This window comes from Barbus barbus (assembly GCF_936440315.1).
Source record: "Barbus barbus genome assembly, chromosome: 18".
In the NCBI taxonomy this organism is placed as follows: domain Eukaryota; kingdom Metazoa; phylum Chordata; class Actinopteri; order Cypriniformes; family Cyprinidae; genus Barbus; species Barbus barbus.
The window spans coordinates 6676753-6748841 of record NC_136746.1 but is presented as its reverse complement, the minus strand read 5'-3'; the positions used below and the strand labels follow the sequence as shown (position 1 = coordinate 6748841).

The following is a 72089-nucleotide window of genomic DNA, read 5'->3' as shown; positions in this document are numbered from 1 at the left end:
AAATGGGAGTCCCTGCTGTGATTGACATTTCGAAAGAAGCCCGTCCAGATGGAGAGGTGTGAGAAAGTCTCTCAGCAATAGAGCCTGAGGGGGGAGGAACATTATTCCCTCAACTGCTGAGTCACATGAGTCTCTTTGTTTGACCCGCAGCAGCTGATATGTACAAACACACGCACATGGCTGGAGCGTGGGACTGGTGCGGCACTCACCCACCTAAACAAACAATGAAGAAGATCAGCGGGCATCTTAGAAACAAATAACAGTCGGGCCACTAAATGAGTTGGAAATCCAACTGAGCCTCGTTCATCTCGATAAACCACGGAGGTCCGGCAAACACACTGTCTGCTTTTTTTAATTAGCCAGCATCATTATTCATGAGGCTTTCCAATATCCCCAGACTAATGAGATGATCGACACCTAATCAGGCTTACGTCTCTACTGAAGTGGCCTGAGATGTATTTGTTCGCTCTGGGAGGGGGAGAACGAGCGTTCCCCTCTCTCTCTGTCTTGCTCTCTCCCCTTTTTTCTCCTTGATGTGAACAACTGATGACCCGGGAATGTGCGATCCCCCGGGGATTAGGGTTTGCTGGAGTCTATGGGTATGAAACACTGCCATCTGCCACCGGGCACATTCATATACTCGGCAGAAGGCCACATCGTTTGTTGATTTAAATGGAGAACTTAACTTTCCCAGGACAGTATGACCCTAGCACCCCCACCTCCAATGCAATACTGTCTGTGAGCGAACGGGAACGAGGCATAGTTTAAGGGATTCCCGTTACCACATGATGGATCTCCTTCGCACAATATGTCAGTGTGTCTGTGGATTCTTGGGGTGTGGGAGTATCTCCTCAGTTGATTGGTAGAATGCTAATGATTCTGAGAAAACTCGAAACAGCTTCATCCGAGCTGTCAGAGCCGGAGCACCTAAGCTGCTGCTGAAGACACAAAGTCAGGCTTTGGCCATTGTTGGACCAGATGCAAGGGAGGAACATCAGACCATTAGACTGAATGCTGGCGCTAAGTGTATAATTAGCCAAAATAACTGATTTCAACTAGTCGTTATCAATCTTGGGGACTAACTAGCTGAGAGTAGCGAATTAACATTTTTCATTCGTGACAGTAGCTCAGCTGTGGTGAAGCGTGAGACAACTCTATTTGTGTTTTTAGTGATATTTTGGTCACATTGCATTGCATTCACAGCCTGTTTTGAAAAACACAAGATGCGGGCAGTGTAATGGGGGAAAAAAATGCAAGGTCTAGAGACCTAAGCTGAATTTATTTTAACTTGAGTTTCTGTGTAGCAATAAAAATCATAATATATAGGATTTTGAGCACTATTAAGCACAAATGTATTATCCAAAAGCCAAACTCAGACTAAAGAGATACTTGTATTTGAAGAAGATCAGCTTTATGTGTACATGACAGAGTTAAATACAACAGTCATTAAGTAAGTTATTTAAATAAATAAAAAAAGAGAAGTGGCCCCAATGTTGAACCCTGGGGCACAAATCTTTCTTAAATAAAAAGATCAGATTTATGATATAGGACTACACTTTGTTTTCTGTATGAATTGAACCACTGCATTTTCAGAAGGCCAATAGCATGGAATATAGCAGATAGCAGTTTTGAAAAACACAAGATGCGGGCAGTGGAATGGAGAAAAATGCAAGGTCTAGATAACTAAACGGAACTTTTTATTAACTTGAGTGCCGTGTTTTTAGAATGCCGAGTGAGATTCTGCAAAAGATGTGAATGCATAGAAAAACAATGGAAAAGTAGCGCAGTGGAATATAAAAATTCATTCTGTGTGAACGGCCCCTTAATCCCAGGACACACCAAGCCGCCAGGCAACATCAGGTGGTTTTTAAGCATTGGTCGGCTTGTTTTTTTGGTATGTTCCACATCGTTGGATCTATTTGGTGTCACCTGTTTTTAGCCCGATTCTGCATGTTGAATCGGTGGCGGAGTTCAGAAAGTCTATGTTTGACTCGTTTGTTTTTTTAGTTCTATTTAGAGTAAATGTGTCTGTTCAGTGTAATACTAATTGAGACCCATTTTATTGTGGGCAAAATAAACATTATTTTGAATATAAAAATAAATGATATGATCTGATTTATACATTTAATAAATTAATATATATAATATTTTCAGTCTACACTATCTTCAGTCCTTCATTTTAATATGCTGATTTGGTGCTCAATAAACATTTATCAATGTTGAAAACAGTTGTACTGCTTAATATTTTTGTAAATGACCCCCCCCCCCCCCCCACATGATTCTTTGACTAATAGATATTTCAAAAGGACAGAATTTTTTAGAAAAGAAACCTTTTGTTATATTATAAACGTTAAAATTTACAATAGCTATTAAACGGTAAAAATGTATGAATGAATGATAGTGTCAATAATTTATAAGTAGCTTTTTAAAAAGTGTATTTTAACTACTTTTTGAACATTTTGAAGTTGGAGATGTTACAGTTTTAAAATCTCTTCTTATTATTCAGGAATATACTTGCAATCTGTGACTGTGCTATTCAGATTATTCTTGTTTGGGCTGGAAACACTGGAACTCGTTGCTAGAAAATCATGTTGAATATAAATGTCACATAATAACTACATGATCTTATCACCAGCATTCCCACGGGAGAAACACTGGTCAGCCAGTACAACAATCCCCACTGTGTTTCAAGAAATACTGTGCCTTTAGTGCACACAATCAGATTGCCTTCAGAACGGTTCATTTTGTGGAGGAAACCACAAACCATGAGATTTTTGCTTTGTAGTTAGCTATGAACACTTGATCGCATGGAATCTGCAACCGCGAAATTCAGCAGAATTTAACCGCCTGTCATTCACATAGTTCTACACACATCTTCAAGCCCACGCATGCATTATGAACATTTTTATTTTGCTTCTCTCCATTCAACACATTTTAAGTTTAAAACCTTTTGGCAAATTTCTGCTGATTTTCCCCAAAAACAGCACAAGAAAATCCTATTAGTCATGATTCTGAATGGCATCTATTATTTTCTAATTTGCTCAATTTTAGCAATGCTTTCAGCAACCAATAAACTCATCCCAGACTTATTGGAAAAACCTGGCGACATTTCTGCAAACTGATATTAGGTTGCTTCTTGCAAATTTTGTGATACTTTCGAAGTGAATGTCCAGTGAATGGCATTGAAAGTATGTTCAGTTTTATCTGAAACAGATGGATGTGAATCTGGCAACGTCTGGCAGTTTAGAAATGAAATGTCCGGTGAGTGGCACTAACTCACAAGTAAATGAGCTATCATGTTGAAAAATAACATACCACCTACACTAAACCCTAACATAAACCTTTGAACTCTTTTATTGTGACTCGTGTTTCATGGGAAACGTACCCAAGAGCTTCAAAATCACTGTACGGGGTGAGCTACTGAGCAAGTTTACTGTCAGAAAAGCCATACACATGGAGCTGATTATGTGATGCAAACATATCATGCACTGTGGTAAAAGTATTTTGAGGTCATAACATAATATTTAGCAAAAAACCATGTAACTATTAATGTAATAAAAATAATTTTGTAAAAGAATAAAAGTTGGTGTTTTACAACAACTTGTGATCATTTCAGCTGGAAACTCCAGGGAATTGTATGTATAGGGACATTTTGAAGGTGTGCAAATGAACAAACGTTGGTGTTCAATGAACATACGTTGAATAAATGTGTAGTACTGTTATCTCCGTTTTACTAATTTTTTTGTTTCTATGTTTTTAATTTCCAACATACTCTTATGGCAATTCGTAACTATTTTAAGTTTTGGCGAATTGTTGAATTTTCCACACAATCTGCTTAAGCTCCATTAGGTTTAGGGGTGAACCTTCATGATAAGTTGTTTTCTTAAAAAATTGTACATTTAACTACTAATCAAACTGTACACATTTATCAGCAACTTGTAAAACTCATGAGATTGTCTTGGTAATTTAAGTAGCACTAGTAGCAAACATTTCCAAACATTTCCCTCATCTGCCATTGGTCAGTCAAAAAGTCCACAAAGGCACACCATTGGTTGGGTACTTTTGCTGTTGGGATGTTCAAACAAACACCTTCATATTAGTTCTTAAAACTAATAATAGACTGATAAGCTCTTCTTGCACTACACTCATAACAAAACAAATCTGCACAGTTTTGTTTTTGTACATTCAACTGGTTTGCACTCCATCTATTCTGCCATGTGCCTTATGCACTTTATCTATCTCTCGTTTTTTATTTTCTACAATGTCCTCAGACTGATAAGCTCTTTTGCACTACAAATATATCTACACAGTGTTGTTTTTATTTAACTGGTTTTGCACTCTGCCATGCGCGTTATGCCACTTTATCGATTTAATTCTTATTCTTTTCTACAATATCCTCATTTGTATATTTGTATAGTTGTATGCACATATGTTTAAACTGTATTTATCTGTATCTGAACGTGTTTAATGTTAACTGTATGCACCAAGGGTCTGAGAGTAATGCAATTTCAATTCTCTGTATGTATGTGCTGTACATGTGGAAGAATTGACAATAAAGCTGACTTGACTTGACTTGACTTAAAATTAGAACTGAAATGGGGGAAAAAGCTCAGCAGGTTTTGTCTGAGATACGCTGTTGGGAATGTCTTCAGCTGTATTTGTTCTTTCCCAGTGTCACTGTTTTGCTAAAATGTGCCAAATGAGGGATTTTCTCAGCAGAATGCTCTTGAGGTGTGAGCACCATTTGGGCCGGAGCGAGTGCGGTTTATATGAACCAGTTTCCTTAGCTAGAATGGAGACACTTAGTTTGGTCCCAATAAATTGGCTCTCTCACCTCCTTAGTTTGTGTTACTGTGGGAAAGGAGCCGGTGAAAGTGCTGTTAACCAGCATTCCTGAACTACACCATCTGTCACAGGCACCATCAGCGTCCCCAGCACCTTCTTCCACTGTCCCAGCACCAACACTGAGCTTTCTCTGATAGTTTTTCCGCTGAGATGCTTTCACAGTGTTAATATGTTTGTATCACACACAAGGGTATTACTATGATCATGGAGATATGAATGGCTGGCCTGTGGCCCACTATCTGCAGCCTGGGAAACACCAGAGGCGACAGGAGCGATTAAAAGAGGGGGAGGGACATGAACACAAAGTCTGAGGCTTCTGGGAGACGTCTTTCTCTCATTGTTGGTTTTTGTCTTAAGTTTTAATGCAGTCTGGGTTGTATTTACTTTGTGTAGCCTAGTTTTGTTTGTGTTTTTTGAGGTTGAGGGAATGTCAGTCACCCTGTCCATATTAGCATCAGATTTGACTTGCCTGTAGCAAGTGACAGATTACAGAAGAGTTTGATTGGATGCACAGCCATGTCCCTTGATGAACAATGAAAATATATTTTTTGGAAAAAACAACAACTTTGGACCAACAGTTAGTAAATGTTTTATTTAGTTTACTTAAACTTCAAAAGGCCTAAATGTTAATTGTGATGTGCTTTCTTTAGTGTATCCATGACCCTGTCAGGACAGACCTGCAACCTATTTTATCTCCACTTGAGAAATGCTGGTCTGGACCCGAAAGGATTTAGAAATTGAATCAATTGAACTCCATCCATCTTCCTTTTACCATTCAAGGGCGTCTCACAATGTGTTGATATTAAATTAGTTCTTCAGAGTTTGGGATGAAGTGGTTAAGTTGCTTTGAATAATGAACTTCCTCAGTCAAATATTCTGAGCTCTTAGTATTCTTCCTGTGTCATTGTGCTGTTTCGAAAATGAGTGAAAATGAACTTTATAAGAAAAAAACGTCCAATTTAAAAGGTGCTACCATAGTACAGTGTCAGTATGAGAAGGTAATACCACGATATTTCAATGAAAACTATATGGAATTACCACAACGTACACCACAAAAATATGAAAATTATACACATACAGTGATGATATGGTAATAACATAATAATTTGATATATACCATGGTAATGAATGCACTTACAAAAAGTACCACAAATACATTTTCGGGAAATAAAGTCATTTTTGTACCATGGAGCACCATGTAAATAGCATGGTTCAATTTCAGTACCATGCTATATTTCAAAATACCATACTATTACTTTAATGCCATCAATGTACCATGGTGGGTACAATAAGAGTTTTGTAAATATCATATCATTGCATGATAAGAATATCCAAAACACAGTTACAATTACATTACAATGTCAAACAAACAAACAAATGCATAAATAGATAATGTGAAATGTTAATATCTATATTTTTGAGCTTGAAGTGGCAGAATTTGCCTACAGTTTTTTCTATTTTTTTATTTTGGCCTTTGATATGGATGTGTATTAGCATTTCACTATTGATAGCATCAAATTTAAATAATGATATTCCAAAATGTCAAAAAAAAAAGTAAATAAATAATTGACCACAAATTGCAGCCATGGCTTTTCCAGCATCAAACTCTTAAGCCTCCTAAACAATAGTAACAGTTAGATGCTAATTCTATTCAAACTCCTGCTGAAGATGCTTTGATCTGCTACAGTCAGTAGTGCTCATCTGCATCTGTACCGAGCTACTTCCTATTTGTCATCTGTTTAACTCGTTGGCTTTTTAAAGACAGCTGATCTGCGGAGGGGGATGAGAAGCATCTCACCAATGTGTTTTCTGTTATCAGAGCTTCAGTACACTCAACAGAGCAGGAGGTGTTCATATTGACACACTGCTGCTATCCGACTCAGCTACTGCTCCAGTCACTGATTTTATTCACTTGCTTTTATTGTTTAGTTTGATTTGTGGGGGGTATTTGAATAGTTCTTTTAAGGGCTATTTTTTTCTCACACAGTTTCAGAGTTAAATACATCAAAGTTTATTGGAATACGTTTTACAAGAAAACACTATTTCACACTATTTTTTAGGTTCTTAAACAGTATTTTTGTTTTATTTTCGAGTACAATATTGAAATATCTTTTAAACAAGATAGAGAAGCAAAACTGTGTAACGTAATTAGACTTTATATTATACAGTTATACAGAAACAGAGTTTCCAGTGAGGAAAATAAAAACTAGTATAATAATAAAATAAACTTTTTTTATTTTAGTAAAATAAACGTAAAATAAACGTTTTACAAGAAAATAATATTTCAATCTTTCTACTTAATCTATTTTTGTTGTTGTTTAATGTAACACTTGCTGTTTCTGTGTAATTATTTGTGAAAGTTTCTAGCAGGTTCTGAGCAAAACTTTTCGAACCAGTTTTTTTTTCTCCATTATATAAAATGTTCAAAACGTTCACTTCATTACAGGATGTCTTGTAGCACACAAATTGCATTTTTGAATTATATGAATATACCACTCACTCAGAAAAATGGTACAAAACTGTCCCTGGTGCCTTCAAAAGGTACTAATATGTATGCTTTAGATAACAAGTACTTTTAATGTAGTAATGTACATTTAAGTTACAAATACAGTGCACTCCAAAAGTACAGACAGCCATGCATCCCCATGCCATGACACCACCTCCACCATGCTTTACAGATGAGGCTGTATGCTTGGGATCATTTGCAGCTCCCTTTTTTTCTCCACATTTTTGCTTTCCCATCACTTAGATAAAGGTTCATCTTTGTCTCATCGGTCCATAAACACAGTCCCAAAACTCTTCTGGCTCACCTTTGTGCTTTTTTGCAAACTCTAATCTTGCCTTTCTATTTTTGGTGCTGGTCAGAGGTTTGCATCTTGCTGTGTAGCATCTGTAATTCTGTGTCAAAGTCTCCTGAGGACAGTAGATTGTCAGAGCATCACCCCAGCTTTCTGGAAGTTGTTGGTGATTTTACAGACACGTCTTTTAGGGTTCATTTTCACAGCTTTTATGATTTGTCTGTCATCAACTACTGTTGTTTTCTCAGCCGATCAGGTCGTTGCTGGTGGTTTCCAAACTCTTGATTTCTCCATGCCCTTTGTTTTTGCTATAGCGCTAATTGACCTCCTCTTTTAGCATCCAAATTGCTTGCTTTTCTCTCAAAGTCAGCTCCCTCATCTTCATCCTGGTTTGTGTGTGTCATCATCGAATGCAAGATTCAGAATACAGAAGTAATGGATATAACGGGGAAGTCGTGGCCTAATGGTTAGAGAGTCGGACTCGTAATCGAAAGGTTGCGGGTTCGAGTCCCTGGCCGGCAGGGATTGTAGGTGAGGGGAGTGAATGTCCAGCGCTCTCTCCACCCTCAATACCACGACTGAGGTGCCCTTGAGCAAGGCACCGAACCCCCAATTGCTCCCCGGGCGCCGCAGCATGGCTGCCCACTGCTCCGGGTGTGTGTTCACGGTGTGTGTGTGTGTGTGTGCATTTGTTCACTACTCACTGCTGTGTGTGTGCACTTGGATGGGTTAAACGCAGAGCACCAATTTCGAGTATGGGTCACCATACTTGACAATACGTCACGACTTTACTTTACTTTACTTTTTAACTGCTTTTAATATCTGAAGAATTAATGCAACAGGACACAGCCGATCACTTAGAAAAACCTGTGAGGCAACTGCTCCAATACTTATGCTCACATCAGATAGAGGGATGAAACTCTAAAAGTGCTGATCTTCTTAGCTGGTAAAACATCTATGTGTTGAATCACCCAATAATAAAATGTGACATTCTGTAGTTTTGTCTCATATTCATCTTTTAATCATATTTGCAAATGTCTTGACTCCACAGCCAACAGAGCAATTTTGTCTTTACCGTTCCAGTACTTTTGGAGGGCACTGTATGTACCTTGTAGGTGTAAATAAGAAGATGACAATTTTGTACCTTGTTCCTGAATGTGTACAATCTCTTTTACACAACTTGTCACAGGCCTTTACCTCATAAACCACAATGAATTTCCCAAAAACATTCTCTAGACAAAGAATGTCAAAGGTTTGTTGTTGTTTGTTTGATTTTGTCTGGATGGCTTGTCTAAGTCAGTCTTCACAGCAACCCTGCTTAAAATATGTCATACTTTTTATAGTGGTTTCTTCTCAGGGGTAATAACAGACTCTGTCTTTTTCCACCAAAATCCTCTGATCAGGTTTTTGGTGACAATACAGTTTGCATTGGGATGCAGGCCACCAATAGAGGGCGCGAGATTCAGCCCATTCATCCCCTCATCCACATGACTTTAACACACGCACAAAGATACATGAGCCATGAAGGGCTGTTTAGTGAAGCCCTCTCTGTGTCTTTACATGCCGTCAGCCTTTGCATTATGTAGCCGCCGGCTATGGTGTAAAATTTAATTACCTGTTACAATGCACGCTATACACTGCAATCAGAATGGCTTTCTTTTCCCACAGCGCGGCGTGAGGGAGGGGTGTCAAGGGTAGAAAGCAGACACCAGCTTGTGGGAAAGAGATATAATTCAATCAGATCACAAAATGGCCAAGACCCGTTTTGTTGTCATGAAGTGCTGCACTGAATTCAAAGTAGCTGGTGTGTTAGTAAAAGGCAGATGGACACCCTCATTAGGTTAACATACTCTAACCAAGTCCAAGTTAACAAATGCACATCAATAATATGACAATCCACTTCCTTTGTTGGGGAAAAAACCTTATTGAACCAAAAAAAAAAAACTCATCCTTTCCTTATCAAAGGAAAACAATAAAAAATCAACCACAGTACATTCTCAACTATAAGCCATAGATATTATGTGGCTTTTCCCCAAAATGTTTTTGCACATGCGCTATTGTAATATCACGGTATTCTTTGACAACGCCTTGTTAATAGCATCATATGAGAATGAATATACAATTGTTCAATATGGTATATGAAATCTTCATAGTTTTTGTGCATGGTATTCTTTTCAATGTCTTGGATTACCACGGAAATATCATGGTATATTAATATAGTAATAATTCATTATCATGGTATTACCATGTTTTCTCACATGCATTATTGTAATACTTTGTAATACTATTGTGTGATTATGGAAAATGTGAAAGTACCATAGTAATATCATGTTTTTATACATATATTATTATATTCTTCGGCAATTCTTTGGAATAAGATTTTATTCTTTGGAATAAAAACCATGATTTATGAATATAGTAATCATTTAGTACCATGGTATTACCATGCTTTCTCACATGCACCAGTGTATCTTTGACAATTACATGCAAAATGCATGAAAATATTAAATGAAAATGAGCATATATTTATTTAGTACTATAGTATATGTGAAACTACCATAGTATTACCCATGTTTTTTGCACATGCATTTTTGTCATACCATGATATTCTTTGACAATACAATGTAAATATCATTGTATGATTATGCAATCATTCAGTACCATAGTATATATCAAAGTACTATGACTACTACACTGTAAAAAATCTAATTAACAAAATGTTGGAAGGGCAAAAATATTTAAGTTGAGCTAATTTTATTGCTTGGCCTTAGTTGAGAGGACATATTATATTAAGTCTACACAAATATATTTAATTTTTTTCATATCCAGTCAACAATTAGCTATGCTAATGTTGACTAAACTAATAAAAACACATGCACTATAAAACTTCAGGTTGAGCCAAGTAAAAAATAACAATTCAGGCAACACTTTGAAGTCAGAAATTCACTGAACCTAAAAGTTCTGTGGAACTAGTTACTAAATAATAATTAGTTGAAAACGCTTGAAATTTTTTACAGTGTATGACTTTTGTGTCAATAAACTCCTAATTTGCTTAAATTTAGGTATGGAGTCGGATTAAGGGATCTAAAATATGGTCATGCAGAATAAGGCATATATTATGTGCTTTATCAGTACTCAAAAACAGTCAATATGCTAGTAATATGCATGCTAATAAGCAATTAGTTAGTAGTGAGAATATAAACAGATGAAAATCACTTCAGAGAGAGAGGGAAAGAGAGTGAGAGAGAGAGAGAGAGAGAGAGAGAGAGAGAGAGAGAGAGAGTGTATCTGATATGGCACAGCAGGAGGCTGTGAGATACACAAAGCCCTGATAGTGAAACATCTCCTCTGCCCTTCTTCTCACATCAACTTCCACAGTCTTATCAGCTGCTTACATGACTAATTATTAGCTCATTATTAGCACTCCCTGAAGCATGGCCTCACTGCAACCGTCTGAGTGACAGAGTTATCAGGGAGGGAAGAGGTGGAGCAGAGGAGGCAGGATGGTCAGTTTCTAAAAGCAGCCGCTAATCATGTGATGTGAGATAACCGTGTGCTAGTGCTTCCTCTCTGACAGCATCTCAGACCGCGCTATCTGCTCCGCCAGGCCTGCCCTGACGCGTCTCAGGGATTTGTTTATTGTAGAAAATCTGACAGTTGAAGTTGAAATCATGACAAAACCAACTATTCTACGAGATAGTGATTTCGTATGAATTTGTATGATGTGATTCATACAGACACATATGGCTTTTAGGGAAAAAAAACAACTCATGAATGTCATGAACGCATGAACATACACCACTAAACATAAAATGTGACCCTGGAGCACAAAACCAGTCTTAAGCAGCATGGGGCTAACAATACATTGCATGTGTCAAAATGATCTATTTTTCTTATATGCCAAAAATCATTAGCAGATTAAGTAAAGATCATGTTCCGTGAAAATATTTTGTAAATTTCCTACCATAAATATATCAAAACTTCATTATTGATTAGTAATATGCATTGCTAAGAACTTCATTTGGACAACTTTAAAGGCGATTTTCTCAATATTTAGATTTTTTTGCACCCTCAGATTCCAGATTTTCAAATAGTTGTATCTCAGCCAAATATTGTCCTATCATAACAAACCATACATCAATGGAAAGCTTATTTATTCAGATTTCAGATCATGTATAAATCTCAATTTCAAAAAACGGACCCTTATGACTGGTTTTGTGGTTGAGGGTCACAAATAGTAATACATTTCTATGAGGGTGTGTTGGATCTTCTTGTTTCCACTCTTTGACATAAAAAAATAACATATATACTGTCAAAATGAATAGAAATGATTACAATTTTCTTTTAAAAAGAACTGAACTGTTGTAATCTAACTTTCTTGCACATATTTTGAAGTATAATACTAAATGTAAAAATCTTTTTAAGTAATGACAAACTGCTCATTTTAGTATATGATTTTACTAGTATATGAATTTCAGTATTATCATTTTCATGCTACACTGCTATGTGCGATAAAGTAGCTCATACATGCAAACTGTCAGTAAAGAGATGATATTGAGGGGAAGCTAGCTGTGTTTAGCTGTTTGATTCAGTACTCAGGATTGTGTGAAATGACAATGAAATGCCATGTGACTGGAGTGGGATTGTGTTGGGTTCCTCTTTCTCAAGGCCCTGTGGGGTGACGGGCCATTTGTATGTAAGGCGTGAGTGAGGTGAGAATGGAGCTCATTCACACCTGGTGGGCAACAGGGGCTCTGGGAACTTTTCCCCAAATCAGCCGGAGGGATAATGGATCATTACAGTCCAGTGTCTGTGCCCTAAACCCTCCACCATCACAAGCACACATGTCAACTCTCACCCCACACAAACAAACAAACAGAAACTTATATTTTAAGAAAATGAAGACTTATGACTATTTATCTTTTGTCACTGTTATATTATTTTCATGCAAAATAAGCACATTTCCACTTTTTCCTCTCATTTCTGTAATAAAAAAAACAAAAAAAAACACACAGTTATTATAATTTAAATTGTAAGGCATATTATATTTATTTCTGACTATTTGTTTTTTAAACTCATTGGATTACAATATTTGTACTGAATTTATTTGTTTCATTACACTGTATTGAAATACTAATTCAAATCTAGTTACAATATTATTATTGCATTATTGTTTATTATATTATATTTATTAATCAAAATCTACATCTTTCCACCATATTGTCATAACTGCATTGCATTTAGATGACATTTTATATAACATTTTCATATTTCTTTTAATTAAAATGATGTATAAATCATATTATTTAATGTTATCTAAAAAATATAAACAAACCACGCTTCACATGCTTTAAATGAGCATTACTCAAAATAATATCAGAATACATTTTAATGCTCCTAAAAATAGACTCTATTTTCCTTTTATGAAATATCTTTTTTCAAAGCACAAATTCTCATTATTGTTTTACAAAACATTGTATAGTAAACATTATCAGTTTATGATTTCAATTTAAAATAAAGTATTTGTACTGAATGTTTATTACTAAACATATTAAATATATTGAATTTATGTATTATTAATCACAATACATTTCCCCACCAAATTGTCATTACTTTCCCCCTTTTTCTGTTAAAGTAGGCCCATCTAATTTTTTATTTAGATCTATTTATTTTATTTGTGTTTTAATTTAAATTGTATATAAATAATATTAGATATTTTTAAAAAAGAAAATAAACCATGTTTTACAGTAATGAGAATCTGGTGGGAAATGACCATAAATAAGGCTCAATGCAACTTTTTATTTTTTTAATGGGCCAAAAATTGGGCTTCATTTTTCTTATGCAAACTATGCTTGCTTGTTTGTAACATGTTTTGACAAGCAACATTGTCCTGCCTGATAGTCATGGTAAAATCTTCCGGCCTGTGGTCGGTTTCTAGATGCTCATGGCATCTTCTTGCTAAATGAGCAGAATTGACATGATAAGAGAACAGGACTCTCAAAATGCTCTCACTCTTTGGGCCGCTGCGCTTCTATTATCACCTGTCTGTTTAATTAGAGCCTGTATTAGGAAGACTTACAGAACAACACGCAGGTCTGGAGCACCTCCTCAGGAAAGTTAAAGAGCAGGCCTTCATTCTAGCTGCTGTTTGACACAGGTCTGTGAAGAGGAAGCTGTGTTGCTTATCAAAGCCGGCGCCATCATGTCACTTACCTGTCTACAGAGCAGGGAGTCCAATTTACTGCTCAATTACCCACCTTGCCCTGATCCTGCAGGGCTCCGAGAGTTATTGTGCTTGAGAAGAGCTCTAACCTGGTTTCAATATATTAACCCCACTGAGACAGTTATACGCTCTGTAAAAGATCTGAACATCCGGGGTCACGGCACGGAAAATCAGCCCCTCTTCCTGAGTCAAACGGAGAAGACTGACTGCTAACATACCTTCCTCTAAAAGATTTAGAGCAGGCTTGTCGTCACTCTATTTATTTCAGTAAATATTTATTTTTAATAGGGTTATTGTCATAGTCGTAACTGTATGGATGCAAGTTTTAACTAAAATCTTGAGCTAATTTCATTTCCAATATTATTACACAGAAAATTTAACATCCAGTGAGGTTTGTGCATGTTGTCACATTGTATGGAGGAAGAGTTCCCAATGCAACTTGGCTTTGTTGTTTCTAATGCTTTTCAAAAACTCTTGGAATCCCGGGTCATTTTTGACCCAGTGGAACGTGAGCTTATAAACGAGCCATAACGTAATATTTTGGCAGCTAAAAGCACATTTTATTTGATCAGTAACTTCTCATGAATGAATAAATGCACAAAAATGTCAAAGTTTTGGATGTTATTGTGTTATTACTTGGAATGTGAGCTTTTAAAACAGTCTTTACTTAACTAAAACCATATTTTGTCTGATTAATAACTTCTCATGAATGATTAAATGTGCAAAAATGTCAACGTTTTGGATGTTACTTGGTTTATTACTTGGGACGTGAGCTTATAAATGAATCATAGCTAAACCCATATTTTGTCTGATCCATAACTTCTCATTAACAAGTGAATGCACAAAAAAGTTAACATTTTGGATATTACCATGTTATTACTATGTTATAACTATAATTGCAGAAATTCCAACCACTTTGATGCAAGAAAAAAAAAGTTCTTCAATATTCATGAGAAATGTTATTTTAATAACTGTCTCGTGAAATTTAGAAGAACATAATCATCTCTATTGAAATTAAAAACAAACAAATGCAACATACAAATATTCAACCACTCTATTGGTCAACAAATATTTAAAAAACCTTTTAGTAGATTTTTTTTCATTTACAATCAAACTTACTATATATGGTCAATCAAATGTATTATATTGTATAGATGACTCTATATGAAAATGTGTCTGTGTGATTTTATACTGCTATTTAAAACGTCGAGCGTTATACTGTTAATTGTTTTAGTTTAGAGGACAAAAGTCACAATTGTATTCTAATTTAAAAGGGGTTTGAAGAATGTATGGTGTCGGTAAGATTTAGATTTAGATTCAAGATTCTAGATTTCATTTTAAATTTAATTGATAGATTGTATCAATTCAATGCATTCTTACTGAAAACTAATTTTTTTAAAAGAAAGATTGGTTTAGTTTAGGGACCAATTCTCACTATTATCTAGTTGCTTATTAGCATGCCTATAATTAACATATTGGCTGTTTATTAGTACTTATAAAGCACATATTCTGCATTTGAAATATTCGAAATTCCTAATCCTACCCAAAGCCTAAACTTAACAACTACTTTACTAAATATTAATAAGCAGCAAATTAGGAGTTTATTGAGGCAAAAGTAATGACAAGAATTTGACCTTAAAATAAAGTGACCGAAAGACCAAACTTTTGAACAGTAGCGTATATGAAAACAGAAATGCAGGTTAAGAAATGAAGATTAGTGTAGGTTCTTTTGAAGTGCTGGGTTGACGGCCGTCTGCCTGATCTCTAGACAGGTGTCTGCCTTTGCATTGAGGGCCAAAAATGTGCAAGTGAAATTAGCATGACTGTTGAAGAAAGCAAGAGGAAACTCTTGCCTGCGCTCACACTTTCTTCTCTCACCTCTCATCATCCGTCCCTTTAGGATCAAGGTAACACTTTCTATTCAAGCCAGAGCCATAGAGAGCGACTATGAGAATCACGGACGATGCTAAAGTGCCATCAAAGCAGGATCAAAGGCAATAACAGCCATGACTTCCACCATGAATTATCATAATGGACGAAGAGCGTCTTCAGAGACAGGCCCGAGGGGTCACCGAGGAGCAGACGAGGAACGTAACCTCTGCTCCTGCGCTTTAACTCATGCCGTCACACATGTGACAGACGTAACATCACAGGAAGAGCGTGGCTGTTCAAGCCGCCATCTGTGTGGAATCAGAGCGTTCGCAGCTAAGTGTCGAAGTGAAGCCGGCTGTGGAAAGACGCTTCCATCGGGGCTCATAGGAAGCCTGTTAGTCCCGCTGGTTTTAAAATGCACATGTAATTTGCAGTTCTTGAACGAGACAGGTACGAGCACGACTCTTGCTCAGGAGGGGGTGACTCCTGTGCTACCGAGGGTCCGTCTAGCTCCTGCTAAACGATCCCAGTTGGACCCGCGCGCGCTCCAGATGTTGTGATGAACGTTCCACGCTTCCTATCGGCCCAAAACATACTTGCGAGAAACATAATAAGGGGTAATGACTGAGGGAAAAGACCACCAGTCTCTATTTTGAATTGCATAAATCTTTGGCAGATGAAAGCAGCAGGATTTTATCATTTGCCCTGTGTCATTATGGGTAATTGGGGCTTTACTGGTAGAAGAGAGGTCACATTCCTCGTCTCAGTGCAAATGTTTTGTAAAAGAGTTATTTTGTATGTTTTCTGTATGTTTAACCTGTTTACTGACCTTACATAAGTGAAGAGGTTCAGAATGTTTAGTCTGTGAAAACAAGTATGATATGCTGAAAACTTGCTCTAAACATATCAGTCAAGAAACTTGAGAAACTGAGACTGTTTTGACAACATTTGTTCAGCAGTTTGCATATCTGCATCACATATTCTGTCCAATAACCTTGAATGAGAAAATATATTGTTCATAATCACATACAAGAGTATAACAACTATTACATGTAACGTCAACTTCACTACTGTCTAAATTCCCCCTACCCCACTTAAAATAAAAAATAAAATAAAACACTTACACTTCATTATAATAATAATAATCATCATATTTTATTTTATTATTTATTTCTTTACTAGAAATATTTTTTATTGCATGTAAATAAAAATAATAATTATATTTCATTTTAATCTTTATATTGTATTTATTAAATAATCATATTCTAATTATTATATTTTATTTATTTATTCATCTATCAGAAATAATAATACTTTAAGGGGTTTGTTTTGTTTGGCCATGATGTAGAAAAAAAGTGCATTTCATTATTTATTTATTTATTTATTTTACTGTAATCATTAAAACATTAGATATAATCACTATAATAATCTTTGTTTAATTATATATCATTATATATGTTATATTATCATTATATATCGTTTCTGCAAGAAGCTATGCTAATCTTTAAGCAGTAATGCTTATTTAAAGCAGCGGGTTTGAGTCTGTTCCAGAGTCTTCAGGAACAAAGCTCCCCAAATGTTAAGAGGGGTGCTGCTGAAAAGAAACGATAATAAGAGGCTGTCCAAGGCTCTGCAGGGCTTTGTCCTCTTTTATTGTCCTTTATTGCACCATTGGTTACCCTTAGAGTCTCACCCTGAAATATATTTGACTCATCACCAACAAAGTTGCTCAAATGTGGGGGAAAGTAAAGCTGGTTTGGATGTGTTTGCTGCTGGACGCTGGGGAGGGGCTGACCACCGCATGCAATCTGTGGGGTTTTCTTCTCCTCCTTTTGTTTTGTGAGGTTTTGCAGCAACGACTGGACCAACAGGCTCCAGTAAATCACAACTGAGCTAAATTCAATACTCAGTTTGTCTGGGGACGCATGTGTGCCTGAGTAAGACTGTTTCCCTGAAGGGAAAAATAAAATCAAGAGAGAGAAAAAAGAGTTTTAAAGCGGAGCTGTCATTCACTACTACTGTCTGTGCATCAGCTTTCCAGTTGAATGAACACACACGTGTGAGTGTGTGTGTGTGTGTGTGTGTCAGAGAAATCTGGGACTGATTCTGAGGAAAATACACACACACATGCTTATTATATTAAAAGAAACATCTATCATCTCTGACTACTCAGAAATAAAATCATACATTCTCCTGTGAAATAGAAGTATAGGGCCTACACTTCCACTAGCATAACTTTATAATAAGTACTTATTATGGTAAAGATATACTTAAGTGTGAACAGAATGTGCTCTTAAATGCATGCAATCAATAATTACATAAGACTGTATTACACCACAATGCATCGTATTTGCTTAATAATCTAATACTTGTGTAATACTTGCTAAATTTGAAGTGCTGATATAGTAGCACATCACACTTCTCACAAAATATGATGTGAATTTCATAGCATTTTTGCTTTCGGCAATCATTTGTAAGGTGAAAAAGTCTTGCATTTTAAAAACTATTTTCATTTGAGCCAGCTTACGATTCTCAGCTGATTTTCGCATGTCTGAATGATTCTGAAGACATTATGAATCCCGCATGATTCCTATCCTGATTTCAGGTTTGATTTCGGATCAGTGACTATATCGGATCAAAAATAACCCAGGTGTTTTCTGATACATCTAGGGTATTTACAGATTTTGTGGATTCTTCATGCAAAAAAAAAATAGTAAGTTAGTATTATAAAATGAGGTAATATTAGGCCTTTTGTGCAAATCAGCAGACTTTTAAAAATATATATTTTGTAATAACACCTTTCCTATGATAAAGTTGCAATTTAGTGCATTTAAAATATATTAACTTTAAATGTAATATCTAGTAAAACACTAGTTATAATTATACAGAAGTACTTTATATGTGTATGTTAAAAATAAATGTGCTTCTTTAAAGCACAAACAAAAGATTATTTAAAACAATGTAAAGTGTACTTTAAAGTAAAACTGTTAATCTGACATTGCTACAAAGCACATTTTATAAGTAAAAGAAAAAAAGAAATGCCATGAAAGTGGCATTTTATGTCATTAATATATATATTATTTAAAATAATATACTTTCAAGATTTGAAGTAAACTACAAATGCACATTCATTTCAATTAAGTGCACTTCTTTACACAAAAGGTTATTAACCTTACTTAAGCTAACAAGTGTAAAGCTAACAAATCAAGCGTAGCGTTAGTTCTGGCAGGTCACGTCAGTCAAGTTTGCATCAACCTAGAGGAATAAAACACCTATCACTGCATAAGGTCTATTCAGTATTAATCAGCAGCTTTATTGTTTGCTCAGGAGCAAATTAACCTCCTCCATCCCCAGCTCCTCCTTTCGTCACAGTCAAGACATGGCTCTCTGATATTCCTCGTTTTCCCAAACCAGACTCCTTTTATCTTGAATAATATCGTTACACTAAACTGTCATCAAGAACATTAATGATATCTGCTAAATTTATGTTGGTTCTGTTCTGTTTACCCTAAGGCAGGGTGTCAAACTCAATTCCTGGAGGGCCAGAGCCCTGCAGAGTTTAGATGCAACCCTAATTAAACACACCTGATCCAACTTATCAAGTACTTCAGGCTTAATTGAAAACTGCATAGTATGTGTGTTGGAGTAGGGTTGGAACAAAACTCTGCAGGGTTTGACACCCCTGCCCTAAGGGGTTATCACTGCTCTCTCTCCTCATTCATGCTAGGCTGCATGGATAGGTAGAGAGTCTTTGCCCAGAACAGAATCATACTTTCAATCCAAACTGTGTGTAAAGTGTCAATCATCTTTGACGACAGTGGTCCTGACAGAACTGTATTTCTAAAATACCCCAGATCGATGTTGCCAATGAGAAACTAGATAGGAAGCAGGCTGAAATCGAACCTGTCTCTCCTGCATGAGGTCCAGTGCTCTACATGTCTGTAGCACCTATTCTAACTGCAACGCCACCACTCTGACCAAACATCTAGATCCGGGTCTTGTTGCTCTCATAACCTGGTTTCTGACCTGCGGTAAAAAGTCTGTGCCACACTACAGCTTATTCTGTCCCTCCCACTTAAAGAGGAAGAAACCATTTGACTGAGATGCAAAGTGATCAATCACAGCTCTTATTGTTCACGTTTATAAAGTGAACACACACCACCGTTAGCCAACACCTATCAGACATAAATCAGTGCGCTACTAGCACATTTTGTACAATGAAACAATTCATTGAGTTTTCCACTTTGTCACGACGTGAGCGCGGCGCAGACAGGAAGTGACCGCCCTTCCCTCTCTGCTTGTCCACTTGCTAAGTCCATCCTCCTCTTAACTCATGGTAGCTGTCTGATTTACAGCATTTATGAAATGTTATGACTCTATACATCATGGCAGCACAATATGCAGACAAGTTTTATTGAATTTGTCAATGGAGGTGAAACTATAGAACAGCAGTTATCTAACATTTAGAATAGAATTAGAACGATAATTGATTTATAATAGATTTAATGCCATCAGAGCTACCACAAGTAACATGCACAAGTATTTTGTAAAACGCAGTATCACAATATGTAAACATGCAATAAGGCATTGCACATGTGCTCAAGGTATTTTTGAATCCGACTGAGGAAATACGCCACCAATCGAAACTTCATTCAGATCGAGCTCAATAAGATCAATTAACCCGATTACTAAAAGATTATTTGTTTGCATGCAAATTGTGATGATTGTTTTATTATTGTTGTTTTAATGCACTTTATTTGGCTATTAAGTTCCCTACAGTCTTTGTAACTAGACTGCATGCGAATGCTATATGACACAGCATTAAAAAACTGCAGCATTAAATGGACAATTTTATGGTTTAAACTTTGACATTAAAATATGGAGGGAAAAAAACAACTTTTCTTTGTATTTTTCATGCATTTATAAAAAATATAGAGGTAAATACTATTTATTGGCTCATATAATTGAAAATGATCTAAAATAATTCTTTATGTTAATTTACAGAAAACATTTTTGAAAAGCATGGCACAGTCATTTTTAAGTAGATTTTTTCTGTGTTTTTCATTAGGTCTGCTTTGTTGATTCCTCTGATTAGAAGAAAATCACTCTTTTAATTTCAAAGCAAATAATATAAATATCAAGATACATACTAAATATTTTCAAAAGGTAAAAAAGTACTTTTTTTGCTCAATTGCCCAGCCGTTTTTCTTCCTTCTTAGTTTTATTTTATATATACGTATATGATGACAGTTTGCAGTTTTCTGTTAGCAAGTTCCTATGACTGAATAAAGTACTTTTGTTTAATGCAATTTAGTCTGTTTGCAATCTGAGATGCCATGAAGAACCGTTGCAGTTGAGCCGTTGAGCCGTTGAGTCCTGATTACTGATTAACTTCGGAAAACATTTCCCGGTAGGCTTGTACAGCTTTAGTACCACACTTTATGTTTGAAGGCTGACATATGGCTAACAGGTCCTCAACAGTCCTGTGTGTGTGTGTGTGTGTGTGTGTGTGTGTGTGTGTGTGTGTGTGTGTGTGTGTGTGTGTGTGTGTGTGTGTGTGTGCGTGTGTGTGTGTGTGTGTCCTGCTCAGGTATTATCAGTTGAGTTGTAAAGCAGCAGAAAGGTTGCGACCAAAGTCAGTGAGGTTCAGTTTCAGAGCTCACTAACTTCTCTCTCGGCTCTTTTGTGTGGGTTTGTTTTGCTCCTCCTCATAGAGTGGAGGCGGTTGTGCATAGCGTCATCAGACACCGTCAGCGTCTGTGCTGTAGACAGTAGCTTTACAAAGACCCCCTCATTGAGGACGGCCTTCTTTACAATGGCGGGCCATTGGTCTGTGCACCTGGGAGTCATGGGAGTACAAAGCGATGTCATAAAATTCAATCAGTAACAGCACAGATGCACAGCGCTCGGACCAACATCAACGACAAGTTCCTGTAGGACTGTTATTACTGTTGAGGGGATCCTGTATAGTCAGCCAGTCATAATCACAAAATAAAACCAACTTTGTTTACCAAATAAATGAATAATGGACATGAAATATTGATGTGAGGTGAAGTTATTTTGTGAGACGAAAGTAAGCATGGATTGTCGTGACAAATTGGAAATAGGTTGTTTGTTAGCATTAAATTTATTTGCATTTAAATTAAATTGCATTAGATTTACATGAGATAAAGACTTTGTATGAAACAGTACAAACTGCCCATTTCAATAATTTTTTTCATGTATTAAAATATTTAGTAAAAATATATGAAGGTAAATGTTGCTTATTATATAAGGAATAATTGATGATGGGCTGTTGAATATCAGACATATTAAAATGTAATTTTGCGGCAAAACAGAAATAATTAGTCGTTTTTATCTTGTTGTTTTCTATATTTAGTTGCTTGGTCAGTTTCGTTGAGGGTTTTGGTTCTTTTGCTGTTGTAGGCTGTAAGGGCCTTTGAAATAACTGAAATCATTTGGCGAAGTGATATGAACATGTAATGCGGTCAAGACCTGCTTGGAACTACTTAGCTGTGCATTTCCCTTAAAACGTTGCCAGCCAATCAGATTCAAGCATTCAACAGCTCTGTAGTATAATATTATTTATTTTAAGATTAATTAAAAATTATTCAAAATAATTGTTTGTTCGGTTGCCTCAAGTGCTGCTTGTGATCGACTCAAGAGGGGTCAGTTGGATTGGCGCAGCACACACAGGTCAACAACAACAAACCTTTACGTGACCCTGTCGTGAGACGCGTTCCTCTGCACACACATGAAGAGGGAAAAGGATACTCTTTCCAGGGTCTGTTCCCTGAATGAGCCGATCTCCATGGCAACAGGATCACTTCATCAGTGGAAGTGAACAGATGGTGGGTGTGCAACAGGCAACATATGTTCCAATGAGCCGAGGCCATTACTACAGATGGAGGGTGGGAAGGAGGCCGGCTCTGAAACATAACCTGACATTTCCTCCTCATTTGGCAGCGCATTGTTACGTATTACAAAGAGAGATTAGCCCGAAGCAGTGAATAGCAGCGCAAAATCTCTTTAAAGGCAAATTACTAAGAGTCCCTTGCATTTCTTCACACTTTACTTAACCAAGCTAGGCGAATGAGCCGTATTTCATGTGGTGGTCTGGGACAGAGGAGGGCCGTGCTGTTCACGGTGACTTGAGAGATTTTATGCCACTTCTGAGGAGGTGGGGATGCTTCTGCATGTCTTGGCTTGACATGCCTCCGCAGACAGAAACAGGTCAGCAGTATCCAAAAAACCCCAAAACTGACTCTACATACTTCTTTAAAGGGATAATTCAGCCAAAAATGTCATCATTTATGCACCCTCATGTCATCAAACCGGTATGGCTTTCTTCTGCAGAACATAAAATAAGATATTTTGAAGAATGTTGTCAACCAAAAAGTTTTGGTTACCACTCACGGCAAATATATCGACAAACAAATCCAATCCCATCGAAAACAAAACAAATGCAAAGCAAAAAGTTTTGTTTTCTACTGGCTGCCATTATATGGACAAAACAATACAAAAAAACAAATGTGGTAACAGTTTATTTTACAGTCCTGTTCCTCATGTGCATACTATGTGTGTGTTATAGTAATTACAATAACTAGGTTCTAACCCTGAAGCTATCCCTAAACCTACCCCTGCCCCATTTAGTTACTTTATATTACCAGTACTTTCTTAGGTAAGTACACTGTACATGTAAGTACACATACTGTAAAAGTGCAACCACAAATGTTGTTGTTTCTTTTTCCTGTCTTTTTCCTTTTTTTTATGGCCATGGGATACCATTAAAAAGAATATCAGTTCAATAATTTACAGTTTTCCCCTCTGATATTATAACAGTTATTAAGTTGTTGACAGTTATTAAGAACTCTCAGAGTATAAGTCAACTCTGAGTTCAAGTTTAAACTCAGAGTTGGTTTAACTTCCTTATTGAAACGGGCCCATGGTTACTACTGTCATTATTTGGACAAAACAATCCAATCACAAAAACAAAACACAAAACAAACTACAAATGTTGTCAAACATGTGTTTTCTTCTGCAGAACACAAAAGATATTGTGAAGAATGTTGTTAAGTAAAAAGTATTGGCTACCATTGACTACCATAACATGGACAATCCAATTCAATCTATACAAAACAAAAATAAACAAAACAAAACAAAACTTTCTTCTGCAGAACATAAAAGAAGATATTTTAAAGAATGTTAGTAACCAAAATGTTTTGGTTACCACTGACTGTTGTAATGTGGACAAAACAAACAAACAAACCAATCCTAAACAAAACACTGAGTCATTTCTCAAAATATCTTCTTTTTTTGTTCCACAGAAGAAAGTAGCTTCTACAGATTTAGATCAACATGAAGGTAAATATTGACAAACTTTTTTTTATGGTGGAACACTAAAGGAAAATTTAGCAGAATCTCCATGAGTTCTCTGAAATCTCACTTAAATTCAGATTCAAAACCTGTCACTGATGTCATTGAATCTATAAAGCCACTGGCTCTTGCATTTGTTTTAAGCAAACATGATGAGACTGTTAAAAATGCAATATGAAGAATGAAATTTCACATAACTTAACTTGTCCAGACATAAAGCAATTCAATCAAACAAAATGATTCCATGGTAACAACGACGTCTTTGATCCCGCTTAAGAATCCTGAAGCAATAATGTGGGTAAGAAGTGCTTCAAATTTGACAAATTCCATGAATGCTGTCCCAACAGAATTTTCTAACAATAACTCAGTAACCAAAAAGACAAATAAACAAAATTGCGACCACATTTGCTGGCAAAGAACTGTCTAGTCCATGGTCTAGTGTCAACAGTGTAGCAATGTATGAGATGTAGCTCACACAGAAGTCACTTTCAAACCAAGCCGCTTTCAATTGGTTGATGTCACAAATCCATGCGACCAACATTGTGAAATCTACAGAGGAAATCCATCACCCTCGTGCAAAATTTCTGATCACATGGATTCCAACTGAGATGACTGGATTTCACAGAAATACGCCATGAATGTAACCAGTAAATGTTACCTAACCTTACAAAAACATAAACAGTAATGCTATAAAGTTCATTATTAATTTACATAACAAACATACATTTTTAAGATAGATGACATTGGATATTAGGTCTCTCTTAATATTATGGACAGTGTAACTTTTCACCACAAGGTCTGCTATTAAACTAAGTTAAAGAATGAAGTTCAAATCACAGTAACTTTTTTTTTTATTACCACAACTAACTATTGTTCTCTACATTGGCATGTTGATATAAGACACGTCAGTAAGAAACAAACAGATATATGAAGCATTAGTCATGTTTTGCACCTAGTCCAAACAACAAAATAACAACACCAAAAATAAAAAGTGTTATTTTTTTTTTCCAGTAGTTGTCTATTTTTCTTGTGTTGGTTTGTATCTTGGTGCGAGTGCACATACAATTACAGCGAGAGTAAATCTGGGGCCAGTTCCTGAGTTTTACAGTCCTCTATTCATAGCTGCTGCCGTAAATATCAGCGGCTGTATATGTGTTCAGTATTTTTAGATTCATGCAAAGCCATTTTCTGCATTTTAAGCAGTGGTCTCTTAAGGAAGATAAGCTCCCACAGTAAATCATAACACTACCTGATGCTGCAGTAATATTAGACTGCCGTTTTTATTTTTTGGGTCAGGAAGCAATTACAGATCTTCAGTGACAGCGGGTCATTTTTAACTACGGAAAAACGTTATGTTTTGACTCAGAAACCAAAAGTCGCGGGAGGGTGGTTATTACAGAAAACAGATCTAACAATGTGTAATTATCATCATCACCACTATAAACAAGGAAACATTTCTATGTCCTCGTGGTGTACAATTACATCATTATCATGAAACACAACAGGTTTGGTTTGGGGCTTCTAGCTCCCCCAATTGAAACTCGAGTCCAAAAACAGTTTATAGTGTCATAAGAAATACTTATACTTGTTATACACTACTTTTCAAAAGTTTTTTAAATACTTTTATTAATCAAGGATGCATTAAATTGATCAAAAGTGACAGTAAAAATCGTTTTAGTTTGTTTTTAATTTTCTATTCATCAAAGAATCCTGAAAAATCCCTATTTCCACAAAATATGAATCAGCAGCACAACTTTTTTTAACATTAATAATAATAATAAATGTTTCTTGAGCATCAAATCAGTATATTAGAATGATTTCTGAAGGATCATGTGACACTGAAGACTGGAGTAATGATACTGAAAATTCAGCGCTGCGTCACAGAAATAAATTACATAAAAAAAAAAAAAAAAAAATACAAAATGGGTATTTGAAACTTTTATAATATTTCAAATAAATGCAGTCTTGGTGAGCATAATTAACTTCTTAAAATAAAATAAAATAAAAAATAAACCTTACTCTCCCCAAACCTTTGAACGGTAGTGTAAGTTTTATTATAATAAATTTGATCAAAAATTCACTTGTCAAGTATACTGTATGTATATGATTTTAAATGTTTTAAAAATTTAAGATTTCAAAAAAAAAAAAAAAAAAATTGCAGCATGAAAACTCCTTATAGAAACGGTTTTAGAAAAGGGAGTTAACTGCAGTTGAAAGTCATTTTATAATTTACACACTGACCAAAACTGATACAGCTCACAGGAAGTAGAATGTGGCTGTGACTGCTGTATATTTGGGGACTACAAAATGTCCAAAAAAATGCCCCCAGTACTCTGTCACAGCCAAGATGGTTTTTCTGCAAAACGGACCCGACTCAAAAGAGCAGCCCCGCCTGCCCTCAATTCCACAAGCAGAGAGTGAATATGTGAGGGACAGATAGTTGTTGGCTCCATCATGCCTGCTTTCCCTCCCTCCGTCTCTCTCGTGCTCTGTGAAGGAAACTGTGATGACAGCATGCCAAAGTCTGGCTTCTTGTGGCAGCGTGTGTCCCCACCTCCACCCCACAGCGCCTGCTGCAGAACAAACGCTCTGTTCCCCACCCTCAACGGGCCGGCACCCAATCACCCTCACGCTAACTCCAGCATGAGCCCACGGAGCTCTGACCACACGGCCATGAGAATAGAGGCTATATTTACCATTAGCACACACATACACAAGCTATAATTAAACAGATGAAAAGGACAATGTGTCGTAGTGAGTGTTGCTAATCTAGTGGTTTTATTTATTTAGTTTAAAAAAAGCAATGGATACACAATTGGCACCCGGTCGTGCCAGGACTGAGCAAACAGATTTAGAATCAAAGCAAAACGTTGCACAGGAAATTATTCTGTATGCTTAAAAATAACTTCATTCAGCGGTACATTTGCATAGAAACATCCCAGCCCTTTTCACTGAAGCGCGACAGCCGGGTTCTGGAAATAAAAAAATCATGTTCATTTTCTCTGTAAGGAAACCGATGTTTATCGATAACATATAAACCTATTTGACAGAGTTAAACCAAGCTCAGCAATGACCATGCTTGGTAAGATTTTTATGTTTTTAAAAGAAGTCTCTATGCTCACCGAGGCTGCATTATTTGATTGAAAACATGCAGTAAAAACAGTAATATTGTCAAATATTATTACAATTTTATATATGCTTTCAAATGTAATTTATTCTTGTGATGCAAATCTGAATTTTCAGCATCATTACTGCAGTCTTCGGTGTCAAATGATCCTTCAGAAATCATTCTCATATGATGATTTGATGCTCTAGAAATTTTTATTATTATCAATGTTGAAAACAGTTAGAAACCTATATATAGCTAAATAAATTTTCATTTATTTTTTCCATTCATGTTTTATACTTTACTGATGGTTTCACGGTTTTCAATTTCCAATGATCTCCTACTGTTGATTTCAAATGCTTTTCAACTGCCAACTTCGTCAATCAGCACTTTGTTTTGCATGAGTAAATCTGTCGCCTCCATTTCCTGCTGTGCCTATATGCTCTTGCCATGCCTAGCCGAGTCACGTGTTTGTCTAGAACTGTTTTTCATTCCTGAGGCTTTAATTCTCTGTAGATAAGGGGAAGAGCTGTGCTTTGACCACTTAAGCTGTGGAACTTTCTCCATATCCTATTTCCGCTCTGGGGTGTTTAACAATACCTGGCAGAGGCACTGTTTCACAGCCAGGGCAAAGAGGGGAACAGATCATGAAAAACTCATTATCTTGATAGCAAGAAATTCATTGACAGAATTTTTGCACTGGGACATGAGTTTCATTATAATCGGATTAATAAATCACAAGAATAAGAATCGTGTTTTTACTTATTGAAAATGTGCCCTTAGACCTTGTCTGAAGATGAAAATTCAACGGACATGTAATACACCGTATTCATCCAATATTTTAGGCAGATAGATTTAGATTTTAATGTTTGCATGACATAAAATACTGCATGAACTATAATACTAGAACCTTTAGGCATGATGGACATGAAACAGAGCATCAACCCAATATGGGGTTGAAGCACATTTTGGTTACGATATGCCAGAACCACAACCGCGACTTTTGATGAAATGACACGCACGTGGAGACAATTAACAATTTTTTTAAAAGAATGGCTGCTTGAAAATTTGTTGAAGGAGACAAACAATCTTTGTAATTGCGAACAAATGGAGTCAATGCCAAACCAGCAGTTGAAAGGTAATTTGTGAAGTGACATACGGCCAAGTATGGTGACCCATACTCAGAATTCGTGCTCTGCATTCAACCCATCCAACGTGCACACACCCGGAGCAGTGGGCAGCCCGGGGAGCAGTTGGGGGTTCGGTGCCTTGCTCAAGGGCACCTCAGTCGTGGTATTGAGGGTGGAGAGAGCGCTGGACATTCACTCCCCCCACCTACAATCCCTGCCGGCCTGAGACGCGAACACCTTTGGATTACAAGTCCGACTCTCTAACCATTAGGCCACGACTTCCCCATCATCTGAGACTAATTAGGGTTTGAGCAGAATGAATGGGTTTGGCACACGGTTTAGGAAGCTTCCATTTTGGTCACTGATTCATATCATCCACATGGAAGGGGAAAAAAGACTGTAATCTCACTACAAGATATAATTGTGAGGGCTTTCAGGGATATCACTGAACACAGTTTGTCCTATGTGACTGTTAAAAATGCATATTCATGTACAATTTGATGTTTTTGAGTGATTTTTACTAATACCGTAGAAATGTCTGTGACAAACATCTGCAGGCAAAACAAAAGTGCAGAATCTAAATTAAGGCAAGCAAGAACATGGACATGAACATTCACATCTGAGAATGACATTCCTAGTAGTTCATTTCTCATCAGTCAGTGTTGTTTAGTTTTGAGACTGGGGCCATCTATAACAAAAGAAAAGTCATTTCAGTTGTCAGTGCAGGTTAGAAGTAAATTGTTAATTCTACAAATAATGGCATGCAGTAAACCAGGGCTGTCCAAACTTGGTCCTGGAGGGCCAGTGTCCTGCAGAGTTTAGCTCCAACTTGCCTCAACACACCTGCATGGAAGTTTCTAGTATGCCTAGTAAGAGCTTGATTAGCTGCTTCAGGTGTGTTTAATTAGGGTTGGAGCTAAACTCTGTAGGACACCGGCCCTCCAGGACCGAGTTTGGACAGCCCTGCTGTAAACTATAAAAGTACAGCTTGTCATGAAAAACTTTGATGTAGGCTTGACAAAAACATGTCTGTAAGTTTTAAAAGACGAACAGATAGACAGATTGATCGACCGTTGGATGGATGACAAGACAGACAGACAGATGGATAGATAGAGACAGACAGACAGACAGACAGATGGATAGATAGAGACAGAGAGACAGACAGACAGACAGACAGACAGACAGACAGATGGATAGATAGAGACAGACAGATGGATAGATAGAGACAGAGAGACAGACAGACAGATGGATAGATAGAGACAGAGAGACAGACAGATGGATAGATAGAGACAGACAGACAGACAGACAGACAGACAGACAGACAGACAGATGGATAGATAGAGACAGACAGACGGATAGATAGAGACAGACAGACAGACAGATGGATAGATAGAGACAGACAGACGGATAGATAGAGACAGACAGACAGACAGACAGACAGACAGATGGATAGATAGAGACAGAGAGACAGACAGATGGATAGAGACAGACAGACAGACAGATGGATAGATAGAGACAGACAGACAGACAGACAGACAGACAGATGGATAGATGGAGACAGACAGACGGATAGATAGAGACAGACAGACAGACAGACAGATGGATAGATAGAGACAGAGAGACAGACAGACAGACAGACAGATGGATAGAGACAGACAGACAGACAGATGGATAGATAGAGACAGACAGACAGACAGATGGATAGATAGAGACAGACAGACAGACAGACAGATGGATAGAGACAGACAGACAGATGGATAGAGACAGACAGACAAACAGACAGACAGACAGATGGATAGATAGAGACAGAGAGACAGACAGACAGACAGATGGATAGAGACAGACAGACAAACAGACAGATAGAGACAGACAGACAGAGAGATGGATAGAGACAGACAGACAAACAGACAGACAGATAGAGACAGACAGACAGAGAGACAGACAGATGGATAGATAGAGACAGAGCGACAGACAGACAGACAGATGGATAGAGACAGACAGACAAACAGACAGACAGATAGAGACAGACAGACAGAGAGACAGACAGATGGATAGATAGAGACAGAGCGACAGACAGGCAGACAGATGGATAGAGACAGACAAACAGACAGATAGAGACAGAGAGACAGACAGATGGATAGATAGAGACAGAGCGACAGACAGGCAAGCAGATGGATAGAGACAGACAAACAGACAGATAGAGACAGACAGATGGATAGATAGAGACAGACAGACAGATAGAGACAGACAGATGGATAGATAGAGACAGACAGACAGATAGACGGATAGATAGACAGATGGACAGAGACAGACAAACAGATGGATAGAGACAGACAAACAGACAGATAGAGACAGACAGATGGATAGAGACAGACAGACAGACAGATGGATAGAGACAGACAAACAGACAGATAGAGACAGACAGATAGACGATAGATAGAGACAGACAGATAGAGAGACAGACAGATGGACAGAGACAGACAAACAGATGGATAGAGACAGACAAACAGACAGATAGAGACAGACAGATGGATAGAGACAGACAGATAGAGACAGACAGACAGACAGACAGAAGAGAATACCCCACAATACAGACACAAACAGCAAAGTTAGAAAAAAAGTATGCTACACTTTGTAGGTCTTTCAAAATTATAGATGGATGAAGCCTGAAAACTCTAGGAGGAATAAGAATTTTGGTATTGGGTTAAGAGTTAAGAGCTTTGTCAAGCCAACATCATAATCTGTTTTCACAGGTTTCTACTGGTAAATATTGGGTTATGTTGAAATCACAGAGCTCACCGTGGTGCGAGGTGATACCTTCCTCTCTTTGGATGTCTTGGTCTATAGCCTATGGAAGATGTTATGTTTTTATTACAGCTTTAAAACTGCAAATGGACAACATATAAAATATCAAACAAACCATACAAGCTTTGATCTTTGTTTATGCCAGCGTTTGTCTTGTGTACTGTGGCATACCGTGCTGCTGTGCTGAAGCTCTGGGCTGCTGTCTGAACTCCTGCTGTGTGCTGTGATGAAGCTGGTGTCCTCTTTCTCGATGCAGATCATCAGCCTCCACGGGTCTCGCTATGACAATAAAAGAAGCATTTAAATGCAGTTTTAATTGGAGGTTTGACTCTCTCACAACTAGTATTTGCAGTGGAGCATCACTGGAAACATAAAACGTACAATTCTGAAGCCCGAACTTCACCACCACGTCCCCAAAGACTGAGGCAATGATTACTGCCTCAAACTCACATAAATTACAACCAGATTTTTTATACGTCTACCCCCGACAGCCTCTTGCAATTGACACTTTAGACCATCTGAGATTCAAAACAATCCTTTTAGTGACAGACATAATGGGGTGAATTAACTTCAGGGAAAAGAAGCAAAGCTTAGGAAGCAGAACAGAAATGAGAAAAGACAAACTGTCTCGTTTTGGTTTTCAGGGCAATTGAGCGATGACAGGATTTTGTTTCTTTTTTAAATGTTCACTCTTTAGAGTTTGGAGTTCCACTACTTTTTTAAGCATTAGAGGCATAAATGCCATGTTTCATTGTTGCAAAAAAAATACTAGACAGTATGCTCGATAACATGCATCAAATGTCTGAATCCCCTCATAAAATGATCCCACCCAAAATGAAATTTTTGACTATAGTTAGCAAATAAAATAATAATTAATATTAAAGAAATAATGGCATATAACCATTCTAATGACCTAAAATATTTATCTGTGTTGAACTCAAGTCAACCCTGTTACTAAAGGATTTTTCCCTTTGAAAAAAAAAAAAAAAAAAAAACCGGTAACACTTTACAATAAGGTTCATTAGTTAATGCTAATTTCAGCATTTACTAAAGCATTATTAAAATCACAATTTGTGTTTGTTAACATTAGTTAATGCACTGTGAGCTAACATGAACTAACAATGAATGATTGTATTTTTATTAACTAATGTTAACAAAGATGAATAAATACTGTAATATATGTATTGTTCATTGTTTGTTCATGTTAGTTAATACATTAACTAATGTTAACAAATGACACATTGTAAAGTGTTACCTATGGAAGTTCTAAGCGGCCATGCATTATTATAATTTTTCTGTCTTGTTTTCTCGTTATCACGACATAACGAAAGTTGCTTTGTCGTTATCACGACTTAATTTTCTCGTGATCTCGACATAACGAAAGTTGCTTTGTCGTTATCACGACTTAATTTTCTCGTGATCTCGACATAACGAAAGTTGTTTTGTGGTTATCTGGACATAACGAAAGTTGTTGATCTCAACCTAAAAACCGTTTTCTCATGACGTAATTGTAGCTATCGTGAGAAAATCAGGGTCGCTATATTGTCTTCGACAATAAAGTTGCAGACCCGACAGCCTCCTTCTCAAGTGTCGAACACTTGTGTGTAAGTCGTCAATCACTGACAGACACAGAGCTAAAATGGCCGAGTATGAATATGCATGAAAAGTATTCTATCATGGATCAATGTAGTCGGTCACACACACAACACCTTCAATATTTGGGATGGTACTTATACCATATTTTTATTTTTATTATTTCAGTTTGAGTGAGTCCCTGATCAAAGTAAAAGCGAATACGATCATCCATGATGCTGCGATGATGCTGCTTCTATAGCATTTTCTCATGCCGAATACACAAAGAAAATTAAGTCGTGATAACGACAAAACAACTTTCGTTATGTCGAGATCACGAGAAGATTAAGTCGTGATAACGACAAAACAACTTTCGTTATGTTGAGATCACGAGAAAATTAAGTCGTGATAACGACAAAACAACTTTCGTTATGTTGAGATCACGAGAAAATTAAGTCGTGATAACGACAAAACTTTCGTTATGTCAAGATCACGAGAAAATTAAGTCGTGATAACGACAAAACAACTTTCGTTATGTTGAGATCACGAGAAAATTAAGTCGTGATAACGACAAAACTTTCGTTATGTTGAGATCACGAGAAAATTAAGTCGTGATAACGACAAAACAACTTTCGTTATGTTGAGATCACGAGAAAATTAAGTCGTGATAACGACAAAACAACTTTCGTTATGTCGAGATCACGAGAAAACAAGACAGAAAAAATTATAATAATGCATGGCCGCTTAGAACTTCCGTAGTTACCCATTTTAGGTAGCACTTTAAAATAAGTTTCCATTTGTTAACTATATTTAATGCATTAACTGACATTAACTTACAATGAGCAATACATTGTTACAGTATTTATTAATCTTTGTTGATGTTATTTAATAAAATTACAACTGCTCATTGTTAGTCCATGTGAGCTCAGATCCATTAAATAACTACATGATGTTATTAATTTATTAGTAAATGCTGTATTCAACATTAACTAAGATTAATAAATGCTTTAGATGCATTTTTCATTGTATATATAAATATGTATAATTTAATTATTTTTCTTATTTATAAAATACAAAAATCACAATTTAAACATGGCTCAAATTTTGGCACATCCTTTCACTGAAGAAAAAAAAACAATCTTTTTGGAGTTCCATGCCATGTTTTGAAAGGGCTAATGAGCATTTCTTCCAAAATCCCACGGTCGAGTGTTCAGATTGTTTTGAAGTCAGAAAGCACAACAGATGCTCTAAGAACAGCATATGACAAAATAAACTAGCTGGAATTCCAGACGACCAAAAACAACTATAAACAAAAGAACATCAATCTAACAGGACAAATCTTGAGATTCAAAGTACAGGCACTGGGCCACTCTACCATAATCGGACAAAAAGGACAAAAAGCAGCCTATTTGCCTCTAAGACACAACATGAGCAGTTCATGAGCTGGTCGACATCAAGAGGGAAACCAGATGGAGACAATTTCACCATAAGGTCTCTTTTAATCTTAGGACAGAACCACAAAACTCTGGATGGCGGTAAAAAGCAAAAGGGGCTCAAGGAGTTTGTAACAGCCACCACGTTATAATTTTGTTGTCTTGTTATGTTACTTAATATAGATTGCAACCTATAAAAAGTAACCCAGAATTATTCTTGTTATGACAAAGCATCCCCTCGATCTAAAATAGTGTGCCAACAGGGTGACGGACCAGATGGAGGGTGTTATGAAGACTGATGGCTATTGTTTATCTGCAAGTAACCTGGGCATCTCAGCATGTATTCCATTTGTTTGAGTCACAACCAGGTCAACAAGGAATCTGCGCTTGCAAAAAGCTCCATAGATGTCCAAAGAATTCAAACATCCATCCCTCAGACATTTCTTTGAATGAAACAGCCCTTGACTGTTTGTTTATTAAATAATTCTGCTCAAACAACTCCCAGCTCTATTACAATTTACTATCTAAAAAAATAATTCATATGAAGTACAATGTAAAAAATCATTCATATGAAGTAAAGTGCTGTATATGAAAGGGATAAGCAAATTTAAAGTGATCTGCACCATCTCTGTGTTGTAGTCTGCGCGGTCGGCTGTGGATGGGGACGCCGCGCCTCCTGCAGGCTTCCAGCACCAGCTCTCTGACAGACATGAACAAAGACATCCAAGAGGACTAAAAGACAACAGACAAACCAGATATTAAACGCATAATGCATATACAATGACATATTCAAAATCTCAATCCAGTATGTGCATCTATAAATGACCAAATCCATACAGTCGCCCTGAAAGGACACTCTAAAAAATGTATGAATGTCATATCTAATGGTATTTATTTAAAAATAAGAAGAGAGAAAAGACATTTGAATGCAGATGTGCACTTGGTTTGATGTATTCAGACATTATTATGTGTTCCAAGCATTTTTGGGGCCATTATAAATACAAAAGAGGTCATAGTGACTTACAGTACGGAGACCTCCATGAAGTCGAGAGGTTACTATGCATAGTCTGAGTTATTTCCAGACTGTATTTATAATTATGAACCCATGTTTATATGTGTGGGTTAATTTTTTTTTTTAGATGTTTTGGTCCCTTGGCTCCGGAAAAAACATTACAGCAATCAAAAACAAAAGAGATTCTGTAACTGTTTTCCAGTAAACCAAAGACATGTAAACAAATCCAGTAAACAAAATATGTGTGGCCCATACTATGACCTGATTTTCATTTAGCATGTTAATAGGCTTCGGTAGAGCTGCATAGTGCATCATGACACAACATTTAAAAAAAAAAAGGATCACGCTAGCTCCTGTTTACATGTGATATTAAGTCTCTGGTGATCCGATCACAAGTGGAGCTAAAACATTTTGTGAACTGCTCAAACCACAGTCAAAGATGCACTGAAATGCAGTCAGAAATGCACTGAATTTTCAGTACAAATACCAATCCATTATGATGCATCCCAGACAACAGTAAAAGACCGCCCACTCATTTGTCAATCGAACATTTTGCTAAAACAAAGGCTCTGTGTGGCCGGTTATGTGTGGCTTCAAAAAGTCACATTGCGGTGAGAACAAAATTGAAGTATCTGTCTCAACCGACCATTTGAGACCGGATCATCCAAGTATAAACAAGGTCAACAGCATTTTCCTGTTCTTACATTTCCTTCAAGAAGCTCCTCTTTCGGACAGCCTGAGTGGGCTTGCAGATACTTTGAATGGAAGAGCAGGCCGTTAAAGGTCTTCCACGGCATGAGCTCACCCATTGGGAAAGGGAAACCACAAGCACTGTTGGCTGCGACGAGGTAGGTCAGACCCCGCACAAAGAGAGAGCCGAGCTGGACGGCCCTAGGGTCCACAACAGGAGTCTACATGGGGGAGGGAATATAGAATCACATAAGAAAAAAACGTATGAAAACACAGTAGTTTGTAAAGGTGTGTTCAGTCCAAATCCACCCATTTCACTTGGAATCTGTGCAGTATGGAGTTTCGCGTGCGGGTGGAAAAGTTCCCCAAGCAGATTTCACTTGGTCAAGGAAATTAACTGCATTGACAAGCAGGAAGTTTCTTATTTTGAAAATGACTTCTGTGTGAGCGGTGCTTAATGGATTGTTAAACGATTTGCAAAAATTTTGCTAAAAACTATATTTAATGTCATGCAATATCTTTGTATGAGAAAATTAAGGGTTAAAAAAAAGTTCCAAGTGCATATTTCGAAATATTGGTCATGCAAATTTGTTGTGTTGACCAATAGAAATCTGCTTGGTTTGAAAGTGACTTTGAGCGGTGTTTCCTTGCATCGCTACACTTATTGGCAATGGAACATTTTATACCTGCGAAATTTCACAAATATGCCGCACCACAAAAAAAAAACCTATATTCCATGTCTTCTGAAATAATGTGATACTTTTGTGTGAGAATGAAACCAAAATGTATTTGGTAAAAACCTGCACTGCAGCTCAGAAATGTATTTCACGTTCACATATTTGACGGTAAGATTGACATATCAAACAATAGTGGTAAGCACACTTCTCGTAACTTACTCAAATTTGGCACAATTTAAATGAACAGATTTTCAGCATACACAATATCAAATCTAAATTCATTAAATATTCATATTCACACAGTGTTCGCCAGTCATCTCTGTTTTTGTATGGAAAAGAGCAGCTGGGACATTCTGCTAAATTCTTCCTTTTGTGTTCTACGGATGAAAGGAAGTCACACAGGTTGGAAATGACACAAGTTAATGATTACAGAATGTTTCTTGTGATTGAAATGTTCCTTTAAGCCACACCATTTTTACAGTAGCTTGGTTTCAAATTCATCATGTTGTCAATACCCATTGTGTATTTCAACTCAGGCTGCAGGGAGGCAGGGTGTGATCCCATAGAGCTCACCTGAAGTGGCCACACGGATAAAGGGATGTTTACAAAGACCCCCAACCCCCCCCCCCCCCCCCCCCCATCACCACCAAACTGTCCGCTCGTCACCTGGTCCCCCACCCACAGGAGATAAGAGATAGACTGATTAGCTTCCGTGACATCAAAACATAAAATTGGCCTGCCACCTGCTCTGCTCTCAAACACAGCTTAGACTAAAGCAAACAAAAGGGAGGCTGGAGATAAAGCCAAAGTGACAGCAGCAGCCCACTGCCCGCGCCTTCCAAGCGCACAGATTCAGAGCCAGGCCGCCGATTGAAATATCACGCTGTTTACACGGGCCTGACTTTCTCCTCGTAGCCATGCCTCTTCAGTGAAACGAGAGCATTTAATCACATTCACTGTTATGTATAAGGTTTAGAGAGCGGGATGGAGTAGACCGGCTTTGATTAAAATGCTTAAAAAGACACGTAAAAGTTTTAGCACCTTTAAAGCCGTTAATTGCTCAGCGTGGAAGTCAATAGGCCTCGGGACAATGCTGATGCCACCCTGCTGCTGTAAAGGTATAGAGTGGGACAACAAACCAGAACAGCAGCTGCTCTGCAAGCATTTCAACAGTGAACAATGAGAGCTGCTCCAGCCAGATGCCTGAAGGACCGCGGGACCCCCTGAGGACACGCAGTTCAACATTAATGGCAGACTACAACCTTGTGATCAGGCTCTGCACCTGTGCCATACCTTAATTCACATCTGCTCAATGTTACTACTGTAAACATTCACGCATGACAAGATGAGGCTTGTCTGATCCTTGTGTGGTATTTCAATGAACTTTCAATTTTTCATTTACTAAATAAACATTGTGGGCTGTGTCTGAAACCAGTCTTGTGCCGTTAAAGGGTCGGGAATCAAGAACAGATTCTGTTTTAAAAAAAATACTGGAACTGAATGATTTGGTTCACTGTACTGATACGCTTGTACTAGTGATTAATGCACCGTTACCGGATTCTAAAGCACAACGCAAAAGACTTGTTATAGTTAGGGTTTGTAATTGTATGGAATTTAATGATTCTGGTTCTGATTCTAATTCAACGAATGAGTGACTTATTCAGAATTACTCAAAACACTTTTTAACTCCCTTATGAGAGCTGAGAGTGAGTGAGAGCTGGAGCAGGTTTACGAGTTGGACTACTGTGTGAGTCGCATCATGTATTTGTAGGAAGGAACCAGAAACGGAACTGAAATGCCATGAAAATTATTTGCGTTCAGTGCTTTAGAAAAATAAAAAAAGCATCTGGCTCGGAATAGAACTGGTTCTCACAAATCAGTCTCAAATTCATACATTATCATTACATTACATTGTTTGAATTTTTCTATGACTCACTCGCTCAGTACTGTTATTTTATATATATATTATATTATTATATATATTACTGTTATATATATATATATATATTATATATATATATATATATATATACACACACACACACACACACACACATATACATACATACATATATATATATATATACACATACATATATACACACACACACACACACACATATATACACCCAACTCATTGCTTGATTGCTTTTTTCCCTTAATAAATGAAATAATGATTTCCATTGTGTGCATACAGGTCCTTCTCAAATAATTAGCATATTGTGATAAAGTTCATTATTTTCTGTAATGTACTGATAAACATTAGACTTTCATATATTTTAGATTCATTACAACACAACTGAAGTAGTTCAAGCCTTTTATTGTTTTAATATTGATGATTTTGGCATACAGCTCATGAAAACCCAAAATTCCTATCTCAAAAAATTAGCATATCATGAAAAGGTTCTCTAAACGAGCTATTAACCTAATCATCTGAATCAACTAATTAACTCTAAACACCTGCAAAAGATTCCTGAGGCTTTTAAAAACTCCCAGCCTGGTTCATTACTCAAAACCGCAATCATGGGTAAGACTGCCGACCTGACTGCTGTCCAGAAGGCCATCATTGACACCCTCAAGCAAGAGGGTAAGACACAGAAAGAAATTTCTGAACGAATAGGCTGTTCCCAGAGTGCTGTATCAAGGCACCTCAGTGGGAAGTCTGTGGGAAGGAAAAAGTGTGGCAGAAAACGCAGCACAACGAGAAGAGGTGACCGGACCCTGAGGAAGATTGTGGAGAAGGACCGATTCCAGACCTTGGGGGACCTGCGGAAGCAGTGGACTGAGTCTGGAGTAGAAACATCCAGAGCCACCGTGTACAGGCGTGTGCAGGAAATGGGCTACAGGTGCCGCATTCCCCAGGTCAAGCCACTTTTGAACCAGAAACAGCGGCAGAAGCGCCTGACCTGGGCTACAGAGAAGCAGCACTGCACTGTTGCTCAGTGGTCCAAAGTACTTTTTTCGGATGAAAGCAAATTTTGCATGTCATTCGGAAATCAAGGTGCCAGAGTCTGGAGGAAGACTGGGGAGAGGGAAATGCCAAAATGCCTGAAGTCCAGTGTCAAGTACCCACAGTCAGTGATGCTGGTGTTGGTCCACTGTGTTTTATCAAGGGCAGGGTCAATGCAGCTAGCTATCAGGAGATTTTGGAGCACTTCATGCTTCCATCTGCTGAAAAGCTTTATGGAGATGAAGATTTCATTTTTCAGCACGACCTGGCACCTGCTCACAGTGCCAAAACCACTGGTAAATGGTTTACTGACCATGGTATTACTGTGCTCAATTGGCCTGCCAACTCTCCTGACATGAACCCCATAGAGAATCTGTGGGATATTGTGAAGAGAAAGTTGAGAGACGCAAGACCCAACACTCTGGATGAGCTTAAGGCCGCTATCGAAGCATCCTGGGCCTCCATAACACCTCAGCAGTGCCACAGGCTGATTGCCTCCATGCCACGCCGCATTGAAGCAGTCATTTCTGCAAAAGGATTCCCGACCAAGTATTGAGTGCATAACTGAACATAATTATTTGAAGGTTGACTTTTTTTTTGTATTAAAAACACTTTTCTTTTATTGGGCGGATGAAATATGCTAATTTTTTGAGATAGGAATTTTGGGTTTTCATGAGCTGTATGCCAAAATCATCAATATTAAAACAATAAAAGGCTTGAACTACTTCAGTTGTGTTGTAATGAATCTAAAATATATGAAAGTCTAATGTTTATCAGTACATTACAGAAAATAATGAACTTTATCACAATATGCTAATTTTTTGAGAAGGACCTATATATGTATGTGTATGTATGTATGTAGAGAGAGATATATTACTTATATATATATATATATATATATATATATATGGGTTGTTCCTCAAAAGTAATAAAAGAATGTTTGACTGTTTGAACTGGAATCGTTAAATTCATCCGTTACAGATGCTGTGTAGTGGCATCCTTAGCTTGCATTTACATTCCCTTACTATGACAAAGCAACACGGGGGAAACAGATTAGAGGGGGGTAATCAGGCAGCCCCTGGAGACTCTCTTGCCATCTGTCTGGCTCTTACTGCCTCCTAATACACCCCGCCCCATCCCTTTTCACATTTCAGGCAGATGTGACAGTGTAACTCCCGATGGGAGACAACAATGGCGCGTGTAACAGGTGCTCCTGCCACCCCATGGCACATGGGAGGCAGGAGAGCTTTACACATTTTCATCTGGCCAGCGGCAGGCTGTCGCCACTGCGCCTTGAGCACACACACGTCTCTGGGTCAGCGAGCAACCCAACACCTGTTGCCGTGCGCACCCTCTACACACATTCCCTATCATTCATCATTCAACGCTATCATTCATCTCCCAACATACTGTGCACAACATAAGCCCGGCCATATCACTTCACTTGAGCCAAAACATAAACACGTGGGATCATATATAAATAAATACTGCGGCCAAGTGCACAATAAACAGCCATTACAAAGCATAAAAGACACAGAGTCAGTCATTGTCTACCTGAGTGATTGGAAATCTTTGCTCGGACCACATTTGCAAAAGTAAATAAACATATAATCTGTAAAAACTGAAATACAACTAATTGATTTGTATTGTCAACAGCTTGGCGTTTCACTAGTCAAGGGCGAGATATGCATCAGCATCTGAAAACAACAGACTGGAGGGATTCACACCAGACACAAAAAGGACAGCCGTAGACACACGAGGATCTGTAAATTAGGTGGTGGCTTGCTGGATATCTCCCCAGAGGCTCTAATTTGTCCCTCTATCATCCATTATCTGTGCTGTGGGGAGGGCTCTCAAGCCAAGCACTGCGAAACCACAGGCCGCCCTTGGCGGGCGTGTCTAAAATAGCACGCATAGGAGGCTTAAATTAGGGTGGGAGCTGAAATAGCCCTGTGGTCGCCAGCGGGGACGACACGGAGCCTGTCACCAGAGCATCGTTCTCAGGTTGAGACCACAATTAGAGTAGTTTTTGAGAGGAATGTCGCAAAGCAACCAGAAATTATCCCTCCAGTGTCTTTACCCATTTTTTCCAAATAGCAAAAGAATCTGTTGCATCTCTCAAGTAAAAGGCCTCCATTTGTTGCATCTCCATGTTGTTGTGCCAATTTGACAGTGTTTATCATCTACTGTAGCTATTTTAAATGGATAGGTTACTCAAAAATGAAGTTTTAGTGTCATAATTTACTTACCCTCATGTTTTCTTCCTAAACTGAAAGTCAATTCCATCAAACCTTAGACCTTTTGAAGAGATCTGATCGTTATATTTGATGAAGATTTATTTATTATTATTAATATTTGTCTTTTATTTAAATATAAACATACATACATACATACATATGTACATGAAGCACATCAAAACAAAAGCCTGTGCATGCCTTTATGCCTTTTGGGTCTTCTAAGTTTTGGTTGCATGGTCTTTAATGGACTAACTGAAACCTCTCAGGTTTTATAAAAAATATCATAATTTATTTAGAAGATTAACCAAAGTCATACAGGTTTGGAACACCATGAGGGTGAGTAAATGATGACAAATTTTCCATTGCGTTAAGTCATAACTAATGTGATCTATGCGGTCAACAACACTTGAACGTTCATAAAAAACCATGGCTTAATGTTGAAACCCTTATGTTGTTCTCAACCTGTATGACAGACTTTCTTCTATAGAACATAGAAGATATTTTGAAGTGTCACAGAATTTTTTTTGTCCATACAGTGGTGGTCAGAATTATTGGCACCCTTGGTACATATGAACAAAGGCGGCTGTGAAAATTAATCTGCATTGTTAATTCTTTTGATCTTTTATTTAAAAAAAAAACACAAAAATCTAACCTTTCATTGGAGAATAAGAATTTAAAATGGGGGGAAATATCATTATGAAATAAATGTTTTTCTCTAATACACATTGCCCACAATTAACAGCACCTTTTTATTCAATACTTTTTGAAACCTCCATTTGCCAGTTTAACAGCTTTAACTTTTCTCCTATAAAGCCTGATGAGGTTAGAGAACACCTGACAAGAGAGCAGAGACCATTCCTTCATCCAGAATCACTCCAGACCCTTTAGATTCCCAGCTCCATGTTGGTGCTTCTTCTCTTCAGTTCACCTCACTCATTTTCTACAGGGTTCAGGTCAGAGGACTGGAATGGCCAGCAGAAGCTTGGTTTTGTGCTCAGTTACCCATTTTTGTGTTGTTTTTAAGGTTTCTGTTTGGATTATTGTCCGGTTGGAAGGCCCATTATAAGATTTCTAACAGAGTCAGTCACTTGTTGATTTTTTATCTGCTGGTTTTTGATAGAATCCATGATGCCATGTGTCTAAACAAGATGCCCAGGACCAGAAATATAGGCCCACATCATTAAAAATACAGCAGTATATTTCATTGTACACATGGGGTACTTTTTATCCCTGTGTTCACCAAACCCATCTTGAGTGTTTGCTGCTAAAAAGCTCATTTTTTAGTTTCATCTGACCATAGAAGCCAGGCCCATTTGAAGTTCCAGTCGTGTCTGATAACTGAATATGCTGGAGTTTGTTTTTGGATAAGCTAGGAGAATTTTTCTTGAAACCCTCCCGAACAACATGTGGCTGTTTGACAATCATTTTTAAAGATTTTCTGACCCAGAGACTCAACTATTTTCAGCAATTCTCCAGCTGTGGTCCTTGGAGAGTCTTTAGCCACTCAAACTCTCCTTCTCACTGTTCATTAGGACGATATAGACACACGTCCTCTTCCAGGCAGTTTCCTAACATTTTCTGTTGATTCTTAATTCTTAATTATTGCCCTGATGGTGGAAATGGGAATTTTAACTGCTCTAGCTCTTTTCTTAAAGCCACTTCACTAATTTGTGAAGCTCAGTTATCTTTTGTTGCACATCAGAAATATGTATTATTTGTTTTTTCTCATTGTGATGGATGATGAGAGAGGAAGCCACGGCTGGATAATTTCATGTTCATAATAACCCTGGAGTGCTCAAAATTGTAAACATGAATGGGAATATACTTCAGAGATGTTTAACTCTATTATAATTATTAATAATTATTATAATTCATAATAATTTCTAGGGGTGTCAATAATTGTGTCCAACGTGTATTTAAGAAAAAACATTTCTTTCATAATGAGATTTCCTCCCATTTTCAATTGTTTTAGTTCAATGAAAGGTTAAATTTTTGTGAATTTTTTAAATAAAAGATCAAAAGGATTAATGATGCGGATTCATTTTTGCAGGCTTTTTTGTTCACATTAATCAAGGGTGTCAACAATGCTGTCCACCACTGTACAATGAATATTAATGGCTTATAATGTTAATTTAATAAATAGGAAACAAATAAATCATAAACAATTTAAATTTTTTAGGTGAACTACTACCTTCACTGTTCCTTACTGGTGGAATGATTTCCGAATAGCTGAATCTCTTGCAATTTTCAATAAATGGCTAAAAACACATCTCTTCCATGAGCACTTAACTTTAATCTGCTGACAATGACTTTTATTTATTTCTTTATTGATTTAATCTCACAACTTTTAAACTGGAATCTGAGTTTTCATCTAGTATTTCTTTAATAATTTTTTTCCCAAAAAAATATGTTTCATCAACTGAGCAGATGGTATGTTGTTAAACAACAGTACAATCCACTGAATGCACAGAATTTCTATCGCTCACAACCTTATTTTCATTCCAGTCAAAAGTTAAATATGGAGCTACCCTGACTAAGGTCTAGTGTTAGCACTTCTCATGACAAGGTGAAGTCAACATTAGCAAAATTTTGATGAAATTTCACAGGCCAGAAACATTCATAGTCAAAGGCGAGCGGCGAGTGAAGCCCAGCTCACAAAATAAGTCAGGTTTCTGTTGGTTAATGTCAAATTTCAGCCTTGCGTGAAATTGCCTTCACTACCTCATTAAAGGTATGGTAGGCAATTTCGGAGAGGCTAGCTCTGCGTAAGATCTCACCCTCCCTGCAAATTACTCTCCAAAGCCACACCTCCTCCAAAACACATTAAAGGCGCTCTGGCAAACTAGAGGCTAACCAACAACACAATGAGAGACGGCGTTGGTGAAGGATTGAGCACAATGCTATCAGATTACCTCATGTCTCCTTCTAGAGCCCTGCATTTCGGCCCGGGCCCGACGGGCCCCGACGACGATCGGCCGGGCTTCGGGCCAATTTCCACATCATAGTTCAGAGGCGGGCCGGGCATCGGGCCTGTTTTGGGTTTCTCCTTATCCTTATTTTATATTGTAGACGTCTATCGATTAGTGATGAAAAAAATGGCCGCGCTGGTGGAAACAACAGGAGACCGTGCCGTGACTGAGAGCAGCTCGATGGTGTTTAGTGTCCCACAGCAGCGGCGTGCTCAAGTGACTTCAGCGCAGCGGAATAGTTCTGCGTTCAAATGCACGCAATAGGCTAAAGCTTGCTGCAAAACCAGCAAACATAACCATGAATGTGTCTGCGGGAAATAGTAAGGAGATATTTGAATTATTTACTAATAAACTAATGTTTTCTGAGTCTGTGTCGCAAGGATGAAGTTGCTGATCCTGGCTCGCCGTCTCCTGATTAGACGCGCCCTTAGAGAGAAATGCATCTTTATTGATTATGATTAAGATTATAATAAAATAGTTTTTGTTTTATTTCGTTAATTGATAATTTAAAGCTTTCTATAGATACATTTATCATGTCTGTGAGGCATGTATTCGCTCAGCTTCGGTTCATTTTTGTGAAGCGCTCCTGTTCAAGACGGCAAAAAGCACACCATGTTTGTTTTCTTTGTTTTATAAAAGAACTACCTTTTGTTGGTATTGTGAGTGCACACAAATACAAGTAGACCCTTTACAGGGCCGAATGATGTATTACTCTTACCTTTATCAAAAAATTAAAAAATTACAGCGTAGGCTATTTTAATTAAGTTTCCACTGAAAAAAATCCAAAGCTGGTGCCTCCATGTCCTGCAGAGCGCGCTTTAGCTTCCACTCTCCGCACAAACTTAGATATAGCGCACATTATTATTATAGCGCAGGTTTAACGTTTAAACATTGTTATATGCTTGAACTGTTTTAGTATATCTATAGATTTTATTTTAGGCAAGTCGTGATGATATGAGAAGGCTAAATTGATCAAACATAGGCTATGATCAGCTCATGCCGCTGGCCGCTTGGACATTACTTAAAAAAACCAAAAACTTATAGTCTATTTAACGAACAAAAATTCTCCAAACGTTTTTCTAAATTAACTTAAAAAAACAAAACGAAATATAATAATTTTGCCATTACACACTAAACTGAACTATTTTAATAGCCGAAACAGTAGTATAAACTGTTTTAGGAGAAGAGGGAAAAAAAGACGGGCTCGGGCCGGTAATTCTGATTAACTGTCGGACGTGGGCCGGGCTAGGGCCTAAATTTGAGGCCCATGCAGGGCTCTATCTCCTTCATCTGTGAGAAAACATTACAGTACAAAGTGCATATTACAATAATAACGCTTATATTTTCGCTTGGCCTGCAATAGTGTAACGGAACTCCCTGATGACGAATCATGTCTGTGCGAACATAGGTGGTAGGACATCTCATCATAACCTGTCTTTAAGAGACACTTTGTGTTGTATTCCTCATTTCTAAGGCGCTTTGGACAAAAGTACCCGGTAACCGAATAAATGTCATATAAATGGAAACGTGAGTGCACGACAATAGGGTGGAGTCAAACTCAGGTTTGGACCTAGCAATCGAACCAACTGCAAAAAAAAAGTCTACTTTTTTTTTTTTTTTTAGGTATGTTACAAAATAACACACATTGTTTTCTAGAAGATTCCAAACCAAGCCCAGTTAAAACGGGTGTGCATGCGAGTGTCCAAACAATACTTTCAGAAAGGCAGAGGCAAATGACTCACCCTGAGCTGTTGCATTTCTCTGAAGGATTTGAGTCTGACACAAACAGCTTGGCTTAGATATGAATCTACGTCTTCCAGGGAAAGCTGTCTCGCCTAGATCCAGGAGCAAACAGTGTTTTTATTCTACATGCAAGCTGTGAAAATCACACTCATGTATACACAACAAGCATCAAGCACCACACCACATACATCTGTACACAATGCAAGGGTATGCGAGTTCTCTGATAAGGACTACACACTATAAACAGTGTTGAAGAGACACCGCTGAAACTCTTTTGAAATGTAATGAGGCCACATCATTAATAAATAAAGGCTAACAGAGCATACGTGGTGCGAATGGACCTGAACAAAGCCATTTGTTTACATTCAAGCGAAAACCTCAGTGGTCTGTGGCATCAACGATGAAAAGTTAAACACACCTGAATGGCGATGTAGGTTACAAGACAAATCACAACAATCAAAGGGCTGTCTAAGCGCTTCAGCTCTTCGGTAAACTCATACAGGTCAAAGATATCCAGGAATGTTGATGTTTGGACTGCTTTCACCTCTGGGTCCGTCCTAAACCACAGAGCCATCAGATCAGGGGGCCCTTCTGTTGATCAACGAAAACCAAGTTCAACTTGTATGAGAGTAAGTTAAAGGGCTAGTTCACCCAAAAATGAAAATTTGCTGTTAATTTACCCACCCTCAGGTCATCAAAGATGTAGGAGACTTTTTCTTCAGTAGAACAGTAAAGAAGATTTTTAGCTGAAAACCTGGTCCATGGCTACCAGTTTTTAAGAATAAAATAAGCATATCAAGGAACACAAAATTAATACTTGTGGCTTCTGACGATATATTGAGGTCCTATGAAGTGAAACAATCGGTCTGTGCAAGAAACTGAATATCATTTAAAACATTATTACCTGTAATTCAGAGTCTCAGACAAACAGTCCGGAGTGATGTCCGGTTCATGAACGAGTCATTCTTTTGAACCGATTCTTCTTGGTGAACTAGTTGAACCACTTAAAGGGATAGTTCACCCAAAAATGAACTCTCTCTCATTAATTACTCACCCTCATGTCATTCCAAACCCGCGAGACCACCGTTCATCTTTGGAACACAAGTTAAGTTGTTTTCGATGAATTCCAAGAGCTCTCTGACCCTCCATAGACATCAAGGATCCTAACACGATCAAAGCTCAGAAATGTAGCAAGGACATCGGTAAAATAATCCATGTGACATCAGAGGTTCAACCGTAATTTTACGAAGCTACGAGAACACTTTTTGTGCGCAAAAGAAAACAAAAATAACGACTTTATTCAACAATTCATCTCCTCCGCGTCACCCTAAAGCACCATTTTGGAGAATATCCACTGAACATAAACAACGTATGCTGTTCTGTGTCAGCTGCTTTACGCTGATACATTTTCTACGTTGTTTGCGCTTTGATCTGAATGTAAACAACATATCCACGTGACGCAGCTGACACAGAATAGCAGACGTTGTTTATGTTCAGTGGATATTCTCCAAAATGGTGCTTTAGGGTGACGCGGATGAATTGTTGAATAAAGTCGTTATTTTTGTTTTCTTTTGCGCACAAAATGTGTTCTCGTAGCTTCGTAAAATTACGGTTGAACCACTGATGTCACATGGATTATTTTAACAATCTCCTTGCTACGTTTCTGGATGTTAATGTTGTAAAGACTCTTGCTGTCTATCGAGGGTCAGATAGCTCTCAGATTCCATTACTAATATCTTAATTTGTGTTCTGAAGATGAACGAAGGTCTTACGAGTTTGGAACGACATGAGGGTGAGTAATTAATGACAGAATTTTCATTTTTGGGTTAACTAACCTTTTAAAACACTTGAATGAAAAGGAGAAATTAATATTTCTTTGGTTTCTCATTGTAAAGTGAGCTTAGAAAGACAAATGTATGCAACTTTATATGCTTTAGACATCAAAACATCCACATTTCATTAGAATTGAAGCAGTTCATTGAAATGAACTGTCCAAAAGTACCAGTTCACGGAAAATAATCAGATTTCCCCGTTGTATGAGGCTACGAATTACAGGTAATTGTGTAAATAATGTTCAGTTTCTTGCACAGATCAAACGTTTCGCAACTTAAGACATCAATATATCATCAGGACCCATGGGTATTACTTTTGTCTTCCTTGATATATATATATTGTTTTTTTTTCTCAAAGACAGGTAGCCGCTGACTTGAACAAGTCACCTACCCCTCAATGGCCTGAGGGTGAATACAATTAAGAGTGAATTTTCATTTTTGGGTGGACTACCTCTTTAAAGAGGATAACTGAACAGTTACATTAAAGGCTATGATTTTTTGTACAATAATTTGTGGTTACTAAATAATGGTTTAAAGCATTTATGAAGATAGCACTCACAAATCTAGCTAATGAAATATTAGCTGAGAATTACTAGAACTTTTTATATTCACTTCTCTGTCTTTTGCAGGCTCAGAAATATATTTCAGAATCCCCTAATATTCTCATACAGGATGCTCTGTAATGCAGTGATGAAATATGCAATGCAGCAAAATGCACTGATCAAACCATATGGCCTTTTTCTTTTTATCACAAAGCATCTGTGTCATGCAATCCCTGACTCAAGGAAATACAAAAGACCAAACAAAGAGAATTATGTACACTAACAACAGAACATAGATTTCGTGAGATTATCAGAGGATTATTTAAGGCTGCAATACCCTCCATCACTTTTAAAATAAAAACAGATGCTAAAACACTAGGCATCATACACTTACCGATTTTGTGAATGTTTACAGAGAAAAACAACTGGGCTTCTTACACTAAATATCTGAGGATCACACACTACCAGACTTTCAAGTTGTTCCAAACACAACAAACTCACGCAAAAAACGTGTGCCTCATAGTTAGGAGATGCATGACTAATCAAAACAATATGTGCTTTAAAAATGGCTCTAAATATAATTTTTTTTTTTGAAATCCTCTGACTGAATGGAATCATTATATGAAGCTAAAAATACAGTCTTCAAATACGACATGATTTTCTGTGAACTCTGACTGGCCACGAACTGCAGACTGGCTTTGACATTCGGCATATGTTCATTACGGCGAGCAAATATGAAGAACACTACTCAATTACATACGTAGATTATTAAGGAGTTTTGGAGTGACTCTGGTTGGCTCCTTAAGTGGATTTCCTGGAAAGACGAACCATTCTTTGACTGACACAGTCTGACCAGAACAATCTATAAAAAAGAGAGAAGTTAATATAAACTGAGAGCAACAATGCAAAAAAAAATCCTTTAAAAGTGGCAGAGAAATGGCATTTGTGCAATAGGCTTGCATGTTATGAAATAATTTGACTGACAGAGCCTTTCCAAAATTACAGTGTAGTCTCGACTGTTTGAAATCTGATATGTTTTGTCCCCTTCGGTCTGGCCCTTCTTTTCAACAGCACGTTCACCACATATTTGCCCACACCACAAATATTGGACAGAAACAAGACAATTCCCAGAATACTACAGAGCAATGGAGATTCATTTTTTGTTAACAGCACAGTAAGAGGACAACCTATATTTCTATAGAATGCCTATGTTAAGGAAAAATACTAATTATAATTAAATTAAAATAATACTTTTATCCAAAGATCACTTTATAAAACTTCAGTCTTCCAGCCTAGATTTCTTCAAAAATGCACACTATTGCAGGCTTCCTCACAGTTGCATACAAGTTACAACATAACAGAAAAGCATTATAAAACAATAAACACTACGGGTCAAACGTTTTTGAACAGTAAGATTTTTAAAGAAGTCTCTTCTGCTCACCAAGCCTGCATTGGTGATTTTTAGAAATATTTTTACTATTTAAAATAACTGTTTTCTATTTGAATATATTTTAAAATGTAATTTATTCCCGTGATTTCAATAAACTCCATTACTCTAGTCACATGATCCTTCAGAAATCATTCTAATATTCTGATTTGCTGCTCAAAAAAACATTTATTATTATTATTATTATATCGAAAACAGCTGAGTAGAATGTTTCAGGTTTCTTTGATGAACAGAAAGTTCAGAAAAACAGCATTTATCTGAAATGGAAAACTTTTGTGACATCATAAATGCCTTTATCATCACTTTTGAAAACATTATACTGACTCCAAGCTTTTGAATGGTATAGTGTATAATGTTACAAAAGCTTTTGATTTCAGATAAATGCTGATCTTTGGTTCTTTCTATTCATCAAAGAATCCTTAAAAAAAAAAAAACATCAAAAACGTTTCTTGAACAGCAAATCAGAATATTAGAATGATTTCCAAAGGATCATGTGACTGGAGTAATGATGCTAAAAATTCAGCTTTGAAATCACAAGAATAAATTACAGTTTAAAATGTATTCAAATAGAAAACAGTTATTTTAAATAGTAAAAATATTTAAAAATTTTACTGTTTTTTCCGTACTTCAGATCAAATAAGAGACTTCTTTAAAAATCATTAAAAAGCTTCCTGTTCAAAAACTTTTGACCGGTAGTGTATTTTACTGTAAGTAAATACAGAAACGAAACGCACCTGGCTGCACTGGCAGTAAAAGGCCGTAGATTCGTTCTCGGACAGGCAGATATAAGACGGCCTGCGGTGGTAACTCCACCTCATCCTCATCTTCCAGCGTGTTACTGCACTCCACGACTCCATCATATAACACATTATAGACCAGGAAACACTCTGCCCGTGTGTGCTTTTCTAGCGCTGCCTGAAACATGGAAACACTTAGTAAGAGAACAAACAAAGCCATGTTACTTCTGGTGGGCCTGTTGCTTTTGTTAAATACAGCAGGGTCCAAAAGTCTGTGTTAAAATGTTTCTTTTTCTGCATTTTCTATCATTTTATTAATAATTTTTAGAAGACAAATTACCAGCATGAAAACTTCTAAACGTTATGCATATCATTTATAGCATGCAATTCAAAATTTTGTTTAATTGCATGTTTGAATTAGATTTTTAAATCAATGTGTCCTCAAACGTTTTTACCCACTGTGCATTTTTTCTTTTTACCTGTAATATGTCAGCCGGTGCATACTTGCCCATCAAACACATAGACTCAGGAACGGGATGGCTGCTTTCTAACCAAGGGGACGTTTGGCCTGAAAGTAAATATATGCGTATGCCTTTTTCTAAAGCTTCTTTCTCTTCTTCAACTAACGAAAGTGAGGAAAGACCAAATGTTGCCCCAGTGCTGGGATGATGAACATTAATGAAGTCTGCAACAGCGTAGACCTTGTCTCCCTGAACTTGCCTGTGTTTCTTTCGAAATGATGCCAAAGCACTGTTGCGGAGACGCTGCATTTGCTGTTCAGACACGACGTCATTCCCCAACAGACATGCCAAGAGAGGAAGGTCAGTCATATGAACCTTCAAAACTTGGCATAACCGCTCTCTGCAGAACAGCACTGTTGTCATGTTGATTAAACTGAGTTTATTGATGGACAAGTATGGAACTGTGTTGTAGATAACAAAGTCTGTATCTTGACCAAGGATGCCCATGCAGTTGTGAGACAAAGCATAGTCAGAAATCTCATAATCTCCTTCGCGAACAGAGCACCGTGTTTCCTGGCCGAGGCTTTTGAGGGCAAACCTGGAGAAGGTTGCGAGTCCGGAGGGAAGGCAGAAAAGATCTCTGCTGTTCGGCTGCTGACTGTGAGTCTTGATGTGCTGAAATATTCTCGCAATGTCTTGGTTGACTCTCAGGCGCCTCTTCACCCACTGTGCCCGCTTTTGATCCTCGACCGTTCCGTCGAAGAAAAAGACTAAGCGTATGCCCGCAGCCGTGAACTCATCCACAAACTCTTGAAGGATATGCATGTACTCTTGCCACTGACCGCCATGGACCCAAGCTTGACAGCGATACCAGTATCTTAAACAGGCCATTCCGTCCACGACTACTGTGGCGGTTCTGTCCGGGTGGGCTTTGACATGATCGACTGCCATCTGTTTCAGGTCCACTGGCACACAAGTGTCTGCGCAGCATGTCTCCATGAAGTTCTGTAAGCCCTTCACACCCATCTTAAGCTGTATGAAAGCTCATCCGCAAGTTCATGCACCTAAAACAAAACATAAAAGTGCATACGTGAATGATAATGCACCATTTTCTCTTTATCAGAATTGTAAAATCTCAACACACCTGTCAACTCAATAAAGAATACAACTTAAAATATACATTATTTTGAAATATAGATCTTGAGAAAACATGCAACTGAATAAAAAAAAAAAACATTGCTACATTATTGCTACACTCTTGCAAAAAAAGTTATTAAAGAGAAAAAAAAATCTCTTTTGTTAGGTTTCACAACTATGTCCCTAATTTTACTCAGGATTTCTGCAGGTTTTATGAAGGTACATTTAAGACTTTTAAAGACCTCTTTAAGGAATTAACTGAATGGAACACAATAATTCAATATGATCTCTAAATATACATGTCTTGTAATAGCCACACTTCAAAATCTTCCAACAGATCTCCATTACTTTCATTTTATGAAAAGAAAAAAAAACCTTAGTTCTGCTCACAAACAATAGTATATGAAAACATTACTTACTCGGAAAAGTAATTTTCATACCTAATTGACAGATATTTGTGCTCGTTTTAAGCATAAACTCACTTAATTTTGTTCAGTTTCTCAGATAACAAGGCTTCACAGGATCATTTTATCTAAAGTAAATGTATTTTGATTTAAGGATGTTTAGATGACAAAAATACTGAGGAAGGTGCTCATTTTTTTTTTCTTTCTCTTTTTTGCAGTGCATGCAACATTTAACGCCCTGACTTTGAATTTAAGATTTTCTACTGTGATTTAAAGCCTTTTGAAGGCATTATATAGTGGAAGGGCAAATTAAGACTTTTAAGACATTTTTACTTCTGACTGTCATTTATGAATGGATGAATGAATAAATAAATAACAAACATTTATTACTTTAGATTTATGATATGCTTCATTTATCACTTTTTTGGTCTGACTAGTAGAGACAATTTAGACCATACAAAAATGGTCTGAAACCATCCTGTAATCTCTAAGCATTCATTAATTTAAGGTAATGCTAGAATTTCCAATATATAAAAACATTTTATGTTCCTGCTATGTTTTAACATTTATTAAAATGCAAACAGTTTAAGCTGCAAATAATAATCAAATAATTATCTTTTATATGCATTTTATTCTCACTCATTACAATAAGTTTGACTCCTGAAAAACACCAGGTAATATTTCTGAGAGAACCTTTACTGTGTCCACCTGTGTGTGACTGCTGGGAATATTGCTGCGACGCTGGCAGTAAGAATATGGAGCACTAGTGTCCTTCATCACTTTATGTCACAGATATTAAACCCAGTGCTGCTAAAGAAACAAAAACCGACTCACTATTTGGTGGAATTAACAAGAATACTCGATTTAGTGAGCGTTAAGCGCTCTCTCGCTCAAAGCTGCACGGCTGCTACAGTAGCACTAAACCGCTGGTGTTTACAATGTTGCACTCGCTTCCTGTTCCGGCGCGACGACCTCAGCAGCCAATCAGCGTATTCCTTCATAGTTATTGTAAATGAAAAAGAAGACCACAGCTGAAACATAGATTCGAAATAATTTAGGATTTATTAAATACTTTGGTCGATAAATAATCTTAAAAAATGAAAAAAAAAAATATTATTTAGGTAATGTATTTAATTTAAAGAAAATAACTGTGTTAGTAAATAAATAAATACATTATTGGTGTTTTAAATGAATCTGTTTACAATACTGTAATGTGGTATATAAATGTAAAACAAAAAAAGTTCTCAGGACTTCTAATATTATCTGCAAATTGTATTATTTATTTATTTATTTATTTTGTTTTCTTTCTTCCCCTGGCTATTTTTTATTTTACTTTCAATCTTGTGTACTGATGGCATTTATATGCAACGATGTATTAAAAAAAATGTTAATTATGTAATGGTTTGTTAAGAATAAGGATTTAAAACGTGATACTGCAGATACAAACTGATAGGGAAAAAGCTAAATGAATAAAGTTGTCTGTGATACATACAGCTCGAGATTGATAATATAAAAAATGCATTTACGGTTTTTTTGCCCCCCCCCCCCCCCACACACACACACTTCAACTATTTTTGCTATGAATCATACCTGCATAATAGAAATAGCAGATGTGTTGTCACATTTGGCAGGCGCCAGGTTTGAATGTAGCCTACATGAACAGCACAAGTTTTGGGTCAATTATTGATTTTTCTTCCAGTTTAACCAAAGTTTCACATAAACAAAACCACCCCAGGGAAAGGGGCAGATGTTCCCTAAAGGACGATGGCACGCGACAGTCCTCAAGCCTGTTGAAGAATTCACTCACCCCTCCTGCTCTCTTTCTCTCTCTCCCTCACACACACACACACACACACACACACGCTCCATATACTCGAAACTCTATCATGACTGTTAATCAGAGCAACAGCTCGTGTGCATCAATACAGTCGATGATTGCAACCCAGTTTTGATTAAACTTAAGTAACTTCCTAAATCCAGATGCATCTATTTCGCAGTACGTTTTATTGTTTCTTCTTGCTTGTTGTTGCTTTTTTCCATAATGAGTGCGCCACCCGAGCCACGCGACACATCCTTTGTTATTTTAATCAGTGCAAGTCCTTGCTGCTTCATGATGGGGAACCTACTCTTACTATAGTGTATTGTCCTTTTCCCGAAGCTTTAAACGCATTCACATGCACGATGCCACAACACTTTCATCGCCTCCGCGTCTCCTGTTGCGTATACAGGAATGCGCGTTTATCTCATTGAGAAGCATTCGCGCTCCACTTAGTTTGACCGATCGATTGGCAGACACTCTCCCACAAGCCGTTACCGCGGTCGTTACTGCCCGTGTTCCCACGGCCACTTACTGCAGCTTCCCTAACCATATGGCCAAGCAACGGCATTCATGTGCTCATGCTTCCAGTCTCATTTGGAGAAGCCTGCGTGTGCGCGGCTGCGCGCTGCCCAGAGAGGCAGTGGAGACATGCAGTTGCGATGTGAAAAAACGCCATTTGGTTGGGAGCAGATGGTTGGCTTGGGGGGCTGCCCGCGTCTTCAGAGAGAGTCCCCGAGGTCTCCCCTTGTATTCCGAATCAATGAAAATTAAAGCGCAAAGAAAGATGAAGAGTCAGACCTCGAGTCCCGGCTTTGTTCGTCGCAGCTACTGGTGGGCAGGAGTTAAAGTACAACAGCCCCCTATAGAAACACTTAAGTTAAACAGTCTCCCCATAGTCCACCTTCAGAAAAGAGGAGGAATGCGAGAAAGGAGCTTTCTGCTTGATTTAACCAGGACAGAATCGCGTGGCATAAATTATGCTTGAAAAGAATAAGCGAAGTGGGCATAAATCTGAGGGTTTTCAACGTGCTTTTCAGTGATGCTTTCCTGGGGTAATCGGGAAATGTGTGCAACGTCAGGCCAAAGAATTGTGGGTGAAAGTATGATGATAGCTGGGTGACACGGTTCCGCTCTTATTTACGGCCAGCGGTTCAATAACTAACCCCGGAGTGTGTTGCTATGACACCTGTCTCATTGCATCACTTTGCAAATCCATGTTTTTGTTCAGGAAACGCATTCGATAAAAATGTTGTATTTATGTTCACTTAAAAAACTAAGATTGAATAATGATTTTCATCAAGTGCCAAAACCGATTGCGCGTAACTGTGTCACTGATGCACCATTGTTGCATTCCTCTGGAGCGCTTTTAATTAACGCGCTAATGAAGACCACCCTCGCACATCCACACAAACAAACGCTCGCAAGACGGAGCGAAAAGAGCGAGAGCTTTATTCATTTAACAATATGAACGATTAAAAGAACACATCGGAAACTTCCTCGTCAAATTAAACGCAAAATAATTGATAAAACACCAAAACAACAGAAGCTGCTAGGTACTTTTGTAGAGAGGGGAGCTCTTTCTCCCCGCGACATTGTGTGGGGAGCAGGTGCTGTGGGAATTACCATACAGCTGAGAGCGCAGAGAGAGAGAAAAAACTTATTCTCCCCTCACACAATAACAAAGTGCCTTAATGACAGCCACGCGAACGACACACACCAGTTCAGCGTAGAGATGCAAACTCAAAACTTACAGAGTCACCAAAACTCAAACCACTGAAATGAAGTGTTGTTAAAAACCCAAAGAATATGCATGATCACTTTGCATGACCTAATTATGTAAGGCGCCTGCTTCGACTTAGTTCTCACTTTTAAAACTGTTAGAACATTAACATTGGTTAACTGTAATATAATAGGCCCTATTTATGATTTTTTTAAGATTTAATGTAATTTTACTGTAAAGTGTTCTAAAATGTTTTAGGAGGAGACATTATTTCTTTAATTTAGGGATATGTTAACTAATTTAACTGAGCAAAAATCGTGAATGAAAATGACTGTTTGCATCTAGGCTACTTCATGTTTACAACATTTCATGTGTTATTATTAGCATATTTTACAGTGATCAACCTTTCAAACGCGCAAATATATTTGCATTCATATTATAGAATGACTTTTTAATTTAGTCAAAATAAATTAATCCTAAAAGAAAAGTTTGCACTCCAAAACCCCTCAGATGTAAGCACAACAGTTTTCAAAGTCATGTTGCATAGAACAGCTCAGAAAACCACAAACCCCGCTGTACTTTCGTCCCGTTATCAGGAACGCGGCATTCCTGCATTGTGTGATGTAATTTGGTTTAATGTCAGAGTGGGATGTACAGGATTCTCAAAGGTTGCTTATTTTCCTGAATGTAAATTAGATTTTTTCTCTCTCTCTCTCTCTCTCTCTCTCTCTCTCTCTCTCTCTCTCTCTCTCTCTCTCTCTCTCTCTCTCTCTCCCAGTGGCAAAGAGTTGCACATTTTACAGCTCAGTGACCATTTGCCGATTTTTTTTTTCTTGGGGGGTTGGGGGTGGTGTAGATTGAAAAGTGTCCCTTTGTGACAACCAGAGCCAGATTGGGGAGTAGCTCATTTGCATCTCATTACCCTAGCAGGCGCTGCCTGTATATAACCGGCTGCAGGAGGACTGGGGCATTAAACACGCACAATCCAGTCAGTCTCTCACATGGAAACAAGAGTACGGGAGGAAAGTTTGGATCATCTCCACGCCTATTAAATAAACGGAAAATAAGCGATACAAGCGTCGATAACCCTGCGCCTGGGTTTTCTGCATTTTTTTCGGCCTCCTAAACTATCTTTAAGTGGACTGCCAACTTTTGACAACTTGGAGTAATCGTCTTCTGAGGGAATTTCCTGTTCGTCCCCCTTTTGCGCATCGGGGTTTCCTCTTTATATTCGTATTTGGGATTTAATTGCTTGATTTTTTTTTCTTCCCCAAGAGGGACTTTGATGGGCTTGCATGAGCAAATAAGGTGAAAACAACAGCGCATCAACCAGAGCTGCCTCCCCCTGAGTGGAGAACTTGGAGTCTCAATGATTTATTGAGACACGGTCTCATACAATAGCCTGGCCCGTGGAAACTTAACAACACAGTTCAGATCCTCTCCACCATGGGACGACTTATGATAGCTGCTTTGCTTTGTGTCATGATAAGCCAGGTAATTAAAATCAGCATCTGTTTTACAGTTCGTGAGCAATGATCTCACAATAGATGTCTGCTGTATGATGGCAACTTGTTGTAGCCTTATTAATCCGATTTCAATTTCTTTCCAGGGGTTTTGTTCTGGGGTTTTCGAGTTAAAGTTGCAGGAGTTTCTGAACAAGAAAGGGGTGACAGGCAATGCAAACTGCTGTAAAGGATCCGCGTCAGAGGCTCAGCAATGCGAATGCAAAACCTTTTTTAGGATTTGCCTGAAACATTACCAAGCCAATGTATCTCCAGATCCTCCATGCACCTACGGTGGCGCAGTTACCCCGGTGCTCGGATCAAACTCCTTCCAAGTTCCTGAGAGCTTTCCTGACAGCTCTTTTACCAACCCCATCCAGTTCTCATTCGGATTCACATGGCCGGTGAGTAGCTAGTGCTACTTTTTTGCATTATACTTCATATCTGGAAAAATGCGTCCGTTTTAATGTGGTTTATAGCATATGTAGCATAAAAACACACAATAATTACGCATAAGGACTCAGGATGTGGGTATTTAGCGGTGTTGGTGGGGTGGGAAAAGTCACATCCCCTGGGTTGGAATATAATTGTCAGCTCAGTGTGAAATTCCGAAACCTTTCATTTTACTGCAATAAGTACGTGTGAAATCGGAGAAATGAGGCTTGAATCCCCAGTGCGATCACACCTCAAGTCATTCGCATCTTCCGTTATATGTAAAACAGCGGGGAGGTGTGGAGGAATGCGCTTCTGCTCTAATTGTGTCGATTTCGCTTTTGTATGTTTCAGGGAACTTTTTCGCTGATTATCGAAGCGTTGCACACCGATTCCAACGAGGATCTGTCCACAGGTAAGATGCATTTAATTGGAAAGAACGTTTTAAGCAATCATTGTGCTGCAATGGGATAACGCTGAAATTAAAACGTCCACAGAAAACCCAGAGCGTCTGATCAGTCGTATGACCACCCAGAGACACCTAACAGTGGGCGAGGAATGGTCCCGGGATCTACAGGTTGGTGGGGGGATAGAGCTGAAGTACTCCTACAGATTCGTTTGTGATGAGCATTACTACGGCGAGGGCTGCTCGGTCTTCTGCCGCTCCCGCGACGACACTTTTGGCCACTTCACCTGCGGAGAGCGCGGAGAAATTATCTGCAACTCCGGATGGAAAGGACACTACTGCACAGAACGTGAGTATAAAGGATATTTGTGACCCTGGACCACAAAATTAGTTGCACGGGGATATTTGTAGCAATAGCCAACAATACATTGCATGGGTCAAAATGATCGATTTTTCTTTAATGCCAAAAATCATTAGGATATTAAGTAAAGATCATGTTCTATGAAATTATTTGTAAATTTCCTACCGTCAATAGGCTATATCAAAACTTAATTCTTGATTAGTGACGTGCATTGCATTTGGACAACTTTAAAGGTGATTTTCTCAATATTTTTATATTTTTGCACTCTCAGATTCCAGATTTTCAAATAGTTGTATCTCGGCCAAATATTGTCCTAACAAACGGAAAGCTTATTTATTTAGCTCTCAGATGATGAATAAATCTCAATTGACCTTTATGACTGGTTTTGTGGTCCAGGGTCACATTTAGCATCATTTTTGTGTTTTAAAGTTGTTAGTGCGCATGTTTCGGTATTTCGCTAGGAAAACAACAACAAGCTTCGTAGCTATGGTTGCAACAGGCATTTGTGTGATTCAAATGAGGGACTTTGGCCAAATAATGGCACGCGTGCCATAGATTAAATGTAACGCCTGATTGGTTACTTGGCAGAGCGCTCGGCGCTGATTGGCTCAGAGCGGTGAGGTATTGTTGGAAGGGGGCAGCTGCAGAGTGAAGGTAGACAATAGAGCAGCTGTCCTGCACTGGCACTATGTTCACCAGCTGTCCACCCTTATCTGCGCCGACTCTGGGACGTTATGGGGAGGGGGTTGGATGAACAGAGTGAAAAACGGGACTTCTGACCCACAGTTAGGGGAAAAAGGGGCTTTTGTTTGGGAAGCTTTTGTATGAGTGCAACTGTGTTAACCAGTGTCCTTCCAATGGTAGGGAGAAGAATTTTTTTATTTCGTTACCCTCAAAGTACGAATGAGCAGCTTGGTAAAAACCGAGCTGTGACTACTAGAATAATAATGGTGTCATGGTATTAATAAAAAAAAAAATATATATATTTTTTTACAGCAATCTGTCTTCCTGGATGCGATGAAAACCATGGATATTGCGACAAACCTGGTGAATGCAAGTAAGTTTAATGGAGATTTTCAGTCCCTCTGTGTTTAACATTCATCTTTCATTGCAATTGAAGTTAACAACATACTAACAGTTCCTCTGTGGTGTTTTTAGATGCAGAGTGGGATTTAGTGGAAAGTATTGTGACGACTGCATCCGCTATCCAGGCTGCTTGCATGGCACCTGCCAACAGCCATGGCAATGCAACTGCCAAGAGGGTTGGGGAGGTCTCTTCTGTAACCAAGGTGAGCCTTTGACATCTTAAACTAAGTAGTTGATCAATTTGTTAGAGTTGTCCATTCACACTAGACTCAGCAGGAGACTAACCTACATGTTTTGTGTTGCAGATCTCAACTACTGCACACATCACAAACCCTGCCAGAATGGGGCCACTTGCACCAACACTGGCCAGGGAAGCTACACCTGCTCATGCAGACCTGGCTTCACTGGGGACAGCTGTGAGATTGAGGTCAACGAATGCTCTGGCAGCCCATGCAGAAATGGAGGCAGTTGCACTGTGAGTTTCCGTAGATATATGGATATATAGATATATAGATGTAGATATATTATTTCATTCTCTGTGAATGCATTGTTGGTCTTGAGTTTTATTCTCAACTTCTTCTCCTTGGATTTCACAGGATCTTGAAAACACCTACAGCTGCACGTGTCCTCCTGGTTTCTATGGAAGAAACTGCGAGCTGAGTGCCATGACTTGCGCTGATGGTCCCTGCTTCAACGGTGGACGCTGCGCTGACAACCCCGAAGGAGGATACTTCTGTCAGTGCCCGATGGGCTACGCTGGGTTCAACTGTGAAAACAAGATTGATCACTGCAGCTCCAACCCTTGCTCAAATGGTACACTGAATGCTCCCATTTTAACGCCTCAAATGCATACTGTGGGTTGTTTGAATCAGATGTCTCATTGTCCTACTTATTCTTCTCCAGGGGCTCAATGTCTAGATCTCGTGGACTCATATCTCTGTCAGTGTCCTGAGGGTTTCGCTGGAACGCACTGTGAAGACAACATCGATGAATGCACCAACTATCCCTGCCAGAATGGTGGCACATGCCAAGACGGACTCAATGACTACACCTGCACCTGCCCGCCTGGATACACCGGCAAGAACTGCACCTCTGCGGTCAACAAGTGCGTACACAACCCGTGCCACAACGGTGCCACTTGTCACGAAAGGGACGGCCGCTATGTGTGCGCTTGCATCCTGGGTTACGGAGGACATAACTGTCAGTTCTTGCTCCCAGACAACCCACAGGGACCAGCCGTTGAGGGCCCCGACAAAAGGTACTCTTACGATGAGGATGATGGTGCCTTTCCTTGGACAGCGGTTTGCGCTGGGATTATATTAGTGCTTTTAGTCCTTATTGGCGGTGCCGTCTTGGTCGTCTACATCCGTCTTAAGCTGCATCAGAGGAGCCAGCAGATCGACAGCCACAGTGAAATCGAGACCATGAACAACCTGACCAACAACTGCAGCCGAGACAAGGACTTGTCCGTAAGCGTCATTGGATCCACGCAAGTGAAGAATATCAACAAGAAAGTGGACTTTCAGAGCGACGCCGCGGGCGGGGAAAAAAACGGATTCAAATCTCCTTACTCGTTAGTGGAATACAATCTTGTTCATGAGCTGAAGCAGGAGGACTTGGGAAAAGAGGACTCTGAGAAGAGCGAAGCAACAAAATGCGAGGCTCTCGATTCCGACTCAGAGGAGAAACACAGAAATCATTTGAAATGGTAAATATTGTTGCGTGTGGATTGCGGTTACTAAAAATGGGTGTTGGGTGTCGTCGCGCAGTACTAAAGTTGCTTCTTTTAATTTTCAGTGATTCTTCAGAGAGGAAACGTACAGAATCTTTGTGCAAAGACACAAAGTACCAGTCAGTCTTTGTTTTATCAGAGGAGAAGGATGAATGTATTATTGCAACCGAGGTAAGCCGACAACCTTCCTTTTGCTTGCAGTCACCTGCGAATCTAGATTTCTGAACGCTAAATTGATGTCATTCTTCTTCTTGTTCCAGGTGTAACACCACAACGGAGCTGTAGCTCGTCTTGTTCTACAGGAGGTTTTACTCCAGTAATGCTGCTCAAACCAGAGGGAAGGTTTCCTTCATGTGACTGCTGCTGTGAAACTTATGTTGAAGGTGATATTCAGAATGAGCTGGTTCTCAACTGAAGTAAACACAGTGACTGCAGGAAAGGACGTTGGGCCATACTGGCTCGGACTCTCAAAGTTTGTTTCCCAGGAACGTGCCAAATGGACTCGCTGCACTTCCTGTAGGGACGGTTTTACCTCATTGCACTATGATGGGTTGTATTTTTAATGTATTTAACACACAATTGAATCGGATACTGTGTATGCAAATGCACTGACTGCAGTGTGTATCTGGAAGTTCTCTGATCATTACATAGATCAGAAGAGGAAAAACACTGCCATCAAATATGTTTGTGACTGATTTGTTTTTTGAAAGCTTGTATTTCTTTTATTTAAGTGTTATTTGTGATCAATGTGTTTGTGGTTTCTTTTTTTGTGTGTGTGAAGTTTGATGTAATTTAAAATCTTTCATTTTGCAAATTTGTCTATTGTAAATAAGGCACTTCGGGTCGATGTGACTGTTTTCTGATGTAAATGTATTTAAACATGCTGTCAAAATTTACAGGAATTGTTTTTATGACTATTGCCCATGAAAAAAAAAATCACCTTAATATTTTTCCAAATAAATCCTGTATGAAATATCACAAAATGGGTCAGATTTTACTGAGTTGAACTGTTCGCCATCTTGGAGTCATTAATCTCCAGATTTATGTGACAAATGTATCATGTTTTTCCTTTCTACCTCACTAAGTGAGACAAAGACACACCCGGTAATTGCAAATTACTGCCTCGATCTTGATCTATTTTGGGGATGTAAGAGCTCTTTGACAAAAACATCAAAACCACTTTTTGCAAATGGTTTGGTTGAAGTTTCTGTTTGGCGGAATGTTTTATTTCAAAGCTGTAGCCATGATCATTATGTGACTTACACAGAGCAAATGGAGAGCAGGAACACTGCCTCAGCATCCTGAGTTAAATATACAATACTTAGGTTTTAACAATTCAAAACAATCTGCAAGCCAAACTAAATTTTTAAGGGTGCCATTAGGCTCGCTTTACTTGACTAACTGAATAACGCCATGAAGTCATTCTACTGGTGATTTGACATTTCATCTAAGATAGTATTTAAGAATTTGCAATTTTAGGGCATAAGAGCATATATTATGCCATGCTTTTAAAAAAGAGACAACATCGTCGGGCCAACCATTTTTGTACAGAACAACTATTTGACACATTAGCAACTGCCAACTAACACTATGCTGTTATATTTATTTCATAGATCATATACCTCAATTCCAACAAAATTATGTATGTGTTTGTGAAATAATCAGCCAGGTAAAGCAGAGTATTGGTATACAATGGTATAAAAGTTCTATAATGATTTTCTTAAGTTGTTTCAAAATGTAAAATAATTAATTATTGTCTTATTGTGTCTAATACTGTTATATGTCTGGACTTTAGTTTTGTATTTTTCTGGTTTTTCTGTCTGTTCCTGAGTTTCCTTATTTGGTTTTAGTTCCCAGATTGTTTAATCAGTTACCTCGTCACGTCATTATTAGTTAATCCCCGCCACCTGTGTTTTGCCTTAGTTACTTCCTATTTAAAGTCCCCGTTCTATTCTGTCCATGTCGGTTATAGTTAATGTTACCAGTTCCTACTTTTATGTTATTAAACCAGTTGTTTTGGATTATCCTGTCTACCCGTGTCTTGTTCTGCCTGCCTGGAGGATACGTAACAAATACTTTCTTTAGATCAATAACTGTAAAAGTTAGAAGTGACTTGAGCTCTGTAGAGCGTGTTGAGTCTTTGGTTGTGGTTTCAGGGAGGATACAGTGGACAGTTGCTTTCACATACCACGCTAAGCTTTTAACTTAACTTTTTTTCACTCGCACAATAGGATTTCGCTGAGTTGGAAAATATCAGGAGACAGGCCTAAAGCAGTTCTTTTGTTTCTTCATTGAGTGTAGACCTGACGCACTGCTCAGTAGCCTGCGGCGAATATCTTCTATCAGATCTTTTTCAGTTGTGTGTTTTCAGCACTGTGTTTGGTGTGTTATTCGTTAGCAAAATACTTATGCTATAATCTTATTTAAAAACAAAAAAAGCAATCAAAATGTTCTTAATACTCTCATCAGACTCAGGGTGGAAAGTTTTAAATATGATTGCAAGTTGTGCGGGTACACTAAAAATGCCGTAAAAGTTCTAGCATAAACCGTTTTTATACAGTTTTATGTTTATCACTGCAGTACAATTCCATGATTTGTTCCTCAGTAGTTTGTCCTAATCAGTCAAGACCAGTAGATGCGACTCTTCACATTTCCAGGGTTCTCAGAAGCAGAAATCGTCATAGTTAACTGAACTTCTACAGTGGTGTAGAAGTAATATATTTATATATATATATATATTTGCAGTGGTGAATGGAAACTACAACAAATATATTTTTTTTTGCTTTCTCACTTGATCCAATGGCAAAAAAAATTAATAAAAAAATTTGATGATAGCCTTTCTATGACTTTCCAAAAAGCAAATTATGGTGGTCAGAAGGCAGTGACGTCTAAGTAAGATGCCAAATTTGCCGTCATTAGAAACAATTACGAAGCAGTGTTAAAGGAAATATTTACTTTAAAAGCACTCAACATCAGGCCATCCAAGATGTATAATCCGTAATAACGCTTCCTCCAGTGAAAAGTCAATCTCCTGTTGTGCTCTCACATTAAAATCCGCACACAGTGTTTGTTTAGAACTGTTTTCATTGCCTGATCTGTGCATATTTCTCACCTGATTCAGACTAAGCAATATGTTCACTGAAAAAAGCAATATTGTAGAGAGTACACTTGTTTAAAGTTTAAAATGTCTTGATGAAATTGTTTCTTACAAACATATAGCTTTTCACTACACAAGATGTTAACCGATAAACTGGTGTGGATTATTATGATGTTTTTATCAGCTGTGTGGACTCGCATTCTGACGGCACCCATTCACTGCAGAGGATCCATTGCTGAGCAAGTGATGTAATGCTAAATTACTCCAAATTTGTTCTGATGAAGAAAGAAACTCATCTACATCTTAGTTGGCCTGAGAGTGAGTATTTTCAGCACATTTTCATTTTTGAAACTACTCATTTAACTAGTTTTCTGAAATTTAATGCCAAGGTAATAAAATGCAAAGTATAATGCATTTTTTAAAAAAAAGTAAAGATCAAACATTTTGTTAGATTCACAATGATTGAAATGCATCACAATCTGTGAAAAGGTCCATTGATAAATAAATGTTGGCGTTGTCCAGGTCAGTGTACTTTTAGAGATCTGTGCATGTATGTCCTCAGACAATGCATTAAACATATATTGCTTCTGTTTACAGTTTGTTATGAACAGTTTTTAATCTTAATGATGAAATGTGAAGGTCTAGATGTTATAAACACCGGATAGCTCCGCCCACAATGAAATCTTCAAAATCCCACTCCACACATTGATATATGAATCCTCAGATATGCTCTGATTATGGCAAGTTTCTTTCAGTGAGGACTTTCAATGAAAACTTGTGAAGTTGATCCTGGTTTTTCACTCTTTGTTCATTTATTTCTTGGCTTGTTTTTCTGTTTCAGGTTTCACTTGCTGTTTAACCACAGAAGCTTTGTTCTGTTCAGGTTATTATGTCTTTTATCTGCAGGACGCTACCATGACGACACAAGACGTTTCATGGTGAAGTACATTTACATGACAAGAGAAGAATTTCAGCTGAGCTTGGTTGTTTAACTGTTTCCACTTCACGGGCAGATCTCGTCACAGATTATAGCTTCTCTTTCTGTCGTATAGTCGCTGTCTTTCGTCTTTATTCTGGGAAGCGATGAGTGACAGTAGTGTACGACATGCCTCGCAATCGGCCTGTGTGCGAGACCTTACTTCTGCTTGGCATAGTCCCTATAAAGCTATTTTCTGCTGCCAATCCCTTCAATGGCAAGTTAAATTTTGACAGATTGCGGTGAGAGTTGAACACGAGCATCCGTAAAGGGATTTGGCCACAGCGATGACCCACCCTTTGTTCAGGCGTAGTGGTCACCTGTCAGTCCTCACAATGCAGAGCCGCCCCCTTTCAACTCTTGCAACCTGGGCCCTTAGATCTCATTTGCTTAGGCAGAGAAGCGATTCAGAGTCCTGCAAGGGAAGTTTGGGGGAACAAAACGGTTTCATCCAGGACTATTGAGAGGAAACAAAAAGAAGTCAGTGGGTGGAAGATCTGCTGTTGGTACACAGAATGTCAGTAAGATGGACCAGTGTGACATCTGGGACAAGAGGACAACTTTCATCCGCTACTATCAAACCTATATGCTTTCACTTTTGTGGGCACACGTACTTAAAAAAGAAAAACTGCTTTTAAAAGCATGTTTATCATGACAGTTCTATGGCATTTAATACCAGTCTTAAGTCGCTGGGGTATATTTGTAGCAATAGCCAAAAACACATCGTATGGGTCAAAATTATCGATTTTTCTTTTATGCCAAAAATCATTAGGATATTAAGTAGAGATCATGTTCCATGAAGATATTTAGTAAATTTCTTACCATAAATATATCAAAACTTAATTTTTGATTAGTAATATGCATTGCTAAGGACTCAATTTGGACAACTTTAAAGGCGATTTTCTCAATATTTTGATATTTTTGCACCCTCAGATTCCAGATTTTCAAATAGTTGTATCTCAGCCAAATATTGTCCAATCCTAACAAACCATGCATCAGATGATGTATAAATCTCAATTTCGAAAAACTGACACTTAAGACTGGTTTTGTGCCCCAGGATCACAAATAATCATTTTGCAATGCATATTTTTTGGATAATCTAGCAAATTAAATATTTTACAAACAAAATGAACTTTGACTACTTTCTCATATGATTTGGATCTTGATGGGCAAAACCCAAAAGATAAAAGGCAATTAATAACAAATTCATAACAAATGAATGATAAAAACCTCAAAACAAAATAATCAACGGAGTAAAAATAATATAAAACAAATGTACTTATTTTTCAAAGATGTGTAGACGAATACAAAGACAAACTTTTTTTTAGTTCAGGAATGTGCATTAAAAAGGAAAATAACTTGAATATGATTTAATGTTGACCTTAATAGTTCATTATCTTGACTTGTTTGGGGCACAAAAGTATTATAAAACAAATGATGATTTTTAAATACAGCTAAATTCTGGTTGGTTAAGCCACATTTGAAACACATTTCCAAGTGAAACAGTATATTCCAACTTTATCCATGGGGAATTGATTAGATCATAAAATGTGGATTTTACATAAAGTCAAGTGGATGAAGTGTAGGATGCACTGCTGATAAATAAAGCTGATTTATTGAATGCATCGAATGTTCACTTGTAGTGTACTTCAAATCTTAAAAGTATATAAAAAATGTACTTGTAAATAACATAATATTAATGGAAAAAAGCCACTTAGCTGTACTTGAAGAGAGTACACTTTTTTTTTTAAGTGCATTTTTTAATAATTTCAAATGAAAAGTTTACAGTAAAGTACATTTTAAATGGTTATGTTTTAATAATCCTTCTTAATCCTTAACAAGCTTCTTTATTTAGTTCAGGAATGTGCATTAAAAGGAAAATAGCTTGAATATGATTTAATGTTGACCTTAATAGTTCATTATCTTGACTTGTTTGGGGCACAAATGTTCACATCACATTTTAAACTGACAAATTTCTACTGGTATAGGCTATATTAGTAAAATATATCACAAATATGGCATATATTAGTGAGATAAAGAGCACAATCTACTAATAAAAGTATTGTTTTCATTAGCTGAAAATTCAGAAAATGTAAATGTTCTTCATTACGTGTGTCACTCAAAGCTAGAAAATCTTCAGGAATGCGTTCACTTCAAACATGTGGCCGTCCCATTGATGGCATTTGACCACAACATCTGACTTATCCATTGACACACGTTTAAACCAAATGGACTTGTGATTTACATGCATGCAATCAGCAGAACTATTTCAAATGTCAGGTATTTATGGAGTTCAAACCAGCTTTTGGTGTTTGTGCAGGCCACACAATGTGTTATTATTTGAACGTTTGACGAAAGGATTTATTTATCTTAAACTCTACCCAGGTAGGTTTTGAGGACACTTCATGACCTTCTCCATTCTGTCCCAAAAGTGCCCCTTGACATTGCCCAGGAGAGACCACCCAGCCAGGAGAAGACAGTGCACCTCAGGCCCTGGAGATCATCAATCACTCTCGCTCTCCATCAGGGACCTAAAGACCTCTTGACTGATGTGAACCCTGTTCCAAAATAAAGCCACTGATCTGGAGAGGGTGGCGTCTTTGTTTTTAAAACCCACAGAAAGACCTATGCTTGTCACAGCTGAAGAAGAAAGCAGCCGCCAGCCTCACAAGTTTATTCACTTTTTAAAAACAGCGACTTTCTGATACAAAACAGACATAAATATATGCATTACTGGTCAAAAATTGGGAATGATTCAAAAATCTTTAATGTGTTTCTGCTCACCAGCACTGCATGTATTTGATAAAGAAAAATACAGTAAAGCAGTTATATTGTGAAATAATATTATCATTTAAAAGAACTGTTCTCTAAGTTAATATATTTTTAAAAATTTAATTTATTCCTGTGATGCAAAGCTGATTTTTCAGCATCATTACTCAGTGTCACATGATCCAGAAATCATTCATGACCAAGAAAAATTATTAAAATTATCAGTATTGTTATGCTTAATATTTACATTTTTTTTTGTGCTGCTTCATATTTATTTATTTATGGGTAAGTAAAAAGAAAGACTTTGAAAGACTTTTATTCAGCAAGGGTGCATTAAATGGTTGATCAGATGATCAAAACAAGTAAACACTAAATACATTTATAATGACACAAAATGTTTCAAATGAATGCATTCGTTGTTAATAATTGATGGTAGCACTGATAATAATAAGAACTATGATAAATACTTGAGCACCAATAACAATTCAGCAGCAAATCAGCATATTCAAACTATTTCTGAAGGATCATGTGACACTGAAGCCTGGAATAATAATTCTGAAAGCTCAGCTTTGCATCACAGGAATAAATTACATTTCAAAATACATTAAAATGGAACACAGTTATTTTACAATATTCACAATATTACTATGTTTGAAATCAAATAAATGTTTTGCTGCATAAGATAAATCATTAAAATAGATTAAAAAACTTCACTATTGATTATTAAACATTTTGACTAGTAGTGTGTAAGCAAGCAAGCAAATAAATAAATAAATATCTTTTTTTTTCACTATACCTATGATAAAGTCTTTACGACCAGCATTCATGCAGTGTATTATCAGCAAAGTGTATTATTAACATCTGCCGTGTCTTCACATCTAGTAGAAGATAAAGGTCAAAGTGCCTTTTAGCCCCTGTGCTCCTCTTTCTTATGAGAGTCTCCTGGAAGTGTCATCAAAGGACAAATATGCATGACGCTGATGCCGGGACATAAACCACTAATAATATGAATGTGCATCCCAGGCATCACAGTTCAGTTCATGTGAATTTCAGCACATTATATGACTGCATTATGCAGCATCTCTATGCTGCTCACTGCTAATTGTCTTGCATCTGCTATCAAAAATGGTTATATTATGCATGATATTGAAAACCAGATTGGCTGTCTATGATAAGATGCTCACTTCTGACAGTTGCTGTGTGGCAACAGGTCTGAAGGCAAGGCAATAACTTCCTCTGCATCGTGGGAACTGCCTGTAGAAGACAATGATTGAATTCACAATGGTGCATACAAAGGCCACCTTTGGGAGAAACCATATCCCATGGCATGCTGGGAAAGAGGAGCAATAGCAGCAGATGTTGTGAAGACTATAAGCGACAGATGCCTCTAAAGCTAGCATTCAGCCTGTATGAGTGGAGCACACATCCCCAAAACAGAGCAGGGGGTGAATGAAACACGCACACAAATAATAGTAGAGGAGGTTCTGCCATAAAAGACAGACAGCAGTAAATTGATGTTTGTGTACTTATAATTGTTTTGGAGTGTTCTAAAAGTTCTGTGTGAACATCTAAGAGCTCCAAGACATTAAAGTTTTTCTGCTGGGACAGTGACGGAAGCGTATATTTGCTGTTGTTCTGCGGAACCGACAAGTATTTGGTGAACTTGGTGAATGTTATTGCGCTAAATTACAAAATGTCATACAGAGTTTGATAAAGTTTGATGTCACAAGCTCATTTCAAGAGCAATATTTCACAAAAATAATTATATTTTAAATGATAAAACAATTGATATACTGTCCAAATGAAGTCAAAACACCTTGCCAAACATTAGTGGATTGTGTTGAGAGTTAATGTGATGAACTACATCTGTCGTGACCTTTGTGAACTTGAGTAAAAATGAATGAGAGCAGAAATGGCAAAAATGGCTCAAGTTTGCAGATCAAACCTATAATTTGCTAGATATTTTATCCTGTATAAAATTCATGCATTTAAAATGAGTCCAAGCTCATTATGGTTAAACAAAACAAAACAAAAAATACAATTATTTTTGTTATTTGAAATAAATTAATCATTGAGCCAAATACATGCAAAAGAAAATAGAAAAAAACAACAAATTTAAATGATTTAATTTCATCTAGTTGCCAAGGAAATATTATACATTTTCATTGTTATGTACTAAAATAACTCGAACTAAAATAAAAATGAATAAAAACTAAATGGACGTTTATAAAATGGCTTAAAAAAAAAACTTACAAATATTAATAAATAACTATAAATTTATAAATAAAATTAAAACAGAAAAAAAACATGTGCAAACTATTATTAAACAATTGTATTCAATGATACTAAACTAATTTTGCTACTGGAGCAACAATGTGTTTAACAAACATGAAACAAATTCGGTACTTGTGAAACGATTCAATTATTAAGTTAAAAAGCTTTTCTTTAAGGTGTATATAAGGTCAAATATAGTGGTCAAATGTTTAATCGCCTACAAAAAAGTTCTTGTTTGAATAATATATGTGTGTGTTCTGTGTATATATATATACACACATACAGTATATATTTTGAAAATATTTACATGCGCTTACATATATACTTACATATATAATTTGTATTATAAAAGACTATATTTAATATTTAAAATAACATTTTTCTGAAATGCATGTCACAAACAAATAGAGCTGGAAACAACAGGTAAGTAACACATTGGAATATTTATTGACTTGAATGTGGAGAGTGAGGAGCAGGTGAGTATCTTGTGATTTGTCTTGATCTGGAGATCTGTGCGAGAACTGATATCCTTATTCACAGGGGAGTGGAATCCGTGTGCTTGGGAGAGCGGAGTCGACGCTGGAGAATCGCTGGAGTAACAGGAGTCCTGGAACATACGCTGGAGATTCTATGAGGGAAGTAAACACAGGTAAGTGCATACAGCGTCCGGTACCGTTCATTATGGTGAACCATAGACCAGACGATGAGTGTCAGAGAGCGTGTGGAGTTTATAGGAGTGCTGATGAGTGTCCACAGGTGCAGGTGATCAAAGCTCAGGTGACTGGGATCTGGTGATTGCTGGTGACGGCGGGGACTGTGATTCTCTGACACATGTATGTGTGTGTATTTATATATGCATGATAAATATGCACAGAACACATACATATATTATGTAAACAAAAACAATTATTTCTGAT

The 72089-nt window shown here is 37.6% G+C and overlaps 2 protein-coding genes across 2 annotated transcripts; one reads left to right on the top strand and one right to left on the bottom strand.

The window, feature by feature from the left end:
* Window positions 1-26865: 26865 nt before the first annotated feature.
* Window positions 26866-53971, bottom strand: LOC306884704 (constitutive coactivator of peroxisome proliferator-activated receptor gamma-like). Its single transcript, XM_079440821.1, has 11 exons — window positions 53833-53971; window positions 51476-52521; window positions 50994-51174; window positions 49573-49674; window positions 46857-47029; window positions 46438-46530; window positions 35877-36083; window positions 34784-34892; window positions 31327-31434; window positions 31150-31198; window positions 26866-29038 (listed from the first exon to the last, which is right to left on the bottom strand). The coding sequence occupies exons 2-11, from the start codon at window positions 52481-52483 to the stop codon at window positions 29017-29019; spliced, it is 2052 nt and encodes a 683-aa protein (XP_079296947.1). The 5' UTR covers window positions 52484-52521; window positions 53833-53971; the 3' UTR covers window positions 26866-29016.
* A 4012-nt stretch (window positions 53972-57983) lies between these two features.
* LOC306883840 (delta-like protein D) lies at window positions 57984-63036 on the top strand (the record flags this gene model as incomplete). Its single annotated transcript, XM_079439330.1, has 11 exons — window positions 57984-58031; window positions 58147-58443; window positions 58826-58886; window positions 58969-59226; window positions 60235-60295; window positions 60397-60527; window positions 60630-60799; window positions 60921-61137; window positions 61228-62032; window positions 62122-62227; window positions 62317-63036. The coding sequence occupies 11 exons, from the start codon at window positions 57984-57986 to the stop codon at window positions 62320-62322; spliced, it is 2160 nt and encodes a 719-aa protein (XP_079295456.1). The 3' UTR covers window positions 62323-63036.
* Between the last annotated feature and the right edge of the window lie 9053 nt (window positions 63037-72089).

Coding starts and splice junctions, on each gene's coding strand:
- LOC306884704 (XM_079440821.1), bottom strand. CDS start 52,483: ATGGGTGTGAAGGGCTTACAGAACTTCATGGAGACATGCTGCGCAGAC. Junction 31,199..31,326: donor AGCTTCAGCACAGCAGCACG/GTATGCCACAGT, acceptor CATCTTCCATAG/GCTATAGACCAAGACATCCA. Junction 29,039..31,149: donor AGGTATCACCTCGCACCACG/GTGAGCTCTGTG, acceptor CTTTTGTTATAG/ATGGCCCCAGTCTCAAAACT.